At 40.0% G+C, this 72,089-nt stretch overlaps 2 protein-coding genes across 3 annotated transcripts in view; both read right to left on the reverse strand.

The window, feature by feature from the left end:
- Positions 1 to 11,208: 11,208 nt before the first annotated feature.
- gucy1a2 (guanylate cyclase 1, soluble, alpha 2) lies at positions 11,209 to 48,288 on the reverse strand. Its single transcript, XM_061046396.1, has 9 exons — positions 47,653 to 48,288; positions 40,946 to 41,007; positions 39,796 to 39,920; positions 36,759 to 37,669; positions 24,631 to 24,843; positions 23,802 to 24,074; positions 21,801 to 21,944; positions 15,304 to 15,458; positions 11,209 to 15,050 (listed from the first exon to the last, which is right to left on the reverse strand). Exons 1-9 carry the CDS (start codon positions 47,962 to 47,964, stop codon positions 14,831 to 14,833), a joined length of 2,415 nt encoding a protein of 804 aa, XP_060902379.1. The 5' UTR covers positions 47,965 to 48,288; the 3' UTR covers positions 11,209 to 14,830.
- A 6,732-nt stretch (positions 48,289 to 55,020) lies between these two features.
- The window catches only part of cwf19l2 (CWF19 like cell cycle control factor 2), a 19,619-nt gene continuing 2,550 nt past the window's right edge, over positions 55,021 to 72,089 (reverse strand). For both annotated transcript variants that reach the window (XM_061046397.1, XM_061046398.1), the window contains exons 4-19: positions 71,955 to 72,074; positions 71,619 to 71,738; positions 71,012 to 71,105; positions 69,416 to 69,531; positions 67,922 to 68,579; positions 67,421 to 67,673; positions 65,937 to 66,045; positions 64,531 to 64,632; positions 61,605 to 61,733; positions 61,066 to 61,203; positions 56,878 to 57,090; positions 56,320 to 56,436; positions 56,039 to 56,194; positions 55,822 to 55,902; positions 55,501 to 55,602; positions 55,021 to 55,368 (exon numbers count right to left, since the gene is read on the reverse strand). In XM_061046397.1, the coding sequence (XP_060902380.1) occupies positions 55,228 to 55,368; positions 55,501 to 55,602; positions 55,822 to 55,902; positions 56,039 to 56,194; positions 56,320 to 56,436; positions 56,878 to 57,090; positions 61,066 to 61,203; positions 61,605 to 61,733; positions 64,531 to 64,632; positions 65,937 to 66,045; positions 67,421 to 67,673; positions 67,922 to 68,579; positions 69,416 to 69,531; positions 71,012 to 71,105; positions 71,619 to 71,738; positions 71,955 to 72,074 (2,649 nt within the window). In that variant the 3' untranslated portion in view covers positions 55,021 to 55,227. The remainder of the gene's footprint in view (positions 55,369 to 55,500; positions 55,603 to 55,821; positions 55,903 to 56,038; positions 56,195 to 56,319; positions 56,437 to 56,877; positions 57,091 to 61,065; positions 61,204 to 61,604; positions 61,734 to 64,530; positions 64,633 to 65,936; positions 66,046 to 67,420; positions 67,674 to 67,921; positions 68,580 to 69,415; positions 69,532 to 71,011; positions 71,106 to 71,618; positions 71,739 to 71,954; positions 72,075 to 72,089) is intronic.

Raw genomic sequence — 72,089 nt, forward strand, 5'->3', positions numbered from 1 at the left:
CACAGTCAACAGCCTTAATAACATCAACCACATTATGTCGTGGCTTTTATAAGCTTATTATATACACACACACACACACACACACACACACACACACACACACACACACAGAACATAAACAAATCTTTCTCTCCTTGTTCTGAACACAAAATGGTAATTCCAATAAAATTCCAATCCGATTCTCTTTGTGGATAAATGCACGTACAAACCCTATGGTACAAACACGCTGTACACATTCTTTCTCAGACATAAACAGACAGAAAAAACACACACACACACACACACACACACACACACACACACACACACACACACACACACACACACACACAGTGAGGGTTGTTTTTGCAGCTGAGGGAGACAGTACTAATTGAAGATGAGTTCTTCAAGGTCACAGGTCAAAGAGGCTGGGGATATGTTTAAACTCTGTATGTGCACAAGCATGAATCTCTGTTAGCGTTTCATTACATATTAAACACAGTATGTATTTATTGATGTGTTTATAGATGCTTTTGTTAGAAAATAGACAGAGGGGGAGGAAGGGGTGATTGAGGAAATACAGCAGAGAAGGAACATTCCAATCCACAGTTTTTAATTAAATCTTCTCATGATTTATGAACCTTGTGTTATTTTTCTGATGTTTAAATTTAGAATGCCATCAAACAATTCATGAAAGAGAAAATGAAAAGCCAGGACTATCTGGTAATACAGTGCTGTCTGAGAAATAAATTATATCAGGCTTGTTGGCAGAGGGTTTGAATTCTAACTGGATGTGTCATTTTGGCTCTTTGCTTTTGCTTCTTCTTTTTTTTCCACTGCACACGGCTACCATAGCTTGGTTAAACTTCTCACTTTGATAACGTCCATGGACAAAGTATTTTCAGAGCAGTGGTAGAAAAAGAATTATTTGGGGGCGCAGAAAAGTTGCGCCCCATGTACCGACGCAAAAGGTCTCCAAGCGGGCGGCACGGGTTTAAGAAGTCCTACCTGTGGCTCCTTTCACCGCATGTCGTTCCCTGACCTTTCAAATAAAGTGAACAGGATTATTTGTGCCTCTAGCTGAATTTACAAATTAATTTGATGAAGTAATATTTTCCTGAAGTGGACAGATCAGGTTTATATGAGCAAAAGTATCAGAATCAAAATGATTGTTTTCTTGTGCAGTGCATGGGCTTTAATAGATACACTTTTTTTATTGCTATTAATTCCCCCTCCATCTTTTTAATGAATGTTAAAACAAATGTATGCAATTTGAATATTTATTTCCCACCCTTATCCTCATAAACTTAGAAGTTCTGGGATTTGTTAATGGGATCAGTCAGTTTTTATTTCATTCAAACTGTTTGTTTCTAAGTTAACAACCCAGGCAAATAAAGTGGTGTATTAGGAATTTGATTCGACAAGTGCATCAGATTTGTGTTGGTTTTTCTTGTTCCTTTATTTAACTCTGCCACTCTTTATCCCTACCTGTGTTATTTGACACAATCTTGGCTTTCCTCCTCCTTTTGTCTAGTCCCACTTATCCCACTTATCCTCTACTTCTCTCGCATAGGAGGTTAGAAGTTCCTGTCGGCTGTAAAAGAAAAAGAAGCCATAAGTATCAATCGAAAAACCTAAACCCTCTTCCACCTAAGACAAACATGGACGGGAGTGTTTGTGTTCTCCCAGGAGTGAGAACACAAACACTGACTTTCTGAGTCACAGTGATTAATGCCAAGTTAAAGCAACTCCCTGCTCACTACAAAAACCCTGACTGCAGTGTGCGGAGATACGACTGGGTCAAGATGACCGTCAGTCTGTAACTCTCACTTTACAGAGCTGGACATTTACGAGGATGTAAAACAGGCCACGTGTCCATATGGTCACATGTACTCTCGATGACATCAGTAAAGTTTACTTTCATAACTTCTTTTTCCCTTCATTATAACTTCAACCAGTTTAACGAGGAGGTGAGGGGTCATCCATGTCGTGTAAATAACCAACGAAGCACAATAAAGAGAAGCAGCAAGTGCTGCATCCTTTTTCTAATTGGCTGGATATTTGCAGTAATTATAGATTTCTCTCATTATTTATATGGCATGATTAAATTACAGAGCAATCACATTGGTCCAAATGAGTCTGTAATGAGAGCATGGTAATGAAGTTACGTGATTTTCCAGGAAGTAGGAGGATCTTGAGAGCGTAGCCTTAAATCACACCAATAACAACATATACACACACACACACACACACACACACACACACACACACACACAACAGAATACAAACCCAGAGACACATACAGCTTGTTTCATCAGCTGTGTGTCTGCATCCTGTGAGTTATTTTGAACATCCATGGATGGACTTCAAAGGACATTATGTAACATCTTCTGTCTCTGCTGTATTTACAAAAAAAAAACAACATCAGACGTGTCTGTTTTAAATTTGTTCATGAAATATTATTTTAACATTTTTAAAAACACTGTTACTTATTTACTTGAGAAAATTGCAGACTCATATTTTTTTTATGCCAGTTTGCTTTACATGAAGACTGGAGACAGGATGAAAAAGCTTTGATTCGTCCAAAGTTTCAGAAAATGCTCTTTAAAATATTTTACTCTCGCTCTCTCTTTGTTGTTTGTCTGCTATTCAATAGTGGCTAACAGTTGTTATAACTTTACTTTAATCATTTACTTTATTCTCAAAGAGGAATACATGTCCGTCTGATGTTTTCATTATTTTGAAAAGAATCAAAGCAAAATGATAATTTTTGCAAATGGGAGCTTTGCAGGCCAGTGGACAAAATGTTTGCTGCATAATTCATGCGAATTGTGTTTTTTTTCGAAATAATCCTGTAGGTGATACACTCTGATTTTTTAGACTAACCAGGATTTTACATATGGCTGACCACAGGGTCTTCAAGGAAAATGTCCATTTATGTCATAGCTGCTGCATCATATTTATTTAAGCAATGAGGATTAAAGAAGTAAAATTGTCTTCAAATGCATACAGCATAGTAAAAAGATACTTTTGCAGGGAGATGTAAATGATGGGGGGGGGGGGGGGGGGTAGTGGTGGTTAGGAGCTCACTCACACTTGTACACTCTGCACACACACAAACACATGCAGATTCACGCAAAGAGCATCCTACTCACACGGCCTTGTGAGGTTGCCTCCGTGATCTTTTAATTTGCATGGATCAACACTAATCCTCCAATCCTGCTCATCTCTTTCCACTCTGGTGACCCTGGTGGAAAATATCAGAGCGAGGCAGGAAACGTGGATTATTGCTTGTTTTGGCTGAAGTCGTGTGAGGTTTCAAGTTGTCTCCCATATTTTTCACTTGTTTCTTTTTCCCTGTTTGGAACAGCTATCGATGATGTTTTATATATTGTCATATTTATAAATTTTGCATCAGCATGCTCTTACTTGCCATAAAAGTGTTTACATCCATAAATATTTAAACCCAATACTTAGTTATGAGTTAAGACTGCATCATTCCAGAAACGAATCATCTAAATGTCTCATGCATCATTTCAGACATTAATTCCCCAAGTTCAGTTGGACGTTTGGTATGCTTTCTAACTTTCTGATTGCCACAAGTATTAGACTAATGTAAATAATTTGACCAGGCCTCCAGAAAAATTGGAGTCACTAATGTATAATTAATCGTGATAAAATATGTTTTGCAGAGCAGCAGTGCTGAAACAGGAGTTTTGAAAGGGATGTGTGGTGCAGAAAATGAGCCGCTGTCTGAATAAAGATGATTTAAATGTAAGAAAAGACGACAGAGATTTATGTGCACGCTGATTAGAGAGGGTGAAAGAGAGAAATGAAATAAGTGTTGACAGCAAGGAGGGATGGGAAATAATAAAAAAAGGGAAAACAAGTCATTGTCTATAAGGCTAACACCCTCCACTAAGCTATAGACATACACACAGATAGAAGAAACACTCACAATCACACACATGTGGAGGTCTGCAGGGCAGTGCAGTGGGCGTAAGTTGACACGCCCCATTAGCCCAAGTGTGACAGTTTATTACCTTACATGGAAAACAAGGAAGACGAAGGTCACTCCTTCCTTCATATATCTTCATCTACATGTTTACAGCCCACAGATATAAATAAATCTGATCATGGTTTATGAAGACAGAGTTGTATATCTTCTATCCTACAATTATTTTTCCTTTTAAGTTTTTTACTGTTTGTGTTTTCAATTTTTATGATGAATGATTTTGATGTAATTTAGCTTAATGTGGAAAGAGGAAAGGACATTCAGTGTTCAGTGGGCACCAAGGTCATTTGGTCTGGTCCTCTGTCTTATTTCTGTGAATCTGTGGAGATATAACTACGATAACAAACAGGGGCTTATCGTTTTGATAATTACGGAGATCTCGAGAGCAGACACACTGCAATTAAAGGAGCACATATAAATAGACAAAATGTACACAAAATAAGAAAAAGACATGCTACATTTAGAAATGTTTAATTAAAGAGAATATTATCTAACAGAAAGCCCAGCAAATTACAGACAACACAATATAAAAATGACGCTAATAATTAGACAATACAGCCATATAACAAAACCATATACAGACAACATAAAGAAATTGAAATATCATGACCAAACATGAAATGAAACTCCTCACATAAGAACATAAAACACAACCAAACAACCAAACAACGAGTCAAAATACAGAAAACAAGACCAGAGAAAGACAAAAGGTAACACAACCAACGACCCGCGAATAGACAACACAACCTCATACATACTCAACCAAATATGGAGAGTACAGATATCTCAACCAGATCCAGACAAGTTATTCAAATACAGACAACTCAACCAAAGAGCAGCAACACAATCAAATACAGACAACTCAACCAAAGAGCAGCAACACAATCAAATACAGACAACTCAACCAAAGAGCAGCAACACAATCAAATACAGACTGCTCAAACATATACAGACAACTCAACCAACAAGATCATTCAAACAACTTCAGACACCACAAACAAACTTCAGAAAGGAAACAGGAACATAAGAAATGCTAACAAACCATATTCTACAGCTTTCTGATGAACTGCAATCCTCGGAGAAACCGAAAGTTTATTTTTCTATTATTTTGGTTCTGTTGGACCAGGATGCTGCCTTTGATACGGTGGATTACACGATCCTACTTTCACACCTAGGAAAGTCTGCATAGGAATCAAAGGTATTGCCTCCTAATAGTTTGAAACCTACCTCACTGATAGAAGTTTCTCTGTCAATAGCTTCTATGGCTTTAGTCCCTCTTATTTGCGGGGTCCCGCAAGTCTCCATTTTGGGCCCTATCCTCTTTCTATTGTTTTTGTTGCCATGTCTTTGCTAATCACACGTAATGTGGTGATTAATATAGTATTTCTGATCTGATCTATCTGCCTTTAACAGCAAAATCTAAATGCTGCCATTGCTGAACTGCCTAGAGTTGCTTAAACGTAGATGTATTTGGTCAACTGGACCTTCTGGATGACTATGCTGCTGCTCATGGCCCTCTAGCCTCTCATAAATGTCAATCTGTCAAACATTTTGTCTTGTGTCTAACAACTGAAAGGTAAAAAAAAAATGCACTTAACAGAAAACAAAAGGAGCCTCGAGGAAAATCAATAAAACAAGGAGAGGTCTTGAGGAACAGGACTAATTAGCAAGTGGAATGAGTGATAGAACAAATCCAGATGACATATGGGGCCTTACCTCAGGGTAAAACAATATATTTGAAAATGCATTAGCAAGTGGTAGTGCTTATTCTAGCATTCAATCCTTTCTTTGTTAACTTTATAATTACTAAATCCCTGGCCAGCATTATTATATGACAGAGTTACACCAGAACTAACGATTTGTAAACAAGGTCACATAATTAGATTACCCTTTGTGATTGAGCATGTCATTGTAATAAACTATTGGTTCTGTGTTAACAAAAATATAGGCAAGACTTGGATTTCTGGAAGGATACTTTTGGATACATCCACTAAGGTACTTAATGATATCCCTTTAAAAACAACAAATTGTGGCTGGTTTTTACTTTATCAGTTATTTCAAATTAAATTAATCCACGTTATCTGATTTGTGTTAAGCGTGATTTAAATTAATACTTAACCAGATGAAGCAGGAATTCACTTAAGAATGTTACAAGAAAGGACAACTGATGAAATAGTGGATATTTTACAAAAACAAGTCTGACTATTTTGATCAGTGTTGATAATATTGAGCTTGGATGAAATCTACTCAATGCCCTATGGCGACCTGCAGGGCTTTGTTTAAGTGCCACCTGTTATTTAATGTTTCTTGTGCATCTCTTTGAAGAAATCCAAACAGAAGCCAGAACTAACCAACAATTTCAGTAATGTTGTGCATTTACATCTGATTTATTGTCTCTCCTGTAATTCCTGTAACCCTCTAGTCCTCCATCCATCCTTCCCTCTTTTATCTTTCCCCCCTTACACCCTCTGTATATGCAAATAAGTCCCCATTACACTAATTGGCATTGAGAGACCTGAATATTTCACGTGGACTATCATCGCTTCACAGGCGGGTGAGTGTTGGCTGTGGCATAACATCGCACAAGCTAACATACTAATGGAAATCTCACACACACATGAAAACACACAAACACGCACACACACACACACACACACACACACACACACACACAAGAACACACACAAGAACACACTGATGGCATGAATGAGTGAATAGAGGTCATGCAATTTATACTGTGTGTCTGTCATATTGGCCAAATGAAGCAGTGGTGAGTTATTGTGAGGTGTGTGTGTGTGTGTGTGTGTGTGTGTGTGTGTGTGTGTGTGTGTGTGTGTGTGTGTGTGTGTGTGTGTGTGTGTGTGTGTGTGTGTGTGTGTGTCAGTCAGTGTGTGTCAGACCACTCGGCATCAGATTGAATTATGCAGTCATTATTTATGGAGACATCTGTAGAGGAGATGCTCTCTGATCTCTTTGTGTGTAGTCTTTATTGAAGAACATGGGGGTGGTTTGGTATGTTTTTCTTTCAGCTTGACCTCTTCGGAGAATTGGATGTAAATGTCACACCCAATGTGTACACCTTTCTGTACCTGTGTAAAATGTCTGACCTCTATACACAGGATTACTGTATCCTTGCATACAGTAATTAACACCAGTGTCTCCTGCAAACACATCTGTTAGGATCTTTGCAACCTGCAGCATGTCAGTGTTTGCTTTGTCCACATTTGGTTGTGTTTTCTGAATTTGGTTGAGCTGGCATGTTACTTGTATTTTGTTGAGTGGTTGTATTTTTAAGTCCCCTTGAAAGTGTCAAGAAACTGAGCAGTTCTTATGTGGACAGGTAAACTGTTCCATAACTTAGGAGCAGCCGCTGCAGCTGCTCAATCCCCTCTATTTTGAGTCTCGATCTCAGGACTTCTAAGAGGAAGTGGTTGGTTGCCCTGCTAAGTGCCGGTTAGCTGCAGCATTTTGTACATGCTGGAGAGCCCCCAAAGACGACTAATGCAACCTATATGAATTAAATTACAATTATCAATCCGGGATGTGATAAAGGCATGGACAGGAAGTAAATTAGCCATGTAACATAGGGGACAAGAACTACAAAATAAAACAGAACACACTAAATACCGACAGAGAACTCAGGAATATAACAGTATCAATACACACAGGGAGTGAGAAACACGAGAAAGGAAATTGACTGTTGTGTGAATTGCTAGCTGCCAGCACTAAAACATGATTGATCCCAGTTTCTTGATGCAACAGGGTTTTTATGCTCTGAATCTAAAGCCTGTTGCACCAGCTGTGTTCAAATTCAAACCTATAGTCTTGTTTTTTGTCAAGTTAAGTTACAACAAAACTCAAAACCATAATAGTCATTCCTATAAAGTCAAACCTGACCCTTGGAAGTTTAAGGCCCAGTACTGCTACATGTTTTTATAATTAACCAGATCAATTTGACCTCTATTTAGGTGCACGTTGTCAACAGGTGCAGCTGGGTGAGCAAGACACAGAAGATGCCAATCAAACAGAGTCTGTACACGCCCACACGTTCCTGAGAAGACCTCTCATCAGGCAACAAGTGAAAACACCTGTGTGGGTGGAATCTTTGTGGAGTAGAGATCATTTTTTTCATAGATTGAAACAGTCCGTTGTAAGGTAACAATTTAATCAAGTCAAAGCAAAATAAAGATTTGTATAATTAATTGGAAAAATAAATTTGATTTGATTGAACTGGATACTTATTTACTAACAGCATATCCAGTTACATGATGTGAGCAGAGTAACAAAACCTACAGATAATTATCACCTTGATATGTTTGAGTTTTAACTTAGTGTTTACCTGTCTGAAGTCCATGTCTTTATAGTTTTGCTTACCCATATCACTCTTAAAGCATGTTTTTTTACAGTACAAAATGTGCATCTGCACACTACCTGCTGAGCAGCATACAACCAAAAACAAACCCTGCAGTTGGAGGTGAACACAGAGTAGGTGGAGACCAAACACTGAGCTTGCATACACAACTCCAAATGTAAGATAATGCTGCTCCATTACTGCTGAATGTGTAAACTAGCAACTGTTTGTTAACAGGTTTTTCAAAAACTAATTAATGATGATAAAAAAAATCAGTTTTTGTTTTCTGAATGCAAAAGATCTCAACCTTTACGCCAGGGTTTAGTAAACCCATGGCATACTATCCTGGTGGTTTATGCAGAAACATGGAAAACAACTGATGAGGAATTGTACCTCAACGTTTTAACTGAAAAGTGCTGCCTTTTCTGTGTGTGCTGCATATGTGTATAAAAAACATCAGATGAATTAATTTCAGGATCTATATTATATTTTTGACTGTCACACACTAAAATCCATACACACAGACTCAAACACTCATGTCAGTGATATACAGATGTGTAAATACATGTTCACACAGTAACAGCCACACACTTGTTTCCTTATTAAATATACTTGGTGTTTTTTATTTACATAATATAAGACAGAAGATGTGCCCTTAATGTCAGTCAGAAACCAACAGCTGTCATCATCCTCTTCTACATACACGTATCCAAACACAGGCTCTTAACAGGTACATGTCCAGGGTCGGCTCTGTATCTTTATTACATGGCATCAAAATACAAAAACGCTGACCAGATATCTGACATGGAACAGTGCCTCCAAAAGAGAATTGCCAGTGAAATGGTAAGTTGTAGGATTTTACAAACATTAGTATCAAATATCAGTTAAAGTCATTGAAGCTACTATTCTCCTGTGAACTATTATAGAATAGGAACTGTGGATTAATGCACATCCATTAGGAGGACCTGTCTAAGTATGACAAGCATTGACCAGTTTTATTTCTGCTGTTAGAACCAGGTTCATGTTAAACGAATAGGGACCAGTTTCCCATCAACTTAGACCTTCTTAACTGTAACTCAGGATTGGGGGGGGGGGGGGGCTGTAGTTGATCTCGGCAACAAGACGGTTTATCAGTTTCTAGCAAGTCCAACTAATAACACAGGTTTAATAACATCATGTTTCCATTAGAATGACATGTTGGAGAAAATGTTTTATAAAGCCATGACTTAGAGAAAATCATTCAAACAAAATGAATGTGTAAAACGTTACATTAGTTCTTAATTCTCAAAAGAAATAAACAAAAAGAACATTACTTTAAGGTCACTATATTAGGTATTAGTATTATTTTCAACCTTACACAAGTCTCAGAGGCCCTCACAACATGTATGTGAAGTTTCCTGCCAAAGATCTACTCTGATCCTGTATTTTAGCACACCGATAAACACCTCAATTTCAGCCCTGCTCAGAACAGGCTGTTCCTGGGTCTGTACCTTTAAATGCAGGTAATTTGTATCTGACAACGCCCCTCTAGAAGGGGATGTTGCTTGGGCTTTCTTGCTCAATTGTTTACGCAGACTCTGAGGAAACAACAAACACCTAGCTGTGGCAATGTCACCCACCTGGGGGAGGGGATACTGCCCTTTGTGATGTCAGAAAGGGAAAATCTGTTTAATTACACATTTTCTGAAAAAGTGGAGCAGGCAAAAGATGGAGAGGGTGGAATTTGCTCATAACTGGGGATATGTAGACAGACTAGGGGAAACATTAGTGTTCGAAAAACATGGTAAAGTGTATTTTGCATAATATGTGACCTTGAAAGGTGGGCAGGATTTGTTTGACACTGGCAAGTAGACAAGATCTAGCCTGGCTTTTGACACATACAGTCAAGTGAAGTAAGTGGCTGGAATAGAAACCAAAGGCAATAGAAAATCATTTTGTGAATTACAAGAAAAAAGTGTTTAAAATGTATTTTTATCTTTTTGAATATATTGAATAGACCTAAACATTGACTGGTTTGCTAAAGGTGCCATAGGTCTTTATTGGTAAATTATTATGCTTGTATATTGGCAGTTCAATAAGTTCTCTTATTGGACCCTCCCACACTAACCTCAGGCTCATGTGTTCACATCCATTATTTGACACAGCTCATACAGTACAGCTCAGTTGTATTACCATTGTGGTTATGATTTAGGCCTGTGAGACCAACAAATTGAACTGCAGTGTGTTGGTCCATGACTGACAACACTGTAGAGAACCAGCACCTGCAACACTCCCGCACTGTATCAGCAAGACATGTAATATGGGAACAAACGTCTAATATAATGCCAAGAATTGACTGTCTTGGAGATGTGAGCAGTGCACACAAGTTGTGTGGGTGTAACGCTGATGTAATGTCCTTTATTTAGCCTAGATGCAGAATTCAGGTAGTGCTGCAGTTGAATGTAAATGACACCTGTATTACATTTAAGATCCAATAGATTTAGTTGGGGTACTGTACACAATAATGTATGTATGTATGTATGTATGTATGTATGTATGTATGGTAGAAATAACAGCAGGGTCAGGGAACTCTTCTGTGTCAATATGTGTGAAAGGCTGCCTCAGGAAAACGTTAACCTGAGCTCAATAACATAACCGTCAAATACACTTAAGATCAGTTAACATACCGACACTGAGTAAAATCAGTCCCTCATGGCAGATTCAAAAGTGTTTATAATGGCTTCTTTTTTGAACCAACAGTCACGCATACTTTTGGGTCTGTGGCAACTCAAAACCACCCTTTTAAAATGTTAAAAACCTCTAAAAACAAGCAGACACACAATGTAGAAAAGGTTTACGAAGGCAGTTCATCAGCTAAGCTGTTCTTCAAATATTATCTCATCTTGTCTACATGTTACAATGCAGCTGTGTTGCTATCGTCTTCAAATAGTTACACGTCATTGTTACTAATTGAGTGATTTATGTTAAACCCTCTGTAGTAAACTAATGCTCGAGGGACCGCCAAGGGGTCAATTTGTTCATGTGGGATTTTTGATCACACTAAAATAGACCTGCAAGACTTTAGGAACCTCTCTGAAAAAATGTTGTTTTCTATATAGCCTAATGGTCCGTGTGGTCCCTAAACAGATGTGAAGTTATACTCAAATTTGTTTTAAGGGCAAATTAAGGCTAACTGTTATCCACTTTCCCAGGCCTTATAGACATGGGAAACATCCTCTAAGTTCTGGGAAAACTTGAACCGCTCTCTAGTGTGTTTGACCATTTATACTGAATCAGAATTGACTGATCCGTGGCCAGCTTGTCAATCTAACTATAAAGAGAAATGTCAAAGTGCCTTTCTTCTGAATCACTTGTGTGAACATAAACTTTATGACTTACAGATGTCCCAGGTGGATGTTGATAGTTCTGATTTTGTATACTATCACAAAAAAACATCACGATTATAGATCTTTTTTGTCTCGTGAAACATTTGGGCTTTGCTACAACAGAGCTATTAACTGTTAACATCTCACTGCTATCCAACAGGTGTAGCGAGCTCCAAAATGAAATTAAGCTACTTATTAAGATTTTGAATTTCAATGTGTCTTAATTCAATTTATATAAATATGTTTTATAGTCCTAACACTTCATTGCATCTAGTTATTGGTTAAAATACATGTTTCTGTTATGCTATAATACCTGATATTCAGGATAAAATTATCCATGTGTGTGCTACATGGTTGGATTTATCTGTTGTTGTTATTTTTCCAAGTCCATGTTGTCTCTATGGACTACAAATTGTATGGAAAACTATTTTCAAAAGTGTCTACTCTAAGTGACAAAAAGTATGAAGACCTGAATGAGTGCAAGGGCTTCAAAACTTGTGATGGTAACGCTAACAGAGAATCTGATGAGAGAATTTGATTATTTTATCGCATGATGACCTTTGACTGAATTTTTTTGGCACTTGTAGAAAATGTCTGGCTCAAACAGTCAGAAGGTCAAACAGATACCTTTTGGACTTCACTGCTTCTCATCTTACCATCCTTGCTTGAACACACTGATGTATTATGCTGGTGTTTATCTCAGTTAGAGGGCACATTGTCTCTTAGATGGTGAAACTGAGCCAGATGGTCCTTAGTCTTTGTGTCAGAGGTAAATTATCCTTCTGATGTTTTCCCTTCCAGCTGTGTTTAACATAGCATAGCCAGTTCATGTTCCTGATGAATCCGCTGTCAATGCCACATAGCTGAAAAAGTGTTAAAATGTGTTGGTCCTTCAAGTACACAACAGACAGCAGGTAGCACACATTTACTTTAGCAGCAACATTACCCTGTGCTGGTGGTGTCTCAGAAATCAATTGGCACATTTTCGTTGAATCATTTAAGAGGTTCAGCAACCAGTTGGTCATTTGGCAAATGTAGTGACATACTGTGGCAGCTTACACATTCGTGGGCAGTTTTGTCAATTAAAGTTCATTTAAACCAGTTCCACAGTTTCCTATAGTCACTAATATGTATTACAATTTTCAAGAGAAGCTATTATTATTTGAGTGATCATGTTATTCGTCAGTTAAACCATATTGTGTATGCTGTAGCATTTTCCCCAAGGAGGTAATCGTTATATCGTTACACGTTATACCATTTGTCTAAATTTAAACTAACTAAATTGTTAGAGAATTTTATCCAAGCTCATCAATAATACGCTGAAACTAGAATGTGATTTTGATTCATCTTTGCATACACATTAGATAAAAAACATTTCTGTTGACATTTCATGGAGCCTAATGCTTAATTAATGCTTATGAACATGTACGGTAATTAGAGTCACATCCATGTATGTCAACGAGGGAAATGGCAGCCATGTTTGTGTGTTGTGTAAATCATCCAAATGTGCCCAGTCTCTGAAATACTGTAAGTCCTTTTTTCATGATCCCTTCACTTTTGAAATGTATGTTGACTATTCTCTGAGACAAAAACTTCTGACAGATTTTCTGGGTTATTGAGCGATGTGGATGTATCTGGAAGGCATGAGGTTCCTCCTAAGTGAATTTCCTTGCAGGGGGGCGAGTGAAAGCTTTTATATCCACATGGCTGAGAACAATGGGGGAAAAAAATGGGAACCATGTTGAGCATGCTTCCTGTGACTATGCATATGTTAGTTAAGTATTACAGTATTAGTAATATTTCTGGGCATTATTGGTATTGGTTGGTCTGGAAAACAAAACAGAATTTCTAATATCTGAACTATTTAAGGAGAGCTGATTACATCTTTCTAAAAGTAAGACACAAATAGTGTCCTGGTAGCTTGATGGGATGGGACAAGGCGCCTACCATAAGTTGACGTCACAGGTTCAAATTTGTGACTCATAACCTTTGGCACATATCATAACGTCATCAAAGAGGCTCACTCTCTGTTGTAGCTGAACAGAAATTTAAAAAATATTCAACAAATTAAAAGATGATAAATGAAGCTCTCCCTGTGTTTTATTCGGTTCAAATATTACAAATGTATTCATCTTCTACTTGTCCTGACTTAAGCGGTAAAAAAGGCACAGAGCTGGGTTTAATTTTCAGTCCTAACATATTACTTGCGATGAATTGGCTGGACTGTTGTCGGCTATAGTTTGCAATAGGTTAGAAGCAGAAAAGGCTCTAAGATTAGCTTAGTCCTAGCCATTTTGGCATTTCTTGTCTTGACTCCTATTAAAACATATCTACTTGAATGTGCCTCTCAGTGTGTCCCCCTGACCCCACAACCTGGTCCTGCTGTGGGTTGATGTAAGGAGCAGCAGATGTTAGATTTGAGTTTGGTAGAGCATGACAGGATTTAGTAACAGTTAGAGGGGGATGAGGGGGAGTTATATTGTTCTTTATCAGTTGACTTCCCTGTATAAGAGGCCATGATGCACAGCAAACATTTGTGGGATGTTGCCATCTTTTCAAAGTTCATACGTCGTCACTGGTCATCATCCACTTTTGAATTGAAAGCAGATTTGTTCTTTTTCCGCAATTCTGTTGATCTCTAACCAGTGCAACACCAGTCTGTGTCCAGGTTTTCTCCAAGCCTTGTTGAGAGCCACCTGGGAGAAAGGGCCAATGGAGAAAGCTAGATACCAGGTATGAAGCTCATGAAACCAGCAAGATCATCACGTTTTATATTTAGGTTTCTCTGCTAATTGACCAAGTCAGTCCTTGTTTTAGGGTCTACGTGAAACGAGCATAGCTGCTGTTCCTTGAGTCGTTTGAAGCATATCCCCCTCTCCAGAGGAGGATGAGGGCCTTTTGTTCCTTTTTTTTCCGCCAATGATGAGAGAATCTTTTAAAGTTTCATTCGTAGTCATTTTCAAAGTTTCAAAGTCATCGCCCAGGTCTGAATCCAAGTTTACATCCATTGCATTTGCATATCCATAGATCTGTGAAATTAATTTCCTGCACATTTAAACAGGTTCAAAACTCGCCCCCTCACATGATGAGTGTCACTTAATACAAGTCTGTGCTCCGACCCTACAAACTTGTTTCTCTTAGAAACATGGTCCCGATGCTGTAGGAGACTTTCCTCATAGAGGCTGGGGGAGCCGAGCGAGAGCTGGTCAGCGAGGCATGGCTGTGAGAAGTCCCTGCCTCCAGAAAGTAACATGTCCCTGGGATCTCTTTGGGAAAGTTCTCTGGGAGCTCCAGCCGTGATCGAGGGACGAATGAAAAAGAACGGTCATCCTTCAGCAACCTGTTGACAATAGGAGAGAAGACATTTCTTCAAACATGAAGGTAAAAAAAGCAACTTATTATAGTTGACTGATATTTCAATTCATGTACACATACTCACATATATACAGTATATAGGAATGAAAAGATAAGCCACATTGCATTCTAAGGCATTTATAAGCATTTGTAGTTATAGCAACAGAGTTAAAAATTAGACCATATATGTTTTCTGTCCATGCATCTTTTGTCATTGTACGATGAGTGCTGTAACTTACTGGTAAGTTGTGGGGCTAACATTGATACACCTTGGCTGGCTCCCTGATTCAAACTTGCTGGCCAGTGTCACATTGTTCCCAAACAGGCAATACCGAGGCATTTTAACCCCGACCACGCCGGCAAGCACCGAGCCTGTGTGGATACCTATCCTTAGCTGAGAGAATGAGAGGGAGGAGGGGGAAGAACAAAGAGAAGATTGTAAATAGAAAATTAACAAAAACCACCAGTAATATGTTTAATTTGCAAATAGTTTAATAAGTCCTCTCTAAAGATGTCATTCTCTTAACCATGTTTAATAGCCTATATAATCCATCTATTCTTTATTTGCATTGTTCAGACAGATTTATAGACCAGCCTGCTCATAGTCGGGCAAAACTCATATGGGGCAGATTGAATACGATGACTGATTAAAAAGAGCCACGCAGCTACATCACAGGTTGTGTTGCCCTAAATGGTTGAAGGTCTTTTCAAATGAGTACAGACATTTTGTTCCAAGGACGCTGATGAATTCCCCTTTAAATCAAAAATGGAACTGAGAAATTCCTGTTTCACTTTCATGTGCAAACGGTCATAGCGATGTAAGAGGTCACATGGCCGGGCTTCAAAACCTTGCCTTGCTTTGAACCACAGGTCTGCTGTGTGCACATCAATCCACTGAATAGAGATGAGCAATGGAAATCATAAATCTGTACTAGTGTAGCTGTTATCTAATCTGATTTCAAGTACATGTTTGAAGTGATGAAATCTTAAAATAGAAAGATTCGCCGAGGGAAATAAATCAGATATATAATTGCTTCTTTCTCTCCTTGGTAACAGTTATTGTGCAGCATAATAATCTGGCTGAGATATGAATTTTTAAATGGCTGATGGCAGAGTGGGAGCTATGTGGCCATTTTCCCAATTTGACCTTACCACTTCATGGCCACTCAACAAACTATTGATTTCCTCCACTTGGGATCAAGTCACCATACATACAGCATACACACACGCAACACACGTACACAATAGTCAGTGGAATCCAGTAGAATTGTAATGATCTATTTGAGCATCTCATCACCTAGGTATCCAACGCCACTGTGTGCATGCCAGCATACTGCAAGGTAGTCATGGCAACAACAGGCAATGGGGGTAGTGAGGTAGAAAGAGCACGGACGGACAGAAAGACAGACAAAGGAGAAAGAGAGAGAGAGGAAAATAAGAGAGAGAGCGAGACAAACTGCAACTATATTTAGAAGGCGAAACCTTGACAGTACAGGAGGAGAGAGAAAGAAAACGAGAGAGACAGCGAGCGAGAGAGGAAATCTGGTAGGTGCACTTGTGTGACCTATTTTTCAGCTAAACTGCTTACAGATGGCCATGCACTCCTCTGTCTGTCTCTCCGACAGACAACCGCTCTACACACAAACAAATCTGCATCCAGCGCCCACTATCCTCTTTATTTCTTAGTCTCAAAACACAGACACAGTAACGTTCATGCTCCTCTCTACTCCTTTATTTTGCTGTGAGTCAGCATTCACAGCACATGGCCCTCAGTGAGCCAATGAGCGAATGGCGCAGCAGCACGGACAACCAATCATATTGTAGCCTCTGGCCAAGCTGACAGAAGGACGCAGAGATGGAGAGAGACTGAGAAAGAAGCTGAGAGAGGATGGAGATTTCATGGAGTCAGTGTTGTTTAATTTACATTCAGTTTCTAGTTTAGAAGCCCTTCCCTCCAACTAATGCAGTGATGTCAAGCGTTTGAAGTTATTACAGAAGAGTTAGACTGGGGTGTTGTTCAACTGTGTTGGGTTATACAGAGAGTTGATATTGTTGTTCAATCTACCCTAGCTGATAACAATAGCATAATATTATACAATTCAAAATGTAACCAAACATTTGCCTTCAAATTGATCACACAGATGACTCCACACATCTCTAGTATAGAATAGAATAGAATAGAATAGAATTACTTTATTGATCCCAAACTGGGAAATTGTGGCGTTGGAGCAGCAGGTTGTCCAAACACACAATATGAGTAAAAAACACAATGTTAGCAAATCTAAACATAATATCATATTAAATACAAAGTAAATAAGTACTAAAAATATCAAAACTAAGAATGTGAATATATACAACCAGGATTTAACTAAGCATTACTAGTCTTAAATAAGAAGATTAAATATGGAAGATTAAATGTAAATGTGCAAAAACAGAGTCATAAATGAACAGTATTGACATAAGTTAAAGTGCATGAGTGTAGAAAACCTATAACCTTGATGAATATAGTAGAACTTTTGTAATACACTGCAGTAGCTTACGTGACACAAACCAATTATACTGGAAACTCAGTTATCAGTTATACCTATTAGTCACACCAACTCACGTACTCAAACACCAGCACACATGCACAAAGATCGTGCTACAGGCCTGCAATCGAATGGAAACATATATGTTGTTGTCTCTCGCACCTCTGTCTATTTCTCTCCGTGTCCCCGGATCACTCTATTGCTCTCGCTGAACGTTTACTCTCAGTTCTCTCACAGCTCTCATGTTAGTTTGCATAACAGTGCAACATTGGCTGGAGTGGAGTGCACTCAGTGAACAGCATTTATCACGTTGAAGTGTTGAGCACCTCTATAACTCTCCTCTATATGAACATGAAGTGAGGAGGAATAAGGAAGAGGAGAGCATAACAGAGGGAAAAAAATATATATATATAAAAAAAAGAAGAGTACAAGAAAAAAAAAACTGAGAGGATGAGCAAGCAAGAAGAGGAAAATAATGGGAGTGAGTTCAAGAGAGGCTGCAGAGGGGAGAGTTACGAAAGGAGAAGAGGGGGAGGGAGACATGAAGAGGGGAAGTGGGATGAGAGAGAGAGAGAGAGAAAGTGGAAGAACCAGAGAACAGGCCAAAAATGCCTGGCAAGGCCTTTCTATTCTCAGACAAATGGACATCAGTGTCCTGTCTGTTAATAAGCAGCTATCTCTCTCACAAACACATTTTACTCCTGGGTTTATATGTATATTTTTCAAACAAGTCAAAATCAACAGCACCTAATGCTGAAAAATGAAGGATTCTTTACAGGTGCCGTCCTGTCATGAAACAAAAAAGCATGTTTGTACTTATTAGAAGTTTTATTTTATGCAAGCCCGACTCTGGAGGAGGCCTTGTCCCGATAGTAGATGGAGCTCCCCCGACCTACAGCGAGATTAGTGGGCACTGATACCACCCAACCTGCCTGACGCCCAGCCTCCACCGTCAGACTGTGTCGCCATCAAAAACCACTGCCGTCCTCATCATGCAAGGCCTGGTCAGCGGCAAGGAAGTGTGGACAACAGGAACGCGAAGAATACAAAGGAGAAATCCTTCCTGCATCTCATCCCATCTTCCCCTAGCTCAATTTACTTTTGTAGCATAACAGGGAGTAAGGTCTTCTATCTGCTCTTTGTAAAACGTGATAACAAGATAACATTTGTTATAAAGATTGATTGATTGATTGATAATATCGCTGAAAACAGTGAAAGAAGAAAAACAGAAATTCAACATTGACATTGGTGAAAATGTTTTTGTGATCAAGACATTTGTTTTAAATATGACCTGTGCCAAAGCAGACGTAATATCCAACTACATCAGGTAATACCTTTGTATGAAAACGACCTGTCTCATAATGCTACCAAGGCAACCAAACAGTGATGGACGACCTTGACGGAGACTGGACTGATGGTCTATATACATAAATTATATCCTGAGTTAACTTTGCATTCTGCTGAATTCATGAGGGTTTGAAACTTATCTAATCAGTCATCGGCTTTTTTCCTTCACTTCTTTATAAGTATATTCATTTACTTTTCATGCAACTGAATAATATGTATGCTGTTGCACACAGACAGGATTTTTCTCATGACGATAAATATGAACATCACCTTCATTTATTTATCCTTAAAGGCTTTAAATGCCATTTTTCACACTTAAATATAATATAAATCAAGTATATCCTCTGAAAATAACTCTGTGAGTAATGACTGTCTACAATGGGTGTAACACCCGAGTCCCACTGTCTGTGATGCTTTCCGAGCTTTCCGTGTCCTATCTTCAGTTTGTTTACATCGCCAGGACGGCCGGCTGACTCCTCCCCTCGAGTATAAAAGTTGTTTAATTGAGGGACTAGAGAAAAGAAGAATAACATACTGTACTCACTGCTTAACTGTGTTTCTAGATCACGCTCATTTCAGGTAAATTTACATGCAGTGTGAAGATACGAGCATAATAAAGATCGCTAGCATTAGCATGCTAACACAACAATGCAGCGCGAGTTGTTTTGGTTTCATGCTGGTGCTCAAGGGCGACATCTGCTGGATCAAAAAATCCCATAGTAAGCCTTTAAAGTGAACAGATTATCAACATTTCTGTAATCGCACAAGTGTTAGCTTGCTGGCAAATTTTCCCTGCATCCTTCTGCAAGACGTTTTGAAATCAATGAGGTGATGGACACCTTTTAGGTCAAATCAAGAAGTCATAAAGACAGCAACAGCTAGAAAACGAACAGACAGCAGGCAATCCGTTTAGGGGGAATGGCAAAGCAATTTAACAATGATAAAGAAACAATATCGTATCCAGCTCTATCTTTAAATCTTTTTTTAAAAGCCAGTGTTTGCCATTTTACATCAGTTTATATATCTGATGGATTTCTACAAGAATTATTATTGTAAAACTGCTAACAGGAAAAAATAAACTATGATGGTGAAACTTGATTTTATCACTGACTTGGTTAACTTAATGAGCAGAGATTAACCAGCATATGATTCATAAAGAAACTGAAAGTAAAGCAGGTCTAATTAGAGAGAAGTGAATGACTGAGGTATGGAGAGGAAAAGATAGAAGACTATCAGCACTTAGACAGTTAAAAAACAAACTCACATACCACAGTTAGAAGCATTGTGGTACAAAACGTCACGTTGATATTGGTGTCTTATTATGGGTTTTATATTCTGTTTTAGGCAGTTGGGCACATTGTAAACACACACATTAGCAAATAGATTGCAAGGTTGGCGTTATTCTGAGTCTGCAGAGTTGAATTTAAACAGGGATACAAGTGGAATCCACATTTCTTTATTAACCATCTGCACAACAGAAACGTGCAATTGATCAGAACTGAATTTCCCTTCAGAATCAAAATTGTCACAACTCTCATAAGCTGTGAGGAAAACTCTCAGGGAGCAGCATCTCCTCTTCAGTCAGTGCTATGATTAGCACATGCCTAATAGACAAAGGTATGGTACACACACTCAGCAGGGTGTGCAGCTTTATTGTTAATTCTTGGTGTTGTGACATGGGTAGCTGGCTTAAGGGCCAGTCATAAACAGACCGTATATAAATGTCCATCACTTCTCTTGTTTAATTTATTGTAAACACATGGAACGGACATCCAAAGTTAAACAAAGTAAATCCTTACTTTTTTTTTTTTACCTTAAAACTAGGCATCATTAAGTTGGTGTTGCTCTTTATTAAATTAAAAATAGATTCAGTGAATCCAGTCTTTAAATAACCTTCTGTACATATCTTACTTCAGATTTCCTCATCTATCTTCCCCCTTTTTACATGCGATCCACTTAAACAACAAAATATGTCATTATGCTGTCACCATGGAAACTGCATAGGTTGCACCCTGTATTACCATAGCAACTGCACATAGTGTCTCCAGTGCTGTAACCTTGGCTTTTGGTATGCCTTCTGAAATAAAATGATGTGCAAATACTGACACAAACATATTCAAAACAAAGATCCATTCAGGCAAAACAGACCCACTGTCAAAGCATTGTAATCATATGATCACACTACTGAGGAGCCTTCTGAAAAAAATGTGTTTCATGGTGCTTAAAGCTTGTATTACGCAACGTATCTCAATGCTGATTGACAAATGTAATGTCCATCAGAGAGGCACAAAGTATTTCTCAAAAGATTGCTATTGCTACTGCTTAGTAACATGCTTAAATTCAGCGGGTTGTCTCGTCTGATCTGAGGTCAAAGTTGAAGCACACCCCTCTCCCCACACACGTAAAAAAAATCATTACAAGCCAAGAATAACATCTTGGGGACACAACAATGTTGAGACTTAAGTAATCAGTATGTGTTTTTACACTCATAAAGGAACTTTAGTCACAAGGATTCTTTTATATTTATAATCAGTCAGTGGAAAGTTAGCCTCTTCTTTCAGAGGCAATTATGAACTTTACTTGGATTTGTATCAAGTCAAAAAGCAGGAAAAAAGATTATTTATATATAATAAACTACACTAAGACAAAAGGATAAGACTAAATATACAAGGACATTGAGATACAGTCATTGGTTTGGCAAAAAGGCATGTATAATCAACCTGTTAAGAATTGAAAATGCCACAAAATGAGATTCAGCTTGGAAAAGAAGGGGGGACAAAACAAATCAAGGAGGCAACACATAAAAAAGAGATTCAAACATTTGACCAAGAATGTTTGAAGGAGTGACTAAAAACGCTCACCTTAATAGGTCTCCCATCAGGTGTCAACACTTCTTCAGAAAGTTCCATCATCTTCAGAGCCATGTGTGCGATTGGCTTTGCATGACTATCAACCTTCTTGTGGAGTCCGCCTGCCACACAGTAGGCATCACCTATTGTCTCGATCTGTTTGAGAAATGGAGGAGGAGGTGCAGAAACACTCAAATGAATACGTGTGAGTTTTTTCAGTTGTATATGAAATAACTCATACCCGCTTCACTAAGTAGTAGAACGGAAAAACTCTTCTTTCATTCCTCTTGTTATATAAGAACTACAGAATCTCTTTGTCTCAGTCTCTTGGCCTACATCCTTTACAACAACAGTTGGTGAACAGTTGAAGGGATCTGGATAAACCTGCTTATGGCGGCTTGCTCTGCCTCTGACCCAGTCTGACAAGCCAAAAAACCAAGCTTGAAAAATACAAACATTTGCAGATGAAGAAAATCCCTTACTATGCTTATTCCTTTGAATCTTCCAGTTACTGTTTCTTCAGAGTCAGATATACTTATATAGAATATTTCAGCTATGGTATGGCAAGTAGGTGGATGTTGATTTGTCAGGAAACAAGAACAAAATTGAACAAAAATCCTTTTCATGTTGTTTATGACCTATACCCGTTTGTACATTAGAGACAAAACTCATGCACGTCTCTTGATATAGATAACACATCCCACCAGGGAAGAATTTTAAAAACAGGGCTTAAGCCTTTGATAAACCACGGATCAGCTTCAGTCAGGTGTAATCTTATACAGCTAAATTCATGCAAATTATCAGTGGATTTGTATATAGACAATAAGAAACCATGTCTCTTGATGCTTTTAGCAAATGTGCACTGTTTCCCACGTGCTGCTTTTTTTCCCTTTTTAAATAACTTGCATAACGATGACAGGTCCAAACATTGAATTGTGCGTTGCTGTGGAAGTTGCTTCTTCTTTTTCCATTTAACAACACATTTTGTGTTTGGCATACCCTTATTTAGCTCATCACAAAACTGAGATACTGCAAACTGAGCCCATTTGAACAAAGCAAACAAGCAGTGCCATTGTCAAGGTGTGATGCTATCTTTATAAGTACAAAAAGAAAAGAAAAAAAGAAACGGTCCTTGTGAAGAAAAAAAAAAGTGCAAATGAAGAAGAAAAGGAAAAACTAGGAGACAAACTGGCCTCATTTAGGCCTGCCATGGGCTAAATGATTTCCACAGTAACCATGACAATGGAAACATATGGGTGCCTCAATCTCTTCACCATGTCCCTCCTGTTCCTGTTTTCTCTTCCACGCACACACTCACTCATTGACGACTTCACACATAAACCCTCTTTTATACTCTCTCAATCCCTTTATCTTTGACTATGTACCACTCCTTCTTTTTCAACAGACGTGTAAAGCGTGACATATCTGATAACACAGAGGAATGGCATGTTTTTAACGCAATGTGGCAGGTATACCTCGTTATCACAGAGACTGCGGTAATTAGATTAGAGATGAATTGGTGGTAAGAGCGAGGATGAAGGGAAACAAAGATTGAAAGAGCGAAAAAGAAGAGAATAACTGTTCTGGTGATAGAGAGTAAGAATGAGGAAAATGCTGTGGACGACAGTGAAGTGAGTAACTAGGCCCACAGCCGCACAGTCACATGGACAATATTGACACATCTCTGTTAAGCTCCCACATTGATCAGTGACTTTTTCCACAGCACGAGAACAGCCACAAATGACAGCGCAGAAAAAACCCTAAAGATTTAACTGATCTCACACAACAGTTAACACTTGAAGACCCCATGAGAGCGGGTCTGTATCTTCCTGGAAATCAATTTAACTTTAATGATGACCTCATTTATTACACAAACCAATGAAACTGTAACATTTTATAATCCTAACACATTAAACCCCCACCCAGTGATTTATGCGTTTTCAAAACATCTTGTCTCAACAGGTATTCACCAACAACACACAAAGAAGATGTGAGCACCTCGCATCTACTGACCTTATAAACATCCAGAATGCCACATTGGTAGTCAAAGCGTGTGTAAAGCTCGTTCAGCATGGAGATGACCTGCATGGGTGTGCACTGGGCACACACTGCAGTGAAGCCCACAATGTCTGAGAACAACATTGTGACATCATCGAATTTGCGAGCCGGTACTGGCTGACCCTGCCACAGTTTCTGTGCCACATCACCAGGAAATATGGAATAAAGGAGGTCCACGGTTCTCCTCTTTTCCTCCTCCAGGGCCTGATGAGTCCGCTCTAAAGTGGCCTAGGGGGAGAGAGAGGAGAAGAAGATTAACAGTGTTCTCTTCAGCGTGCTTTCCTCTGATGAATGCACTGATGACAATGAAGCAGGGATGTGGGAGTACTGCGCCAAATTAAAACTGCTGGTGCATGTAAATGTATTCACGTATTAATTTGATTTATTTTGGGGCGTGTTTATCTGCATATGCTTAACTGTGTCTGTGGGTGAGTTTCTTAATAACATCAAGTATGTCTGATGCAATACTTTAACATTCTCAAGACAGGCAAGTCACGATGATATACGTCTGTCTTTCTTTTGGATATGTTAATGTCTTCATTTTGCCTGATGTCATATCTCTTTTGATGCTTGTCATGACAACTCTGTAAACCCCTTTGAATTGCTCAATGTATGAATGGTGCTCTATTAATACCTATTACTGAGATACAGATGCATTGGCTTGGGTCAAGATTCAATAACTTGCAAAAAGGATCTTTGAAAAAGTGAATTTTAAAAGTATGTCCCAGGAGCAACATTCCTGTGTAAATATGAATAAACGCACAATAACTGACAACCGATGTACCTTAAGTTTGTCCATTCTCTTCTTCAGGCCGTCCTGGGCCTTGGCCTGCTCCCCCACCAGGATAACGTCTCGTGTGGCATCATGGATGGGGATGTCTGACAAGTGGAGGCCCCTGCCCATCAGCTCCTCCAGCTTATCAACACGTGGGGAGCCCAGAAACATCAGGGAGCACGACTCGGGCACATGGATCATCTGACCCTTTAACTCCATGACCTGGCAAAGAGAGCATTCAAATGATGTTAGATAAAAAGTCAGGCTATTTGCCTTGTCTAGTTTTTTTTTATTCTAGGTCTACATACAGTTCTGTGTGATACATGTGCAAACATACAGACACTCCTAATTATATAGAGAAATACTGAGACAGGTTGTTCCAGGTAGATATGGTACATTAAGATTTAGATGGGGTGCCACTTGTTATTATGGACATTAGGGCTGTGCTCAAAATATCGATGTGGCAATATATCGTCATGTGCTCCTTGCAAATACATGTATCGATGCAGATTAACAGAATCGATACGGCTGCAATTCACAACAACACCATAGCCATAGCTCTGGGATTAAAATATTTGAATGTATTTCTAGGATCCCTGAAGACCTTAATTGAAGTGTTTTAAGTTGTAGGATCCTTAAAATGCCTCTGCTGTTATTCTCACCAATAAAGAACAGCTGTTGTAGTGAATTCTGTGTAGGACATGGGCGTTATCCAAAATCCATGTATATCAGGATGCGTATCATATCGTGGCCTCTGTATCGTGATACGTATTGTATCGTGGGGTTGTGGGAAATACCCAGCCCTAATGGATATCATGTCCACTTGATATTTGGATTTCTCTAAATAATGTGATCCAATACATCAGTCACTGTTTATGTAGTATTTGTACCACACCATTGCTCACGTCGACCATTAAATCTCTCTACATCACACACAGTCATTGCCTTTTGTCCTATAGAGCTCAAGCACTGGTGTGTAGCTTTTTCCTTTAAAATGTATTCTAAAAGGGGGAAATAAATATTGTAATGCATCATTATTTAGTAAAAGACAATTTATAAAGTGATCAATACCTTTGTATTTCAAGGGTAAACAAAAAGTCTTCGGGATGTAAATTAGGTCAAAGTTCATAACTTGATGTCTACTGTCAAAACTTGTATTCTACAAGATATGCAGACATCAGCTTTATGTGTTTACACCTACTACAAATGCATTCACATAACACATGTATACATGCACACATTATAGTGGAACCCTGATTATTATTAAAACAACACTGATTGATATGATTTTTTAGACACTTCTAACCTCATGTAACAACATCTGATAATAACGCATTACCTGTACAAAGAACTGGGTAAATCAGTGACCTAATTATGAAATACACAATCCTGTCATCATCCAAATGTCACTGGTTTGAGTCATACAGTCAGTTCAAATGTCCTCAAGCGACATATCATGAGCTATGATCATATGTAAAGGTCATATCATTGAAGTATGACTTTAGTATTTGAGTGGTTACAACACAAATAAAGAAGTGAACAACAGCACAAATCAAGACGAAAAAAAGAGGTTTCATAGTACTTTTCAATAACATTATAGTACGATTACTGCAAATGCAGAATATAAGCCAGCAGTAACTTCAGAGTATGATAAAGAATTGGTTTCACTCGTTTCTTAACATTTTGCACCTGCTGATTTTCTTTCAGTCAGGTGTGAATAATGCAAACAAAAGATACTTCCTCTTGCAGTTGAAGGGAGACTGAAATAGGGATGTATTGCTGATTACCCCAGGAGATTCTGAGGAGAGGCATTACTGTCCTTTTGAATATGAATCTTAGCTGTTTCACAGGGGTAACTACCTCTGCTTGAGGCCCTGTGGATAAGCCACTCTTTTTCTTCTTCTTCCTCTACATGATTTCACCCTTTCCTATTCAGCCCTTGCTCCCATCCCTTCATTTCTTTAGCTTCTTTTTAGGGTCTCTCTCTCTCTCTCTCTCTCTCTCTCTCTCTCTCTCACTCTCTCTCTCTCTCTCTCTCTCTCTCTCTTCCTTCATCTTCATCTGTCTTTCATTCATGCCTTTCTCTCTTTCTCTCTCTATGCTCTTTACTCTGTCTCTTACATTATGTCTCCCTCTCTTTCTTTCTCCATAGTGTCAGATAGATTATTCCGCCAGTTCGCACACTGCAGCCCTGTTTTATTTATAGCACAAGGCTCTCCTAGGTCTGCATAATACATATAGTCTACACACACACACACACACACACACACACACACACACACACACACACACACACACACACACACACACACACACAAAGAGAGACACACATTCTGCCTCTGACTGTCTGTTTCTCAGGAACACTGACATACATACACATAAACACACATATGCATACATGTGGACATATGCAGTCTACAACCCACAGGGTATAAGTTCAAGACACAGTATTTCACTGAAACACACAACTAAGTGTGATGCAGAACACACATTCTTTTTCATCTTCACAGTTCCTTACTGTATACTCAACATCTACACGCGCTGAGAAACACAGCAGTAGTCCTGGTGTCACATGAGAGTTGAGAGCAGCCATGTGAGTGCAACCACTAAAACATGCACATGCTCATTTAATGTTCAGTAGCACATGCTAAAAAAGAAAGCTAGCTCTAAAAATGCTGCCTTAAGCTCCTTAGCGTGCATTTTGGAGACACAAAAGTTGCGCAATATGTATCTATGTGTAACCGCTTTACCTGTCAAAACAGCTGTGGTGCACAATGAAGCGAAACTATTAAAAGGCTTTTCGTGATAAGCATCGCTGAATGTGTTCTTAGCTGAAAACTAAGAAGACTGCTATTGTGGGTTACAGTGTACTTATTCACATTTGTTTTATCATTTCCAGATATTTCCAGCACTACGTTATTTGGCTATTGGCATGTAATGTTATTTGTAGTAAAAACAATAAGATCCAGGAGTCCAAAAATAGGATTGAAGTTGCCATTAAGTTTAGATTTAAAGTTACCCACCAAATATTATTACGACTATAACAATAAAAACAAGTTCAATACTTTGGGACAACTGACATGTGGCTTGTACAAGACTAGTGGCAAGTCAGTATCAAGGGGATGTCGCTGGTATTTTGAACATTCAGGGATGGAGAAAACAATGTGAGATTTTGTAGAAATGAGGCTTCTACAGATTTTGTGCTTCAAAGTCTGTTTCCTAGAAGCACCTACAGCAGCCATGCACATTTTGGAGGTAAGCTCTTCACAAGCACCAGCTGAATTAGTTGAATAGTCAGTTGAAACCTGAGCATCCACAAAGTTCAGAGTAACGTCTCCCGACTTTTAGGGCCTCAAATAATGGTAGCCCTGCATTACAGCATCATTCAGACATCCTGACAATTTCTGTTCATCGTCGTTTTAGTTTCATTGTTTTGGTATTTTATTTTTTCGTATCTGTAACCACTGTTTGAAAACCTCACCTAATCAAATGTCCAACAAGCAGCTGTTTTATTCATCAACCTGAAGGCAGAGTTATAGTTTCACACCACCTTTGAGTCGGTCTTTGTTTCTCAGTCACGCTCATTTACTGTCCTACTCTGTCACAGGCACACATAAACATACTGATGCACACATACATCAACATTGATACACACACACAAACACAGATACACTCACACACACACACACACACACACACACACACACCCTGGAGGCAGTTGTGTTGTCCTACTTGTGTGTCTCTGTTTAACTCAGCACTCTCCTCTCTCGCTGCCTGCATCTCTGTCATCCCGGCACAGAGGAGAGGCAGAGGAGGTAAGTGAAGGAGGAAGGGAAGGGCGAAAGTAGAACACTGAGGTGGTTGGGAGAGAAAGCAACAGAAACAGGGGGGTTGGGCAGAGAAAGTGTGTTGGTAAGGCCAAATAAAAAAAAAGAGAAAATAATAGAGGGGACTCATCAAATGTCAAAACTAGCAACCTTTTAGAAAGAGCTGTATGGATAGAGGGGGTGAAACAAGTAATGAAAGCATGATTAGGTGTAATGAAAATAGTGAGAAAGAAGCAACAGGACAATAATGATTGAACTTGAGGGAGGCCAAAAGTAAGAAATGTGGGTTTTTTTTACAAAAGCTGATAAAAATACACTCGATGTGAGAGGAGGCTGGTGTGTAGTAGTGATTCTTCTTTATACCAAGTTGATACATTTACACTTAGCACTTGTTCAAGGCCACCACAAGAAAGTAACATTTTTCATCAAGGCAGTTCTGCACTTGTAACACATACAATGTTGATGCCTAGTAAAAAAAAACATATTTTCTACATTTTTTATATCCTACTTCATTTTACAAAGTACATAACATAAAAAAACAAAAGTAAAACAAATGTGGATTAAGATGTTTACTTGAGAACAAAATGTTTTCTCACAATTCATGCTTGAAAAATATATCCAATTAAAATGGTTTAAGTAAGTAATCTAATTTGATATCTCTTTTGTGACTTGGCAGAGAGGACTGTATATCTCCCATCCGACTCCTAGTAGTCAATCTGTGCGCAATTGTCTTTTTTAGTACGCATGATTGAGGTTTGAATTGTACACAACAACTCCATGTTAATGTTACGCCTTATAATAGCAAGCCATGAGCAATGCACACTACAGTGTTCACGTTTGACTTTGAGTGTACAAAATCATGTACAGCTTCAGCATGCCATCGCCATAGGCAACAGTGAGCTGAAGAAAAAAAACAGCAGTTAGGGCCACAGGTGGAAATTAAGGCAGGAAATGAATGGGAGGAGTAAGTAGAATGGGGGCTGAGATTGTTGGACATGAAAAATGGTAACAAGGTATGAGAGGGAGAGAGATGAGAGAAGGATGGTGAGAGGTGGACAGCAAATGGATTGTCTTTTGTAAGCAGACTCTGGGATGTCAACAGACGCTCATTTATATGAACAAGCACTGAGCTGCAAAGAGTCAATGAGTCAGCCTCTCTTGTCCTTCTCTCTCTCACAGACACACAAACACACACTTACGCAGTGTTGCCGTGTTCTTATCGTGTTAGACCATTGCGATATTCTTCAGTACTCTTACATCCCATGTAGACCACTCCTGACACACACACTCTCTTACACAGAGTCTTAGCGATTGATAAACACTTCAGCGCTACCTCGTACCTTTATGTTTCATAAAAGAATCAGCAATGAAACGTGTGGGATCCATTTCACTGTGCTTGAATCAGATATTTACATCAATCTTTTTTTCAAACGAGTGAATGCCATACTACACGATACGAACGAGAAATAGAAATAAATGTCTACAGGCTATCAGTCGATAAGAAGTTGATGATAATGAATAAAGGACCTTTAGTAGCCAGAGTAAAGGAACACACACTTGAAACAATGTTCACAAATAGGCATACTCAAATGCCATCCGTTTCTCTCTGACAGTTTCAGGTCAAACCAGCGTGTGTAATCTGGCTTTTCATTTCACCCTCCATTGATTAGCAACTGAAAAGACAATGGATTAGTTGTTGTAAAAACACAAAAACAAACAGCTACGATACAGCTTACGAACCAGTTCCAAGCAGAAATGATTGTTAGCTATACTCATTATTTGCTGTAAGTAAGCTTTGAATTTACACCTTTACTATTGTAACATGTAACACTGTCCAATGGAGATATGAGCAAAATAAGGTTGTCTGTTGTTTAAAATTAGCATATGAGCTAACAAAGTCTAATGTGGATTTGCTGAAAAATGTTGCCCCTTTTCTGTTGTATTAGTTAATTACGGTAATTAGGTCTGGCTTTGCTCATGCTTTACTAAGCAGAGTTACTGTTAGTGTCTTTTTCCTCCTCCCTTGTATTTTCATTCACTATGTTTTGTAAATTGACCAACACCACACAGACACAGAGAGGGAAGTGATTTTCTAAGCCTTCTCTCCTAAACAAACAAACAAACCATCAAAGCAGTGATTTATCTACAGCTGGATCAAAGGTGGTGCTAATGTCAAGATTCCCTTTGTACTCGGACATGCAGGTGCACATATGCGCACACAAACAACCCCAATTCAGCAGCCCCTGCAAATATAATACAGAAGTTGTCACCAAGTAAAACATTGTTAAATTCAACATCCGGGTTCCTCATTCCAGAAGTAATTTCTTCAATATTCTGCATCTGTGTAAACCTATCACATGGGGTAAAAATGTCATTTAAAGGATCAGGATTTCTATCTGAATACTAGCATATGTCATTTTGACAACAACTGTTGGTGCAGGCTACAATTCAAACATATACACTGATCACTTAGACCTAACTGACAATAATAAAAAAAAAAGCACTGACTAATCCCAACCAACATTTGGATTCCATGACCCAAGAGTTTGGCAACTTTTAGATGTTTACAACCCTGGCATCACAACAGGAGAGGTAGGTGTTGTGATTCATAGATCCTCTGTTTTATGTCTCATTGAGCTATTTTGAAAAGAAAGAAAAGATGAGCATCCAATTCAACACAGCTCAAAAAGTGAGGGTGTAACTTTGCGTGTTTATGTCTGGCAACCGAGTAAAAAAAACACAAAAAGCCGAGTGTCTGCTGATTTCAGAACTCAGGTCAGCTCTGCTCGCAGCTTCCGTAAAGAACTGCCAACAAACCTGACCTGCAAATAAGCAACCTCCGCCGGATCAGAAGAGCTGAAGAGGTTAAATCAGTGAGTGTGGGATTGTAGAAAACAACAAATAACACGATGGAACAGCCTTTACTTGTATTTACTGTATTTCCCATCATTTGTGAAACCTCAAATTGATTTAATACTGTTGTATGAGGGAAAAGTAATGAACACGACTAGGTGCTGGTAAGAGAAGAGCTGTGACAGTGTGTACTCTCCCCTGTGTGCTGACCACAGTGCTCACACAGAAAAAGGCGCACAGAGATGCAATTTGACCTTTTCAGTAGGTCTTTGACTGTCCCTTGCACAGCCACAGTCTCTGGGCAAAGAAAGGGAAGAAGTCAAACTGCAAATCCACCACAGGCCACTCAAATACACACACACACACACACACACACACACACACACACACACACACACACACACACACACACACACACACTTTGCAGCACAGGGGGGGAGCTCTTTTGTGGCCTCTTTGCCTTGGCCTGTCGCCTTCTTTTCCTGCCCTTTCTAGTGAAAATGTCAGTGTATCCTTCTCTTTCCCTCTCTCTCCTTTTGTTCTGTGCCTCTGACCAGGTGACACAAGATTCATATGGAAAAGATAAGGGGATACAAAACACATTCTGGAACACAAATCTGTCAAGTATCTGGTTGATTGTCTGATCATTGGGAGTAGCATATGGTGCGCTGACTCGGTGACACCAGCTTTGATGTGCAGACGTTACATATGAAAGAGATGATAACAGGGTCACTGCACATAATCTAAACACCAACCTTCCTGTCAGGTTCTCTGTTACCTTATCAAACCACACTCTTCTGGAATTTGAAAAGGCTTCAACTCAATTCAAAATGCTTCATTTTGATCTGCTAGTTAAAGTCAATGACATACGACAAAGTGATCAGCACAATGGAAACATCAAAAAGCAATGAAAATAGTGATCACAAATCAAGCATTCCTCAAATCAAATGGCGGCTGTGGCTGAGGTGGTAGAGTCATCGCCTCTTGACTGAAAGGTTTAGGGTTCAATCCCCAGCTGAGCAACATGTCCGATGTGTCCTTGGGCAAGACACTTAACCCTGCATTGTTCACGCTGCTACTGTGGCGGTGTATGAATGGATTAGTGTTGTACCTACTCTATGATGTACGTCGCTTTGGATAACAAGTGAATTGTAACTAAAATCAAGCATTCTATTTATAACAATAAGAAGCGTGGGCAATGTTATTTCTAATGATGTCATTTAAAGGCACAGTATGTAGATTCCGCCGCCAGGAGGCTCTAAATCAAGACAATGGCCCTTTCCGAATAGCCACAGTTCAGTATGCAGTACGTACTATTCAGTAGGGAGTTTAAGTATACTGAATTTTCATGGTCATTCAGTATGCATATTTTGGGTCCACCTCACTATACTGAACATTTCAGTATGGATACTAACTTCCGGGTTTCATGCAGTATGGATCGGATGCGTGCTTTCAGGAAATGAATTGTATTTTACCACCCAAAATGCTGTGCGAAATTAAACGTAAATCGTCACGTCACGTCCGCTTCCAAATCAAAACAAACCAGCGTGGATTAATTGAATAAATTTTTAATCTAGAGTTAAAGTCCCGACTGAAATCACTACTTTAAATTAACAACAGAAAATATAACAAATGTCTGCATTATTATAAAACCGTTCTCCCTCTATTTAAATAATGATTTCACTATTTAAAAGCGTCTTTATTGGTTTATTTTACTTTATATTCTGTATATTACTGTCTTTCATTTGTACTTTTCTTTATGAAGGCTACTGTATGTTATTTAGTTATTTAATCTGCCTTTTACTTGATTTACATTGTGATATTGTTTTTTGTTTACCTGACTGTATATGCGCATTACTCTTCTTGAATAAAGCTAAAAAAATACGGGTGAATGCGGCCGGTTCTGGGAAACGTAAATGACGTCACTTTCATACTGAATGAATCAGACGAAGTAGAAACAAATATCTGCCTACTGTGTGTGCCTACTGAATAGTAGGTACTAACAGTATGCAGCACGGATAGTAGGTACTGACTACTGCCTACTGAAAGATTGAGTACGTACTTGGCAATTCGGATACGGCCACCAACTTTCTGCCCCCCCCCCCCCCCCCCCCCCCCCTCCAATAATAATAGTAATTACTAGTTTTACTATAGTATTAATTCAGTGCAGTAGTCACACACAGCCTATACATAATATTTTGAAATACATAATCTCTAATTATACAGAAGATCTATAAATGTTTTTTTACTTTAAACATTCTCTGCTGCATTGAAGGGACCTGAATTAAAACAAAGGAGAACATCCCACTTATCCTGCAGAAAAAACAATTACTTGACATAATAGTAACTAACTTGTTGGAGCGCAATGCAAGTCTGCTAACTGTCTGTGGATTGTTTTTATGTGCCAGGACAAAGACCAGTGCTCACAGCGTTATGACAAAGAGGGGGAAACATGACATGAAAGACCAGCCATCTGTCTTTGGCTGCAGATCTGTAATGCTGTTCATTCAAGTCTTTACAGACAGAATGATACAAACAAGTTTATCATATTCCTATTTGGGGAAGCTTTATTTCTGCCGTTTTGTCATGCACTTCTGTAACTTGGCACAGCTGTTTAAGACGTAATAACAGAGCAAAGATAAGACAATGATTTGCTTCCATAACAAACCATCCATTCACATAAGTATTGCTTAAAGTGATTCTTTGATCAGAGAGGGCAACTCTCAGAATTAGCCTAAAGCGGGACACAGAATCGCCTAGAGGTTGAGTCGCGCGCCTTGAGTCGAGGCTTTTAGTCCTCATTGCAGTGGCTGTGGGTTCAAATCCGACCTCGGCCCTTAGCTGCATTCTATCCCCAACTCTCTCCTCCCAACATTTTCTGTCTTTAGGGATGTGTAATCTATTTTTCCCAAATTGCATTTTTTTCCATTTAAATTTGTCTGAATTGTGTTGTAAGATGTTTTCCACTGGATCAGATCACATGTTTATGTCACAGATCATATGAATGAGGAAATGATAAAAAAATATATATTCTTGCTTTTGTTAGAAGGTAGTAATGCCCAGACAACCACTGCTCTCCTATGAAACCATCCCTTCCTTACATAACATTACAAACTCAAAACAAAAATCCATCTGTGAATAACAATAAGTTCACAGACTAGAGCAGGCTGCGGCATAACATCACTATCGTTAAGTCACTGACTGTTGATAAATGGAGACACAGTGACTGTTTGACCAGATCACGTGCATTCCCAACCATAATACTGACATATTTATGTCAAAAATGACGTAAATATTTTGGGAAGTGCCATTTAAGACATGCCCCTCTCACATCTACCCCACAACTATATATACATCCACACACTGATCACTCTGATCAATCGTCTCTCTGTCAGTTCTGTTTAGCATCAGGGTATTTGGTACTGACACTGAGAGCCTGCGGAGACCATCTGATCAATAAAGAACTGGATATAGACAGATACAACTCAGACTGTCTGATTGTTTCAGGGAAATTGGAACTAATTCAAACCTCAAACAAGGCCTGCATGATGATGGCCAAAATGACGATTATGATTGTTTTGATAAATTTTTAGATCACGATTATTTATTAATTATAGGGACATTATTTTATTGCTTATTGTTCATTGTGTATGACATGTACAGTGTATATATGATGTATATATGTATATATATATATATATATATATATATGTATGCTTCTCATTTGTTGCCAGGGCTGGATTGGGAACGGACCCTATTAGTTGGCCAAATGCTACATTATTAACAGCATGCCTCGTCAAAACACGGATCACAATGTTTGTTGTAATAGAATCACAAGTGAAACCTTTAAAGTTTGAGTTGTATTAACCTATTTGGATAACTTTATAAAAAAAACTGAACTACTGATGAATTTTGTAAACATGCAGTGTACTGACAAATAGAGCAGGAAGGGGGGAAGAGAAAAGTAGAGAAGGCTGAGTGTGTGTGTGTGTGTGTGTGTGTGTGTGTGTGTGTGTGTGTGTGTGTGTGTGTGTGTGTGTGTGTGTGTGTGTGTGTGTAGAAAAGAGAACTGAAGGGAAACAAGTTGAGCAGATCAAAGACGTTTGTTAACAAACATTAACATGGTACACCAAGACCCTGCAGGGGTTGTGTGGCACGTTCTGCCTCATGGTTTTGCTCTGTCCAAACAGCCCACAGCCCCACTGTAACCTTTTCTGAAGCACAGTGCAGTGCAGCCAAGAGTAGCTAGATTCCCCAATTCACAAGATCACAGGAGAACTACAAGATCACACAGGAACAGAGAACAACATAGAAACAACCGTTTAACTTTCCTTTCAAAGGTTGATTTGTTCTTCACTTAGTCCCAATTAAGAATAATGTTGATAAAGTGATGGGATAACGATCAGGCGTCTGTAAATTGTATTTTAGTTTGAAACTGAACGGATGCTCTCTGTGCTCTCTGCTCGGTTCAATCTGCTCGGCTCAAGTCGACGTATGCTGGAAGTGCCTCCATTGGAAATAGACTGGGCGCATATTTCAAGAGAAACCGAGTGGTGGCCCGTGCAGTGGAAACACAAGCATTGACTAGAGAGGCTTTGATCGGTACTGGCGCGCATGGTGCAGATAGAACATGGGGCAAACAGATGCTGTTGGGTTTAGGGGTTAGAGGATATACATAGAGAACATAATTACTTCCTAACAGAATTGAAATAGGGTAATATACTTGTTTAAACATTTGCAATGAACCACCACATAGAGGTTTCTACGGGCAGATGATGCATTTTGAACGTCTAAAGGTGTCGTTCTTCATGTTTCTTTAACCGTGTGAAGGTCAAAATCTTGATCAAGATTAAAACTCAATTCATTTTGCAGCCCTACTTCACATCGACCAGGCAACATATCACAGACTTAGGATTGTGTTGCAACATATTTTTAAAAGTCACCTAGTATTGATGTAGACAAAATTGGCATCTGATTTCTGTTAACTTTAATAGGCGGCAAAAAAACGGTTAACCAGAGAAGACTACTTAGAACTTCAGAAATGTCATTCAAATTCAATTCATTAACCTCTACTTTCATGAAGAACTTAAATCAACATGGCTATTTTCTCTAAGTTCACAGTGCTTCAATTGAAAAAAAAAAAAAAACAGTGGAAACTTGTTTCTGGCTGTAAACATTGATTTTTACACAACAACTCTATTTTTGTTCAAAAAACACACACACACACACACACACACACACACACACACACACACACACACACACACACACACACACTATCCAGGGGTCAAAATTGATATTGTTGGAGATTAACTCTTTGATGCAGATGTCTCAGGGAAGTTGTTGATTATAAATAATTATTATCAACAATCTCATTTAAATTTCAATAAACCAAGCTGTTACTCTTACAGCAATCTTTTCCTCTATAATGAGAATATGTTATGTAGGTTGCCTTACCTTCTCCTTGGTGCCTGTCTGTGTGGTATCAGGCCTTGTACGGATTGTAAATGGGGATGCAAGCCTAAGAAGAATGCCCCGGAACGACGGCTCCATCTTGGGTGAGACAATCTCGAAACAGTCCCTGAATGAGAGGTTTCGATGAGGCTCAATGCGAGCCTGTCTCCTCAACCCTTCTCCAAGCTGAAGTAGCTCCATGTGAGGGCCAAGGACCAGGTGAAATGGAAAGGCACGGCAAAACGTAGCCAGGCCAATGCGCAGATCGCTGGGGTTGGTGGAGAGTGAGAGCGGGGGCCGTTTAGCGCTCACGGGGGCAGCATTTGGGAAGGAGGAGAGGGTAGGTGGGCAAGTCTCTGTGATTTGGAAGGACAAGCAAACTGTGGGGACCGACGTATGGAAAGGAGAGGGTGGGGACGGGGATGAGGAGGGTGAGGCAGTGGGTGATGCAGTTGGGGTGGGGGTTGCTGAGTCACCGTCTGCGTGTTCTGTATCTTCATTAGGTAATAAGGGAGTAAGAGGTGGCACTTCTTCCACCTCAACTTCTGAATGAAAGATCCGCCTCGCAACAGCTCTAATTAGCCCAGGCATGACCAATCCAACAACAGGGGCCGGGTTGAAACAATGAAGAAGCAACAACTTCCCTCTAACCTCTCCTTCTCCTCGCTCTCCAACATTGTCCAATTTTCTTCTCCCTGTCTCCTCCTCTTGGGGATCCTTACACTGGAAGGAGGGGCTCTCAGATGAGGCACGGCGCCCTGTAGAGGTGCGAATGTGTTCCAAAATGGCGTCAAAGCCATTAAAGAAGTCCTGGAGGTTGCCACCGACAGCCCGAAGCACTCGTTCGTTTTCTTCAAAGCAAAGGCTGAAGAACTCTTCTCCAAAGTGCTCTCGCAGCTCACAGAATGGTACTCCTGGGAGAGGGGGGAACAAAACACCAGTGTAAGGGACGCAAAATTACATTTTTTGTAAACTTAGTTACAGTTATATACAACAATACACCTAACCAGCCCGAACGTAACTGTTTAATGTCTTTGACTATATTTTAATGTAGAAATGTGAATTCCATTTATAACAGCAACAGCATGAATCCTGAACCTACCTCTGAGCTCAGCTTTGACTAGGACTAACAGAAAACAGCAAATTGTCTTTAAAGTCATTTTAAATCAAAACTTAAACCAAGCTTTTTAAGCCTTAGCAGAAAGTGAACTACAAACAACTCATTTAATATGTTTGTATTTCTTTTTTTTTTTCAAACATTCTCATATTTAATCATATCTGTGTATGTTTAATTTAATATCTTAATCTATATAGTTTGGTTAGGTGATGAAATTTGCTATTTTAATGCTTCTTTTTCCCTTTGACTTAATGCTTTCGATAACATGTGTGAAGCACTTTGAATTGGCCTTGTTGCTGAAATGTGCTATATAAATAAACTTGACTTCAAAAGTTAGGTCAAACTTCTAAAATGTAAAAAAAAAAAACACATGTTAAACAACATTTAGATCGTTTATTTTGATTGAAACAGAAGGTAGGTGCTGTATATAGTGGCTCGGGGTGCACTGCAGGTGTTGAGGCACCGTGACTGCACTGACTTAGAGCTTAAAAGCTCGATATCGGCTCCGAGACACATGATGTGCAATGCGCCTGTAGAAAACTGAACTCATAAACTCAGTCAACCATGACGCACAGCACTTAGAGCAAGATACACACCGGTGAGAGAGGCCATGTGAAAGATAGATATTGACAGCAAGATTGGTTTGGCGTCATCAGTGACGTCTGCAATATACCTACCGGGGTGAAGAGGGTGCAATTCCTTTAGCTAAAGCTTTCAAATGATCAGTTGATTCATGTTTGAATGTTCGTTACTTAATATACTTAAAAATACTTAAATAATGAGCTTTGGTTGATGACTGGTAGAATACAAATGCACAAGTGGCCAAAAGTTGTTTACTTTTGCCAAATGAGCATAAAGGAGGAGCTCTGTGTCCTACTGTTGCTCTAACTGAAAAGAGACAGTTTAGGTGGTTTGGGCACAGATGCCTTCATTGGCAGTGAGGCCTCCTGGAATCCTCCCTGTGGATGTATTTCAGGAACATCCAACAGGGAAGACATCCCTGGACAGATCCAGAACATGCTGGAGAATTACATGTCCCATCTGGCCAGGGAACACCACGGGATCCCCTAACAAGGACTTGAAAACAAGGATTGAGAGAAGGACGTATGTGCGACTTGTTTAGCCTGCTGCCATTACGACTTTGTCATACTATTATTTATTAACATAGATGACAGAGGTAGAGTGAAATGGAGAGATAGGCAAATACAGTATACACATACAGCTGAGACGTAAAGCAAAAGACATTTTGAGGAGAAGCACAAATAAGAAGATGAGTAAAAGGACAGAGAAGGTAACAAAAAGTAGTAGTGAACAGTTACTGGTGGAAGCTTTGCACAGAAACGGACTAGGAGGAGGTAAGTAGATGGAGGCAGGAAAAGATCTTAGATAGAACAGAGGGAGGACAAAGCTGTACTGCGTGACTCACCGGGACAGCGTGTCTGTGTTTTTTTCATGATGGGCCGTAGAGACTTTGTAAGCCTCAAGAGTGAGTCATACAGTGTTTGTGTGTGTTTAAGCATTTGTAAATAGCTGTATATTTGTGTCTGAGTTTATGCAAACCACCTAGGCCGTGATACTGTATTTCCCTTTTTTATTAAAAGTGTCTACAATTTGTTTAAGAGGTCCAGGCCCTGGAGGATGACTTGTGCAATTCTGCAAGTGTTCATACACATACACGCACACACACACACACACACACACACACACAAGCAGACTAAAACAAACAACACTGATCACTATGGACAGGCATGGGGAGCAAATGAGAGAAGCTGTGTGTGTCTTGTCATAAAAATAACATGGTACTGTAAAATCGATCCAAAGCAACAGGAATAGAAGGCCAGGTGAAAACTGTCCAATAAATACATCCCTTTCTCACCAAACACACAAAAATGCACACATTCTAGTGTTATTTCATAAACTTACCCAGAATGGTGGCCATGTATTGCAGGATTTGGAGAACATCTTCCTCTGAGCCAGAATTTTCGAGGAATGGGCACTTATCTTCTCTTTTCTCTCTTCTTCTCTCCTCACTAGCAACGTCCTGACACCTGTCAAGAGACAAACAATAATTCACTGAAAGTTGGGCTGCCACCAATCATTTTTAAGGCATCCTCTTAAAAGAAGGTACGCACATTTAGTGCTGAAGGTTATTCTCAATGACAACGACTTTGTGTCCGGGAAAGAAATACTGCTGCTGAGATTTTAAAAAGCCATTTTTAAGTGCAGCGTACTCTATTTGTATGGATAGACACAAAGTTAGGCTATGGTGTTGGTAGTTTTGTGGATGATTTGGGTGGCCTGTCAGTTTAGTTATCCTTTGTGGGTTCATACTTGTTGTACACTGAGCAGATTCCCTGGAGCAGCTGGACAGAAAGACAGGGCTCAAGGTCACACCAGCAATGGTTATAAAGGCGGACCAAGGGAGGTTCTTTCTTGCTTTCCCACACACACTCATATGGTCAATCAGAGTACAAATCCTCTGGTCACAGGCTTCACTGAACTGTTACACTAAAAGAATATCATTTTCCCAAAGCTTGATTTGTTTTTATTGGATTAAAGATTATTGAGATACTGTGTAACACAATATAATTTGCAAAGACAATCACATAAGTTGCAGATGCCTACACACACATACCAATGTCCTCCTTCTGATAACACATATTAATTTAGTCCAAAGTCACTCAATCACATCCCCATAGAGACACATAGACCCCATTTATAGGCCACAAAAGAGACAAATGTGTGTCAGGTACTATTGCTGAATGTACAACATGTGGCGGTTCATCATACATAGATCAAGTACACAATGTCTGATGGAGAAAAAGAGTAATCCAAAGAAGTCCAAATCCAGAAACTACATTTGAGAACTGTGTATGCTTTATGGACAGTATTAGTACATGTTGTGCCTTGCTGAATCATTTCTGTGTGTGTGTGTGTGTGTGTGTGTGTGTGTGTGTGTGTGTGTGTGTGTGTGTGTGTGTGTGTGTGTGTGTGTGTGTGTGTGTGACTTTGGAGACCGATAAAAGAGAAGCAGTCAGGAAGAGAACCAAAAACTTAAAAAAGGTTGTTATACCTGATCTCTTGCTGTCTGTAGTATTGGAGAGTTCGTTGTAGAGCCTCTTGAACAGTCTGTGTCTGCAAGAAGAAAAAGGGAAAATATTAAACAAGAATAAATGCATCTGTATGTGTGATCTTTTATTTATTAGAGCACCAATGTGTGATTGCATTTATTGCGCCTTATGCGTCTATCTCAGCATACAAAAAGCCTTGCTGAAGTATCAACTGAGTATATACTGCAGCCAAGACACACAGTTATGTCACAGGCGTTTTCACAGGAAATATCCCTGATATTTGCCCCCATCGAAGACGGTTTGTCATTTGTTTTAAATATCCCCTTCCATTGAGGTCTGAAAAGTTGTCAGAAAATGTCAAGATAACCACAATACACTTGTGAATTGTCTGTCTGTCTGCCAAGATGGCATATTTTGTGTTTCTGACAGCCTAAGCTTTAGAGGGCGGACCCGAGGTGATTATCTGTGATGCAGCTTGAATGCGATGCTGTAGTGACAATGCTAGAACACAGAGTGCCAGCTGGAGAGGTCAATCTGAGGCCGCCGCCCACTCCGGACAGATACAGGAATGATTTTGTGCGGTTGCGTGTGTTGGTGTGTGTGTGTGTGTATTTGTGCAAAGACAGGGAGGGAAGAGAGAGATATAAACTATTGAGCTGTGGAGTTGTAGAGCTGAAAGAGAGAGAGGGCGTGTGTGCTTTTAAAGAACAAATCTGAATGTGCCAGCCGACGTTTGTAATAAGTGAATATAGTTCTTTCACTGTGAAGTCAAAGAAGGGTTGTATTGTATTTTTTTCTTCATGCAAAATTCATGTACATATCATCAAAAATTCAGAGAATATTAGCACTCGGAGCAAGTTGAAACAATGCTTGCTTATACGTTATTATTTTCACCTAAAGCCACAGCAAGCCTGATCGAACACAAAAGCAAGGACACTTTGTACAAGTTGTGTAAAAGTCTGTTTCTGAGGTGGAAAAGATTACGTCAATGTGTCTACATTATGCCCGTATGTGTGTTTATGTCAAGAAAAAATAAATTCTCATGACAATAACTCACTTCGTGCTTGTTTCAGCTACTCATTTACAACAGAAGAACATGCACATTACAGTATGTGTGTATACATCATGACCAAACACGTACTGTTATCAGCCACACACAAGTGCAAACATACTGTACACATACATCATCATCATCAGTCTGCATTGTTGCAATCGCTTGCATGTTTACTGTACACACAAGTCAATAGCGGTCACAAATTAATCTCCTCGACAGAGTGAGAGAGAGCGAAACACACACACACACACACACACACACACACACACACAAACGTGTTTAGGCGCTAGTTACAGTTTTCAACAAATAGAGCTTGCCTGTTTTCACATGGTGGATTTTAAATCTCAGAACAACATCTACTCTGGGAGGAGTAATTACATTAGCATGTAAAGGAAGATTAATAAAACTTGATCCAACAAAATGTCACTTTCATCTCCCCTTTTCGCCCCTTTCCCTCGCTGTTTTACTGTCGTCTCTATTTAAACCGGCTGCTATGTCTCTCTTATTTGCTCAGTTTCTTTATCTTGGGAGGGGAGCAGAATCTCACCAATACTCACTTCATTCCTCTTGCTCTGTTGCCCTGCATTGATTTATTTCCCTGTGAAGTTCAGTCACACTTCTACCTGCTTTGGGTGAACCTGCCTTTTCTGTGTGTCTCAGGACTGAATCCCTGCAACACAACAACAACAACAACAACAACAGCGCATACCAGCTCCTTTTTGTCATCTTTAAATGCACCTTTCTGACAAATTAACATCCACATGAACTGGTTACTTGCATGGTCACAAAGCAGTGGGTACTAGTGCTTCAGCACTGTTGGAAAGCTGCCACCACTATTTAAGAAAATAGAAACCCGTACACCAGATGAGACCTGGCAGATAATCCCAGCATGAGACTCATCAGGCCTCACTGTCAGGGGGAGGCAGCATAAAGCAGGTACAAAGAAAACAATTCTGTTGCAATCTGCTTGTGCAGGAGCACTACGGCGTTAACAGTACTGAAGCGTTGGGGACACATATCTTCTTCACACATACACATTTCAGTGTACAAAATGCTGCTTATGAACTTGAATTAAGCCTCAGATAGGAGTTTCACATTGCATTGTCTTTCCTATATTCCAACTGTGTAACAATGGTTGCTTTTATAAGATTTCATATTAATATCTTCAAATCATGACATAGCACTGTGGCAGCAATGTTTGTCCACATTTGTCTCGCTCTTCTTTTCTTCTTCAGCCAATCTAAGAGTTATCCTTGCTGTTGACACCAAATTGACACCAATTCATTTTAGGGTAGCTGACGGGTAGCTTGGGCTTAATCTGATTAGCTAAATAAAAATATAAGCCTATGTATCCAGCTTCCTCTGTCAGGTCAAATGTTGGCATGCTGAGTGAGAGTGAAGGCATGTATCGTGTACATAAAATAGTCTTTGTTATAATTATATCTCAGGCAGTCTAATGCGATGCATTTGTTAAGCTTAGTCATATCACAACAACGGTGATAATATGAGTCACTGTGCATCCCTAATGTCATACCCATCTGTACTCCCCCTGCTGTTTGTTTAAATGTCACTTTCAGGAGTCTTACAAAGGTGAAAATGATTAAAAGCGGTCTTAAAAGCACAACAGTATCAGTACATTGCATGCATTTCTTGGGAACACAAAATGGCCAACGGAGTTATGAATCAATATCAGCCTCAACCTCAACAAGCTATCACTACAAAGCAGTTTGAATCAAAGTCCGTGAAAACCGGACAAGCTAAAGTTGAAGTCGGTGTTTTCCCATAATAACAGTAGACAAGTTGCGACCACAGATTTAAGATGTGTGTGAGTACTCACATTAGCACACTCACACACTTGTCTCACACTTTTCATATTTGTGGCCAACACTCAGGGCCTTTTGATCAACGTCATGGGTCACTACGCTAATGGCCACCTTCCATGTGATTACACGAAAGTGGGAAAGGGAGACAGAAAATGACTGTTTGCACAAATGTAAATGTGAGTGAGTGAGTGAGTGAGTGAGTGAGTGAGTGTGTGTGTGTGTGTGTGTGTGTGTGTGTGTGTGTGTGTGTGTGTGTGTGTGTGTGTGCGTGTGTGTGTGTGTGTGTTGTAGCTTCTGGGTCAGTGTGGTCAGGGTGAAGACAACCACAGAGAGCATGCTCTGTTCTCTCCGTCACGGTCCATTGCAGTCAACAACAGGCATTGCCACTGCACGCAGCCACTCTGTTTGAGTTGTGTTTGTGTGTGTGTGTGTGTGTGTGTGTGTGTGTGTGTGTGTGTGTGTGTGTGTGTGTGTGTGGTTGAGAGAGACACAAAGAAAAATAATGAACAAAAAAGATAATAAAATGTTTGTTGTGAGGGAAATGAATAACTGCCTAATGTGTAATATACATGTGTGTTCCTGCCTACAGCAGCAAATAAGTTTGAACTTAGCAGCATAAACAACTATGTAGTTGGAAAACATGAAGCATGCTTTATGTTTGAACAAAAAAAGACAATGGATACCGATCCTTTACCAGCACCTGTAACTAAAGCACACGGTACCATAATAACCCTTACATACTTTTAAAAAGGCTCAGCTGATAATGAACTGATGCCTGTAATTGCACTAAAAGGAAAAGCACACTTACTTGCAAACACACAATCAATCCAAAACACCTAGTAGTCCTGAACCATGTAAATTCTATTCTATTCTCATCCCTGTTATACAAACCAATTTTTAAGTGTTCACTCTGCTCAACGTTTTTCACAGATCTGTTAAAAATCAGCAGCAGTAAGAGCTGAAGCTCAGAGCTGAAGTTGGCTCTCAGTGGTCCCCTCCAATATACACCAACTTCACATTTTAGCTGTGCTTTTGAATTTCATTATTCTGCAAGGTTGTGCCTTTGCAGCCAAAAAATGCTTTACAATCTTTGCTGTCTTACTGTAGATTTCTTCGTGTCATCTATTTCTCCCAGGAAATGGACCACAGGGTCTTAGAATTCGCAATTTAGAGAAGCATATTCCCACGACCTGCTGTAGTCTGATGAAAACACAGCAGTGCCTATGTGGGGATTCTGGGGAACAAACAGAAATAGAGCTAGAAGAACCCACATGACTTCAGGACTCCTAGATATGAAGCAAGAGCGGAGTAAAAAAACGGATGAGCTAGCTAGCCATCTACTAGCAGATCATTAACCCATACATGATACAATGTGTGCTATACAGACTCAAACAAGGTGGAGCAGATGGAGCAATGTGCATGACCATGAATCACTTTAGTTTTATAGGTTTGTTTTTAATTTAATCTAATGGCTGTAGAAAAGTATAATCTGGAAACAATACTTTCGATAAACAATAGTGAATTAGGCAATATGTGACACCAATCATAAAACAATATTGTTCATTGATTGATTGTTTTTATCTAAAGTGTTAACCATAAAAGGTTCAAAAGGAAAACGTTCAGAACAGACAGGCCACAGTAGTTGGAGTAAGTGTCGTTACAGGGTGGTCCAGCGTGCACTATTTGGGCATCACTCCTAAAATATTTCATTTCTATTTAGTATTAGGACACACGTTCATCAAAATATGTCATTTGCATATGCATTTTAAAGTGTACTGAATTTCCAATAATCATAAAAGCAGAAGTCATGCAAGAGAGCGAATCCATAGCTCGATAACATCAACTAGAAAAGATCAAAAGGCAATAAAAGCTTCATTTCAGCTTCACCAAAGTGTGTAAATGCTAAAATCTATTATATCCAAGGTGTCACCAAACATCCATCTTATTTGGATGTTTGGCTGACAGCTAGAGAAAGGACTGATTCAATCTAATATCAGTATTAGATCAGTATTAAGACATTCAGACTGAACGGTAAGTGCCCACAAACTGTCTACATCAAGACGTTCAGACGAGATGGAACAGCTCCTTCTATGTGATACAAAGTACAATTATTGCACCTTGGATCCTTTAGTCAGTTGACTAATGTATCTTAACTTATAAGAACAGTCGATACATAACCGTCAAATGAGAGACCACTGAACTGTCATGTGTGTTCGGGTTCAGCACTACATGTAAATGGTAAACGGACTTGAGCTTGTATAGCGCTTTTCTAGTCTTCTGACTACTCAAAGCTCTTTTACACCGCAGGTCACACCTACCCATCCAAACCCATTCACACACTGATGGCGGAGGTTGCTATGTGACCATCAGAAGTAACTAATCCCGTTCATACACACGCATGTGCCGCCGACGAAGCAGCGGGAGCAATTCGGGGTTAAGTGTCTTGCCCAAGGTCACATCGGACATGTTGCTGCGGGAGCTGGATCGAACCCCAAAGCTTCCGGTTGAGAGACGACCAACTCTACAAACTGAGCCACAGCCGCCCCTAAGTAAGAAAAGTTACCAATGACACACATGATGGCACAAAAAGGTTGAGCCTCATGGAAGTGTAGATCAATTCTTAAAAAAAATACCTGGTTGCAGTTTTAACTGTTTGGACCACACCATATCCACAATGTAGAAAAAAATAAAACAATACTTGTGTTTGTGGCTTTAAATACAGCCATCTCCTGTAATACAATACCTACCTTTGTGGTATCTTTGCTTTCCAGTTGGTAGTGAAGGATGTAAATAATGTCTTAATTGGATAATATACTGTAGGTCTGCTTTGTCGGTCAATGACGACATCTCCTTTATACTGGATGGTACCGAAGTGCAACATTTTCTAGGGCTTCAAGGGTTTCAATTGAGATTTTTAATTTGAGGACAAGCTTTTTGATGCAATTGCTACATTCAAAAAAATGTACAGTTTTACACTATCTCCATTCAATTTTAGATTAACTACAACTGTGACATCTGTGTTTAGGATGTTTATTATTGTTGACTTACTACATAACGCTGCCAAAATTACAGGAGACTTAATTAAATTCTAAACTGGTGTACCATAAAAGAATGCAATAACAAATACCCTAATAATACCCCATCTATCACAGCTGTGCTCGGTTCTAATAACTGCTTTATTGCATTAGAGTCTGTAATACAACTGGGACACAGCCACAAAAACAGGCTCATCCGTCACACTCCTCACATCATTACATATACACAGACAGGGCATGAATATATCTCTCTCTCTCCCTCTCAGAACTAAATATTTATTATATAATATGCCAGATCATTGGGCTATCAGATGGGAAGGATGAAATAGGCTTTTTTTAAGAGACAGCACAGCACATGTTATATTATGATGTGGAAACATACAATGTCTGGGATATGGGGCACTGGTACTTCTAGTGGAGTTGTGTCATGTAATGCAACTTACAGGCTTTGTTTCTCTCTAACTTTATAGACAGCTGTGGGAGAAATGCCCCTGGCTATCATCAAATTGACAATGCCAGAAAAGAAATCCTTATTCGGCTGTTCCATGATCCATAATGCCCAGCTTATTATAAGCATGAAAAAACATGTTTTTAAAAAATGAATGATAAAACCACCAATTTAGCAATGCTTTTTAACAGTGCTCATTATAAATGGAACTGGTCCCTATCTGGCCAAGATCCTATTGAACATTTGTGCAGTTTGAAAGGAGATGATGACTACAGGGGATATAGTGTAGCAACTTTTACATGACTATTCAATGTTATTTTTAGCCCTTCTGACCGAGCTGGAGGCCTACCATGGGTGATGTAAGTCGTCTCAGGCTCTCCCCCAACGAGTCCAGGTTCACCCGTCTCCTCCTGGTGACCCTCTTGTGGGGTACTTGCTGCTCCTCGCCCGCCGGGCACGCAGACCTGTCGGCGGGGCTGCGGCCGTTCCAGAGCACCGCTCTGTGGGAGGAGGGGAACGAGGAGAAGGGGCAGCCTCTGCTCTCCTCCGCCGTCTCCAGACCGCCGTCCCCCCCATCTCCCCCGGGGCTCTCAAGCCCGCAGTCCGAGCCCACCGAGCTGCTGAAAGACTCGGAGGAGATCTTGCGCGACGACGAGGACATGGTGGTGGTGAGGAAGAGGGGGAGGATGGTGGTGATGACCGTGGTAGTGTTGAAGATGGGGATGATGGTGGTGGTGGTGATGATGATGATGCTACAGTCGGTTTCGTACCACGTCCAACTCCTCGTCGGGGAGTCATCAGATAGTGGGGGGTGAGAGGGTTGGTGGAGGATGAGGGTGGCAAGGTCTGTCTGTATAATTACGTATGCATATGAGATGTGTGTGTGAGTGTGAGTGTGTGCGCGAGAGTGTCCAGGCCAGCGCGTGTCTATGTGTGCGTTTGAGATGCGTCTGTCTGCGTGTGAGACTCAGCGGACCTATTCAGAGGGATAGAGGGGGGGGTGGGGGGTCGACCGAGAACGAGAGCACTAACGGCACGCAAACATTTATGTAAGGGGAGGAGATGGGGGTATCGCCCTCTTAAAAACCCCCGTCTTTCTTTACCCCCCCAAAACAATTCCACGCAGAAAGGCCAAAAACTCTCAAACGATGCCTAAAAAAAGCAAAATACAAAAAAAAAAAAAAAAAAAAAAAAAAACCTAGCGACTGTTAACAAATAGCCAGAAAGCCGTTTCTAGTCGCTGGCTTACATACGGAGGAATGTTGTGACGCGCCACGACAGGACGCTGAAATTGCAGTATAGATAACTGAGGAAAGGTTTCAAAAAATCGACATAATGGTCCATCACGATTATTCCGTCACATAAACTCGTCCTTACACAGACAGAGAATTTCGGCATCCAAAAAGAATGGGCTTGACGACTCCCCTATCCTCGCCACTTTGACAGAGAGAATTCCCCAAAGTCACGGCAGATGTGGCTGCTTCCCTCTCTCCTCCGTCCTCCTCCCGCTGCTGCTGCTGCTGCTGCTGCTGCCTGCTGCGTCTCCTCTGCGACAGCGGCTCTCCAGTCTGTCGGGGGGCCGACTGACCCTCCTCTCATCATAAGTCCATCGTTCTTATATATTCCTTCGTCGTTGCTCCTGTGCCTTTTGTGTATTGCTTTCGTCTCCTGTGGTTAAGGAGCAAAGTAGGAGTCGAGGCGGTGAAGTGGAGGTGTGCGAGATGTGGAGCAGGGAGAGAGAGAGAGTGAGTGAGTGAGCGAGACAACCATCAGCAGCACGCACCTGTGAAGTGATGCGCGTTCTGCCGACCTCGTGCAGTGAAGTAAGCAGCAACTCGCTGTTCTGCGTTTTAGTTGGTCAATAAACCTCAACCAATCTGATGATAGAGAGATAGATAGATAGATAGATAGATAGATAGAGATACTGTAGCATATTCATTTATTTTACATGTGAGCAAATCTATACCACCATGTACGAAATGTATAGCTCCAACAGCTGATGAAGACAGTGTGATGTGGTTGATAACTAAAGGGATGGTTTTGACTATAAATGACTTCAGCATCGTCTCTGTCGTCTCCTATCTCAACTTAGACTGTAGGTGCCAATGCCATTTCTAATGATAAGTTACCATTAGAAATTGTAGGTGGTAAGGGTTAGGACCATCAACAGGGACCAAAAAAAATCAGAATTGGGTTTACTGCCAAGTATGTCTATACATGCAAGGAATGTGACTTGGTGTTTTGGAGCAAAACAAATGAACATATTAAAAAGCAAAAGGCTAGCCTATATATAAAAAAAAACATTACTCCTACTGCCATCATAACACACGCATACAATTCATATAGCAATCATTTTTCCATGTATAATCCAACATGTTAAACTGGATGCAATTTAGAAGGAAAGGGACTTAAGTATATTTAAATATAATGACCAGGACTTGCTGATAGGAAAAGTTAAAGGTGGATCTATTGGACAAGTTGAATAAATAACCAGACATTTCCATTGTAATATGTTGTTTCATAATTTTGTGTTAAATACCATTCTGTAATTTTTATAAACATGAAAGTCCAAAAACAGGCAATTAAATCAGGAACAAATACAAGAAGTGTTGAGCTTGCTAAAAGCAAAATTTTGGATACATGTTCATCTCCACTTGGAGTTAAAAACAGATTTAAAAACATGCGACATCTTTACAGGCAACAAACTGATGATTGGTCCAATATTAACTAAATGGAAATCCCAATCAAGAAAAATCTCATTGCAATCAAACAACAGCCATGGTCAATAAGCCAACTTCATGGCAATGTGCCAAATGTGTTCAACAGTATATGCAAGGACAAACATGGCTCCACGGATTGATAATGGAGCTGGCAGCGGCAATGGTACGCGCTTGTTGCCTCCCGTCAGAAAACAGAATGAAGCTCATGTCTGGCACTAATCACAGCAATGACCTTGACCTCAATTGGCAGAGCATGTCTGTTCATTTAGAGCCCCAAAGGGACAAGCAGAGAGAAACTGAAACAAGCATGATGCATCATGAAGCATGTGCACACACACACACACACACACAACACAACACAGTGTAATTTCCTGGAGGTGCCTACTAATTCATTTGACTTTCTGGAGCAGCATGACCCCAATACATTGCACAGAATGTAGCTTCTTCTTTTTCCTTTATAATACACACCCACACTGACCACTCCTGCCCTAACACACTACACACAGTTTCTCTTTCCTTATCTGTTTGTTCACTTTTAGCAATCAGTCTGCCATCAGTCAGTTATAATGCGGGCATTTAATAAAGCCAGCAGTACAATAGGATGAATAATGTTCCAGAGAAGATAAGCTAGACAGCCATTTGTAGCAGAGTGCAGACATGGCAATGGTTCAGTGACTGGGCTATCATTGGGAAGGGGCACCTTGTGGTAACCTTATTCAATAGGCACAGCTGGAATGGATGACTTTACATTTGAATAGCATCAGCAAAGAAAAACAGATACCCAGCAAGTCTCAAGAGTTATACTGCACTTTACAACAAAACTGATGGAACTAATGGGTTGGTAATGGTAACCGTCATCAACACATCAATACAATATATTTATTTTATAATTGATACAACAATGAACATATCCTAATGTTGAAAGGCAGTAACCTGTAAAACATACAGTTTAAAATAAATAATTGCTGGAGTAGCATACCATTTGTGAACATAACAAACCTTTATTTTTATGTGGTTGCCACTATGTGACTTCACTCAAGTTATAAAAGACTGAGACATCAATTTAAATTCAAGTCAGCCATGTTTAGGATGTATGAGTTGTTACATAAAGATAATGTCGACATAAGCCAGACTCATGTAAACTTGACATTAATTACTTCAAGTAGTAAATTACAGTTTTGAAACAGAAAGGCACAAAGAGATGCCTGGAGTTTATGTAAAGAGGAGGAAATGGCTCGCGTGTTCCTCAGACAGATTAACTCATCTTAGGTTCAAGCCTGCATATATACACACACAACATGCACTCACACGCGCAGATATATCAAATAATTGTGCACAAAAGGAGAAAAAACTAAAATATACTGGCAAAACCATCCAGGAGTAGACACACACTTTGAGCAGTGTCTGAAATTTGAGATGTTGAGGAATGCAGAGAGATAAAAAAGAGTTCAGCCTCATGACACACACCAGTGACTCAAAACCAGGAGCCTTTCCCTAGAGATAAGCAGACAAACTGCAACATGAAACACAATGGTGCTTTCATACACTGCCTGCCACATCACATACACAGACACACAACATGAGAATGTTAATGCTGTGTACTTCTCACTGGAGCTTTTAGAAATGTTAGGTTCTCATAAGTGTGTATTTATATGTAGTGGAAAGTACTTGCGTGCAGGCACAACTTTGTGGGTGGGCCTTAAGGGCCTGCCCCCACCGCACCCCCCACTTGTGCAGTTGGCCCACCCTAATCACTGGGAGAAAATAGACTTTCCTAACTTGTGCTTTTATTGATTCATATTTGATATATGAATGCAATTTAACAACTTAAATACAGTTTCCCCTTTAAATAATGTAAAGACATTTTAATGACGCTGCGTTCATATGTGAAGACTTGACCAATCAAATCAGGCCGTTTTAAGCTACCCATGTCTGTAAAACGAGCAGGGGCACGCTCTCACGCACGCCATGTTTCTTTGTTGAGCAACATGACTCCTTGTGTCAACAGAGGGTTCTATCAGTGGAGCACAGAGAGGGCTACATGTGGAGGACAGGGACTCAGCTTTCACCTGCAGGTAAAAGTCAGTAAATTCCTCAAAGATGTAATACCATCTTCCACGCATCCATCTCATCCACAGTGACTGGCACTTTCATAGCCCAGCTGTAAATTCATTTCCTAAAGAAACAGACAAATCCTAGAAACCACCAAGGAAAGGCATGAGGAGAGGATGAATGTCCCTGCCTGGTCTGATTGTCTCTATTTTGTCTTAAAAGTACGAATAGACTTTTTCTGTTGACATAAGCTCATAACAAAGGTGGACAAAAGGCTGTCTCTAGATCCTTAATTTGTCAGAGGAACATCATAAGCAAGGTCTTTAAAAGTTTAGAATATAGCATGAGAAGGGGAAACAGTAACTTCTGGTATTAAAAAGCCCAGCCAAAGTTACGCGGGCCAATCCAAAATCCCTGGCGCTGTGTTAGCAGCGTGTCAGTGTCAGTTTTGGATTTCCTGACAAAAAGACGTTGTTTTATGGCTTTTTCAGTCCAATAAATGTATGTCTTCTGCCTGTTAATGTTGCACAATGACTGTGTAAATTCTAAACTAGAACGTGAAAGACTTACAAACATTAGAAATTAGAAAGCTAGCAAAGGGTGAATGAAACAGAATGGTAGTCTGAGGGGATGCAAAATAGCTCTAGAGAGAACATGTGTGTGTGTGTGTGTGTGTGTGTGTGAGTGGCAGATAGAGGAAGAGAGATAGAGAGAGAGAGAGAGAGAGAGAGAGATGGTCGTCTCAGTCATAAATCTGCCGCTGAACAATCTAATTGGCCATAACCATACATCACTCCACGCCACTCTGCTGCTATTAACCATGAACCTGCGCCTCTCTGTCACTTGCGCAATATAAATAACCTGCTATACTGTCCCAAGGGATCATTTCAGAAGGAACAAATAAGGTTAAAGAGCAGCAAATTGCATGTTGTTAAAAACAACATTACAGATCCAGCTGAATTTCCTGAAACATTATGCTCTGACCTTTGAAAACACACTTTGAATGTTTTTGTTTGTGGTCGTGTCAGTGGTTACATCATATTCACGTAGTAAGTAACAGAGGGGGCTGACAAATGTAATTATTGTTTTTATATATGTCCCTCCTATGTGCACAGAAAATATAAATATTCCACAACCCATTGACTGCTAGCTGCAGAGACACTGCTGTCACCATGGCTTGCTGATCTTTACAATGAAAAGAGTCCTACCAAGGTCAAGCTGTATTAATGGTCAGTAACGACAAAACGCAACGCTTTTCTTCCTGAGGGGAATACTTTCATTGTCTCCTCAGCAGTGTGGCATTGCTGACAGTGGCTGAGGTGTTGATTCTGCAAGTATCAGGCAATCTCCCTGCTCTCAGGATATTAATGATTACACTATGAATGACCCCCTCTCTCTCCAATAGGAAATTATATGAATTGTTTTCTCCATGTACCAATTTTTATTTTCTTCTTTACTTTCTTTGTTCCTGATCCTGAAACATTGCACTATTTTTTGATGTACTCGTAGTTACACTCATAGTTGTCTGTGTAGGTTCTCAGTCATCCATGATCATGGTTCATTCAAAGCTTGATCCAAAGGCAACTGGACTGGTTCAAGATCTTGAAGATCAAGTACAATCATCGTTATAATTCCTAGGATGATTACAGAAATCTTTTTTTTTTGTTTAAAGATATTTTTCTTTGCCTTTATGAGATAGGACAGCTGGAGAGAGACAGGAGATGTTGGGAGTAGAGAGCAGGGGATGACATGCAGCAAAGGGCCCAGGCTGGATTCAAACCCACGGCCGCTGCGCTAAAGACTATAGCCTCTGTATATGCTGCACGCGTCATAACTGCTAGGCTATTACGACCCCCTGATTACAGAAATCTTTGAAATCAAAATTATTATTATGATAATTACTTTCTCCGACCATTCTTTTTATGTTGCAATCCCATTTATGCATGATGGCTTTAATTAAAAATGTAAGTGTCAAGCCACTATACGGGCCAACATTTCACATCTGTGGATTGAGAAATAGTCCAGGGTTTTGAACTTTACAGCTTAAATATTATCCGTTCAACATATTGTATATGTTGCTAAAGGTTTTATTTTTGGGGCTTTTTATGCCTTTATTTTGAGATAGGACAGTTGACAGATTCAGAGATTGGAGAGCGAGAGAGAGAGAGAGAGAGAGAGAGAGGGAGTGGGGAATAACATGCAGGAAAGGAGCCACAAGTTGGACTCCAACCTAGGCTGCCCACTTTGACAACTACAGTCTCTGTACATGGGGCGTCCACACTAACCACCAGGCTACCGCACTCCCTGTCAACATATATGTAATGGCTACATTATCTACATGTGGGATTTTATTATTCCTAATAACGGTGCTTTCTAATAGCAAGAAAAAACATTTTTATTTGGAAGATTGCTCCTGTTACAACATAAGCTTAACAGTAAATCCAAATTTCCATCCCTTGAGATTCAAACAAACTCTGCACTATAATCTGTATCACAGGGTGTCTGAAATGACACCTGGAAGATTATCACACAGCCAATAGCAAAGCTGAAAGATAAAAAAAAGGTCGGGGTAAATGTGGGGGCAAGGGGGCTTCATTGCTCATGTACGCTCAAGTTTTGGCCAGCACATGTGGCTGTGATGACACTGAAACCTTTTAGAATGAAGTGACAGCTGCAAAAGGATTAAGAGGCCACAAAGTAAGATATTAAATCCTGGGGGCTGCAGCACAGGGGAGGGCAGTATGGATAAGAGACACTTAAAAAAAAAAAACAGGGGGTAGGACAGATGCAGCTTCAAAGGGGATTTGATGTATTTGATGTTGAAAATGCCTTTATACTTATTCTACTGTTCACCAACCTATTGTAAATATGTAGTTTTGATGAGTAAAGAAAATGAAATATGAAACATTTTCTTGCATGCAACATAAAAAACACATAAATCAAAGTTAATCATTTACTTTTTATTTAAGTAATACAAGTTCTCATGTTATAACTTCTAAAAAAGAGATTTTGTGTCCAATTATCATGAAGGCATCTGCTCCATTATCTCCATATGTGACTTCAACTCTGGGAACAACAGTGTATTTTATTCATGTCTGTGTAGTCTCTGTTTCTGAGCAGAGTGTTGTACACCTCTCTGTGAGTTAGTCTTGTTAACCCTCCGTCTTGGTGCAGTCATAGGGTTTCCACCACTGTGCAAACTGCAGGACTTTTTTCCTCTGATCGTCAAAGTTCTCCCGGATTAATTTTCTCCACCGTCGCGGCTCCAAGTCCATCATGCCTCCAACCACTTCCTGTAAGAGAAAGAGGGATTGATCATGTTGAAATATTTCGCAAAATTGGATTGGGTTATTGTTTTTACGCTGCACATGCACGTTACAGTTTAAAAAGGAGGGAAGGCATAGAGATGTACTGTCAACACTGACCTTGCCGAAGTAATGGGGGAATTTCTGCTCGTTTTCAATGACATGAGCAAACCCTCCCTGGAGTCCAAAGTCTACTGCAAAGTAAGGCAGACCTCGAGGAACCTGAAAGGTATTCAACAAACAATAAACAACAATTTCCACGGATGGTGAGGTGAGAACAACAGAAAGGAGTAAAGGGAAAGATACAAAGTTAAGACAGTCAAGGAAAGTAAATCAGGGGAGAGGAAAGGATAGAAAAAGAAAAGAAAACTGCAAACTTACAGAGAAAGGTTTGGAGGAGTAAAAGAAAGAGAAATGGAAAAAATGACAAGGGGGGCTTACAGCTTGGCGGATGTCTTTCGAAGAGAGGTCGACGACCTTTTTGTTCATGGCCCATTCCTCGTCACACTCCATGATAGCTTTCTGAAAGCATAACAAAACAACCTTTTCAAGAACATGTGCACTATTTTGATGTTATAACTTTAACAGATCCCTAGCAACTTTTTTGTTTGTCAAACCAAAATGAAGTTGATTAGAAAAGGAGAGTCCACACACACACCTTAAAGTATATGGGTGCCATATCGCCCAGTTCTCGTGGTAGTGGGATACACTCTAGGACCATGTGTTGCCTCCTGCGTGGGTTCATGTGTGTTTCCATGAACACACAGTCGAGCTCCTGGGACTCAAACATACGCACCAAAGTACGCCGGAACAGCTGAGGACAAAAAAAGCAGCATAGAGGTTATCATGAGTGTTTGAAATAAACAGATCAGATTCTATCTACCTCTCCTGTGAAACATCAGATATGTTGACAGGATTAACAAGTCTTGATTGGCTAACCTGCATTTCTGACCAGACATCCTCGTCCAATAAGGTGGCAGAGCAGTGATGATAAAGAGGACAGATGAGACAGTGGCCCTCTGTCATGGACACTCCTGCTGGCAGGCTCAGGTACACCTGGTCACAATGCAAACATACTGTAGATATGCATCCAATAGATCTGAAGATTTTGTTTTTTTATAATCAATAAGACAAAGCCTATTAAATAATAAGAGTTGCAATGAAAGGACAACTGATCCATTAGTCTAAGACAGTCCGGACAAAAGTCTTATAATTTAATAACAGTTTTTATCATGTTTTAAGAAGAAAGAAAAATGAAAACACTGTATTTACAGATGGAAAAACTCAAACATTTTCTGGTTTTGGACAGTTAATGACACAACTTAGTAAACATTTATTTTCAAGGATTTATAGAGAAATCAAGGTTCAGGCTCTGTTTGTGGAGAAACTGTGCAAACCATCACATTTGTGAGGAATGCACCAGTGAATGCAATTAGATGAATGACACAGAGAACAGATTCCATCGTTCTTCAAACATCCCAACCTGTGATCATTTACCTTGCTCCCTATTGCCACTATGAGGTGCTTCGGGAGCTCTTGATTGCTGAAGCAGTAGTGGCATTTCTCCATGGAGGCAGCCAGCCTCCTACTCTCCCCAATGGCTTTGTTCCTCATCCTCTCCTCCTCCCTCCCCTCGCCCTCCCGCTGTGCTGCACTCGACACAAACATGTCATCCAGCGTGTAGTTGTCGCCGTCTGTCTTTCCCATCATCTGGAGAGTGGAGTGGAAGTGGCGGCGATGGAGACAACAGAGGAGACAGAGAGAAGATGTATGGAGGAAGAGGGAAGAAAGAAGGAATGGTGAGCAGGCCAAATCTGGGAACATATTTAGGCATCAGTAATAACACAGTGTGCTTCAGTGAATTATTTATCTTTATCACTATCTTTAAAGATGGTCATCCTTCAACACCTGCTGCAAAGATATTGACTGGAATCTTCAGTAATAGGTGAATGCAGGTGCTGATGCAATATTACCTTCTGTGCTGTTTCTAGGCCAAATTCTGTGTGTGTGTGTGTGTGTGTGTGTGTGTGTGTGTGTGTGTGTGTGTGTGTGTTGTGCCTGGACTGCCCTGCATGTAAGTTTGTCATGTGTGTTAACCGTGTGAGGCAGGACGCTGAGTATCGACACTGGTCCTTCTACGTCTGAGTCCTGTCGCCATGGCGACCAGGCAACAGGTTGGTATCAGTGTGCATGTGAGAGCGCGAGAGGCGAGCATGGCTTAAGTGTGTGTGCATGACTACTTGTGTAGGAGTGAGTGTGAGTGAGAGAGAGTGAAAATTGGATTAGTTTAGTGACAGCGTGGGAGGGAATGTACATGTGTGTGTGTGCGTGTATATGCATGTGTGTATGTGTGTGTGTGTGTGTGTGTGTGTGTGTGTGTGTGTGTGTGTAAATGAGTGCACTAAGTGTGCAGCAGCTCGTGCTGCATTTGTCCAAAAGAAGACAGTTTTATTTTCTGACATACATCCCCATCACACCATGATTTACACACATGTCTCTTGGTAAATGGGACACATTCTTGATGCCCTTTAAATTATAGATTGTGAATTCAGCATGTAGCAGCAGAGCAGAAGAGATAACATATGTCTGGCACACTACTCATGTACTATTAAAAAATAAACTACATTCAATCTCCAGACAATGCTAGTCTGCTGACTTAATGCACTATGTCTCTGACCAATGGATTAAACTGGTATTTATAGAATCCCTGCCATGGTAACTGTAGATGTATTTTTAGTGTCACTCTTTGTAGGTGCACAGCATTCGTGTATGGGTGTGTATTCTTGTACAAATGCACGTGGAATAACTGTACAAGGGTTGGCAATTGTGTGTTTGAGAGTGTGCCTGTATAAGTGAATGAGTGAGAGTGAGCGAGTGAAGACAGATAAACTCAGGGAAAGGGGGAAAAAAAATATGGATAGAGCCAAAGCATTCATCTTATTTTCCTTTTTTTTCTATTGCCATGGCAACTTCTCTAATCCCTTTGTTTATAAATGCTTCCTTTAAAAAAAACATACACACAACCTGTCAGTAGGATATCATACTACGTTGTTGTCATATTCCTACCCAGAGAGAGAGAGAGAGAGCGAGAGAGAGAGAGCGCGAGCGAGCGAGCGAGAGAGGGAAAAGTGCAGTATGTGAATCTGCAGATGGACATATCAATCTGAGATAAACATTTTGACATAAAACACCTGAGCACAGCTGTACCTTAAACTAACTTGGTTTGTATTGCTGCAGCGGAGATGGAGGATCAATTTTGACAATTTTTGATCAATTCAACAAAGCAGCACTCAGTGTGCATCAGTGGAACAACATTATCTGTGTCCTCTGCCGTGCCTTGGTGGTACCCCACGTTGTTTTTAATCAAGTTTTCAGCTGCGGCTGATCTAATCTGACGCTGCTGTTGTTGTCAGACAGAAATGAGACGCCTGCTAGCTATTTGTTTTCTGTTGCTCTGTGTTAATGAAACAGGAGTGAGGGGAGATAAAAGGTATGGGGGAGAGTCATTATCACAAGTGCCTAATGAATCAGGGTTCTCTACAGACCTGGGAAACAGGACACAAAATTTGACCATCCTCTCCGAAGTTTAGGGAGTAAAAGGTAGGTTTGTGAATGGATGTAATAAAATATGAACCCACCTGAGTATTACAAAGTTTTAATTCTCAATTATGATTATCAGCAAAGATGTAATTTTATACTCTTTTAAGCAGAGGTTGACTTGTCAGACTGAACAAAAAGTCGTCATTATGTTTGATGATAGACGAGAGGAACTGTAAGGAATACAAATCAGAAGGCATTTTTCATGATTGCAAAAAAATATATGTCATTTGCTCTACCTCTGGTTTTAAACCAATGAGGATGTGATCATGATACTACGAAAGCAAAATTGTGTTTAATTATTTCAATATATTATTTGGTAACAGCATCACAATATATTTAGTCATATAACATGTATCACACTTAACATATCTGATCGTTTTGGCGTATTCTCTTTTATAATGATCTTGTGTTTGACTTGGCTCCTTTGTGATACTTTTAACTTTGATATTCGATTGTTAATCTTCCTAATTTTGATAATTAGACTTTTTATTTAACATTTCACTTGATGTTTTTTGTAGAGCCCGACTGATTATTCACATGGCCGATAATATCAACTGATATTAGCATTACGCGATATTGGTATCAGCCAATTTTATGTCTGATATGTGCCGATACAACTAGGTTTATTCTATTCAAGCTTATTATATATTTCTATATGCTTTTCATTCATTACTATAGATTTTGTATTTATTATTTTTAATTTCTAAGTAAAGACTTGTGTTTCAGTGCACTGTTGTTATTCTGGTCAATAAAGATATTTGTTCAAATGTATAAGAAATCTTGTCTCAATTATTAATCTCTGATAACTGGGTTTGACTGATCAACGCAAGTATTGTGTTTGTTTATTTATATCAATTGATCTCTAAAGATTGTAGCTAGATCGAAGAAAGATATCGGCCCATATGTCGATATCGGAATTTTTCTCTCTACCTAATATTGGTATCGATATCGGCCCCAAAAATTACACTGGAATGGTAGCAATATATATATGAAGTGCTACAGTGCTGCTTGTAAGTGCAGTCATGGTTTAAAGAAGATTAAGTGCATTAACTGCACTAAATGTGTATCTGTTGCTCTCCGATCAGAGGGGGAGAAGAACAAATTCCTCCAAGAGAGGACGATCAGAGCTGGCCCAGACTGATCTTGCTTTCCTCAGAATTTGTCTATTCCAGATATTTGACAAAACATACATCATGTTGCAATCACTTGACAGATTATTGTAAATAAATGGAAACCAACCTGCAGCTGATAAAATGTTCTTAAAATGATTAATTATGTATCGTAATGTTTTTTATCTAATTACACCAGAAAGTCCAACATGAACAACATCCACACACCGGACTGGACTGGTTTTGAAGTTTGTTTTATATGAGAGATTGAATAATGACTGCAGAATCACGAGATGTAAGAAATATTTGTTGAGTTATCTTATCTTCGACACATCGTCATCTGGATACACTTATCAAATGTAGTACCAGTATCAAATTAAGAGGTTGATGCACTTACAACAACTGACAAGAAGGCACTTGCTCTGCCTGGTACAAAAGTTTAGGAAAAACAGTTTCATGCAGGGTTACTGTTCAATTATTGTGTCATAGAGACTCTACTCTTCAACTTGAACTGCTCTTGCTTCATCATCTCTTTCAGAAGACAGTGGACAGCAGCAGCTTTGGTTCTATGAAAACAATAAAAACCAACCAAGGCCTGAGCAGCAGTGCTCCAGAGACAACCTGAGGTGTGCTTTGAGGCTCAAATGAGGAAAAGATGAAACAGAATAAAAACACCTAAAATGATCAAACAACTTCCCCTTTGCTAATAAATGCAAATCTAGTTGGTTTAGTTGTATTACATTAAAGTTATCTTTAATGTACAAAGTCTTTGACTCCAGAATTGTATTTTCTAAATTGAGATTTTGTGATAAAAACCAACAGTGAGGCTGCAAGATTGTGAAACACCTTGCACTTGTGTTGGTAAGAGAATTACTGATCTAAGCCCTAAGACACCAGGCGTTTATTTATTTAGTATTTACACACGTCTTAGTCACCAGGGCCCAGGAGTTGCAAGGTTTTGCAAAAGTTTTCTTACCTTTGAAGCCATGCGAGAGTAGAGGGCATTCTGATCCTGTGCAGTGCTCATCTTCTCCCTCCTCACCATCTCCTTCAGACCCACATTATCATCATCCTGGAAGTAGCGCACACGCTCCCCGTCAACGTGAGTCTCAATCTGAAGAAGAGAGAGGAAAAGAGAGGATGTGTGGGGATGCAGGATGGAGGACAGGACAATTAACTGCTAATGAAATTGGATGCTGAATAAAAAAATCTAGAAAATCTGACATATCTAAAGCTCAACCAAAATGTTGAAGGTATTAGCGGTGAACATGGACAGGCCTCATGTTCAGAGATTTTCCAAGAGGGAAAGATGTAAAGCAGACAGATAGTATATTAAACTAAGCCACTAACTCTACATGTTAACGGTGCACAAGATTTATTGGCTTCTCACTCAGTTCAAGATTTATGTTAACCATGTGTGCAGCGGCCATTTTCATGTTGTAAAAAATGTCCCTCCCTGCTGTCCTGGCATTTGTTTTTCTTCTTCCCTACCACCCGTCATCCCTCCCTCTTTACCGCTTTCTTCTTCCGTCGTCCTCCGTGGGGCTCCAGGGATCCAGACGGGGCATTGACTGGCCAGGCCCGACCTGATTGGTCTGTTCTGAACAGCAGGACTTCCTGGTCTTCACTGGAGCGACCTGTGACCTAGAAGAAGAAAAAAAAACACATCCAAAAACATTATTTTCACTTTTGTATAGCCTGCACAGGACTTTACAGTATTTGTGTTTCTAAGAGGATGCAACACCTATGCGTCAGGCAAATGCGTCACTAATCGATGAAGGGAAGGAGGGTGAAATTAACAGTAAGCATTTGCAAATGTTTTGGATTCAGAGCAGCAGACGTGTGTGACGGAGCAGGAGCAGAAGAGGACAGATTCTGACTTTTATTCTTCTAACAAATGGAGCTTCTGACATCATGAAAATACTGCAAGAAGCTTTTCTCATGCCAATAAATATCTTCAGTTCTGAAAGGGCTGGGTTAAAAAGTGCCACCACTACTACATACAGTGAGTAACTTGTTAACATTATTTTATGATGAATCATCTTTTCTCTGTGTGATCCATCAGTAAGACGCTCTTGGACGACAACTGTGTTAAAAGAAATCTGAGGAGGGCACTCTGGAGATAACATTTGTCTATTCAGATAAAGGTTGATTGTCTTGTTAATAAAAGGGAGGTGTGTTTTTACAGAGAAATGGAGGACCTGACTTTCTTTACAAACTTTTTCAGGGTCAATTTAGTTGTCAACACAGGCATGTGTTTTACAAAATCAAAAAGTTTGAAGAAGTTACTTGCAGGTTGGAGCAATCCATTTTTGCGCAAAATTTAAACAAGGTACTTTATCTCCTTGTTATCACCTCACATTTTATGAGACTCTCTGTGAAAAACTTGCAGTTTTCAATCAGATTCATTGCATTTTTAAGGAAAAAGGTATCTTTACGTAACAGCATCCAGGGCCTGACTTGACAGCCTAGAAGAGGCCGACGTTCGACCTGACAAGTAGAGAGAGGCGGCAAAGAAACGCGAACAAGGAGGGAGAAGCAGCGAGGATGTGAGGCAGTCACAAGAGACTCAAACTGGACTGTCAGAAAGAGAATGATGGAAGAGAATATTTTCTCTGCTTCAGTCGAGAAAGTGGAGCCTTCTGAGGCACTGAGCGCATTGGAAATATGAAATATGAAGCAGACAGCAAGCGTCAGAAACACTGACTGGTGAAGACAAGCCAAAAGTCCTCGATAACAAGACAGACTGGAGGGATCTCGAATGAGTGCAAATCAACAGCACTCCAGAATCTGAGAAGGCTGAAGTACCTCTCAGCTGATGAGTGCACCAAAACGCAAGAATTATGACATTTTTCTCAGGATGCGTGGTGACCGCCTTATTTGGGATGAATCTGGCTTTACTGTTCACTGCAAATAAAGTTATTTAATAAATCATGACCTGCTCTACATGAGTTTATAAAGCTGTCTTGAGTTTCCTCCTGTCCCAAATATGCTCTGTTAGTGTGTTTGAAGACAAGAGAGGGGAGATAAAGCAGTGCTGAAGAGTCTGCTCCCTACCATTGCCTTCTATTAATCACATGTACAACAGATGCAGACGTGGTGTTAGATATGTTCTGTGTCTTCCTGTCATATTTTTTTTATTCTCTTGCACAGATAAACACGGGGGGGGGGGGGGGGGGGGGGGGGATGGTGCACTCTGAATGACCTCTGGTAGGGGCAGCATTTGTTTCTCATTAGGGGTCGGCTAAAATGTCAAACAGGAGCTGTGTCCAGCAAGACGTCAAAACTGAGCTGCAAAAAGACAAATTCCTTTTTAAAAGCGGTCATATGTAACTGCAGAGGATTTAGTTTCAGCTGAAGACGGGTGCATGTTTGTCTTGTCTGAAATGTTAAAGGAGTCTGATGCTGCTGAAACCAACTGCCCTAAGTGTCTGTGTAAGAAGTTAAGAGAAAATATGGCCTTCGGTGTTTGGATTAGCATTTAGACCATTGGAGAGGGGAAAAGGGGGCAGCTAGCAGATAAATCTGACTTGGAAAGATTCAGTATCTGTGTGTTTGTGTCGGGTTAGAGGCCGTGTGCAAGTCTCTGTGTTTATCTATTCCTGAGTTAGTATGACTTGAGAGTAAGTGTAAGTATCCAATTTAGGTTGCTGTGTCTCTACCTGGATTTATACAGCTAAACATGTGTCAATCTGCTCTGGGTTTTTAGTGTTATGTGGACATGCGTGCGTGTGTGTGTGTGTGTGTGTGTGTGTGTGTGTGTGTGTGTGTGTGTGTGTGTGTGTGTGTGTGTGTGTGTGTGTGTGTGTGTGTGTGTGTTGGATCGATTGTAAATCTTGGGGAAATAAATCTGTGCTGATATCAGCTCAGAGGAATAAGTGCTCTGTGAAAGTAAAATGGAAAATATTAAGATTGATCAAAGGAATCGAGAAGGAATGATAAATAAATGGAGTATTCGTGAACACCTCTTATTTGACAGACATTCAATTGGCTTAAGATTATGCAAAATGTATGCAGTCTGATATACTGCAAAAGTTTCCATCAGTATGATGAAGGTCATAACATCCATTCCTGTTGGAACCATTTTGGAGAGATTCTGAACTTAACTTTTGGGTGGTTTTTCTTTTTGCATTCCATTCTGTCGGGGCGCACACTCACACCAGGCAAAGTTGCTCCGTACCGTTCTGAAGCACGATTGACCCCTCCCCCCGCTGGCCTGCACTCACACTGCTCCAGGACTTACCTGGGCACTCACACTAGTCAAACGAACTGGACTCTGAATGTGAAACGATCTTGGGTGCGGTACGGATTGCCTAGTGTGAGTGCGCCTTTAGACTGAGCGCTGTTTCTGCTAATTGATCGACCTGTGCAAACACTTTGCTACTTACACAATACCTGTCAGAATGAAAGCGAGAGACTTACAGATAATATATTTACACACCTGTTTTGATCTTGCTGTTTCTTGTTGCTTCTGTTGGTTGGCGTGGATCTCTTTGGCTTTGTGTGCTGCATCGAGCTGGGATTTTAGCTTCTCCACCATAGCCTGAAACAAACACACGCATATATTTATAACACAAAAATGCCTTTCAAAAAGCAAGAAAATGTAAAGACTGGTCACCCATTCATTGTTAACCACTTAATATCAATGTAAGACTTTAAAAAGACGATGAACTGTTCTTGGCAGATTTGATTTCTTGTGATGTAAAAATGATCATTCAGCCTCTAAAAATACAGCCTATTAGATAACTCAGAAAGGCTTAGATGATGCCAGATACAGAAAGAGAAACTGTGGTATGCTAATGTTTTATAGGCAGCATGTATTTCTATAACATTTTCTCTGAGGTAGTGCAGACTGAACACACACACACACACACACACACACACACACACACACACACACACACACACACACACACACACACACACACACACACACACACACACACACACACACACACACACACACACACACACACACACACACACACACACACACACACACACACACACACACACACACTAATAGGAGTGAATAGAAGTGAATGACTGTTACAGGCACTTAACCCTCACACACACACATACACACACACAAAGTGGTTTGGATATATCTGTTTGATAGTTTCGTCTTGTGGGGAGATGATGGAGACCCGCCTGATAGCTATACCACTTGACATTGTAAGTGTGAGCATGTGCGTCCATGCAGTGTGTGTGTGTGTGTGTGTGTGTGTTTAACAGGCAGTTCTTACTCTATATATTACTCTATTTTAGAATTGACACACAGAGGGAGTTAAGTGCACAGATCAATAGTTACAAATTCATGGATCCCCTCATGTCCTATTAAAGCTACACATTGAAAATAAATCTCTGTTTATGTGTTGATACGTTTTGCATTATGGCGTGTAGCAGTATTAAGGCTAGAGAGAGATTAAGGCTAGTATGTCTTTTAGAGTCCAAATTTTTAAGCTACAAACGTTCAAACCAAAAAGTAAAACAACCAGTAAAAAAAAAAAAAGAATCAGACACTGTGCAGGATCCTTGCAGGAGAGAACACATGATTTATTGATCTGATCCACAGTGTTGAATTTATGTTTTGGCAAGTCAATCCAATTTATCTTTTAGGAGTCAAAGTTCCTCAGAAATAAGAGCTTTCTAATCCTTGGATTAACGGCATCTCCGGGAAACTTTTCCGAACAGGATAAGGCTAATAAATTGTTTCTCAACTTAAAATAATTCCTTTCCTAAAACAGTAGATGCTGAAGGCCTGGTTGTTGTTGTTCTGTGTTTCCAGGCCAATAAGTTTTCTAAAGTCACAGTGACTCTTACAGTATGTGAAACAATGACACTCACCGTGTTTCCCATGATCTCTGCCTTCACCAGTTTGGCACCAAGTTTGTTCATCTCCTCCTCTGACAGCAGCGGAACCTGCTCCTCCTCTTCCTCACTCTCACTCTCACTCCTAAGAAAAATACAGAGGAATAAAAAATCCCTGCCACAATATGTTTATGCACCACATTTAGAGCAGCCTTTCTTCAGCACTTAACTTCTGTTTTTTAATGTAGACTTTCTTTTTGGTTCCCTCCTGAACTCCGACATTCTTACTCCCCCCTAATAATAACCCTTATAACAGGAAACTTATCTGTGATGTTCTTGATTTAACCATTTAGTTGTAATCTTATGTGCCCTCACACTGTTTATCTGTCATGATTCATTTGAGCCTTTCTGCACCCCCACCCCCCCATCCCTTAGAGATCATTACAGCCTTGCTGTGAGGGATCTCAACTGCAGCCTGGGAAGCATCGTTCTACACTATTACTCTCCTCATAGTCTCATTTCATTCTGCTGCCACTCGGCAGGCTCATTTCATGCTGCGGGGGTTACGGGTGCTGGTTTAACCCAAACAACTTAGCCTAATGAGGCAAACCCAGAGCGACTGAGAAAGCTTCTCAAAGAAGTGATGCTGACATCTGGCCGACGACGGCGATATAGGTTGGACTGTCGTGAAAGCAGGAAATTATATAAGCCCATGATGCAATGGTTATTATTTCAAGTACGTTTCACATTTCGGGTTTTTGCAGATTGCTGTCTTTTTAAAGGGACAGAATACTCATATATATATTATCTACTAGACAGAGTCCTTTGAACTGAAAGATAGCCATTACGATTACAACAGATAACATGTGGCAAGTTCAGAGACATGGGGAGTAACATATGACAAGTTCAGAGACATGGGGAGTTTTTTCTTGGAATATTAAGATTAAAGTGCAGAAGAAGATAAGGACTAATAGAGCACACATGTGAAGGCACAGCCATGTTTTATGGATGGGATTACTTACTCATAGAATGGTTTGTATGTGTCAACATAAATATGACCCAATGCAGATTGATCCTTTTAAGTATTTTGTCTTGAAGTTCTTTTTGCACATAGGTAATTAGGTAGTTGTGTGTGTGGCCCTTTAAAGATTCTAACATCAGCACAGGCTGCAGAAAGCACAGCATGTGTGATTTTTTACTTTTCTTAATCATGAAATGAGAAATTTCCTATCAGCCAAAGATGAAAAACTGTTACAGTGTTGCTGAAATTAAAAAATGAGCAGCAAAATACTGTTTAAAGTGGCTGCAGTGAAGTTTGTGAGCAGTATATGTCTGTGTGTATAGCGGTTGACAACACTATTACTGATGTGCTTCATGTGAAATGACAATAATGGGATCAATGCATTCCTTATGCCCACTGAAACACAGGTCATACAAACTGGAGAATTCAATCAGTGCAAAAATGATTGAAATCATTAAAGAAACATGTGAATGAGCCAAAAAGATCAAAAGGGTATAACCTTGATGTTGTTGTAGCAGCAGCTTTATCAACGTGCATGCCGGAGTCTTGAGGAGCTTTTGCAGCCTTCCCAGGATCCCTCTCTTTCTCCTGGTGTTGTTGTTTCTCTGCGCTATCAGATTCCCGGGAAGAACTGCTGCTCTTCTTCCAGGTTGGAACGCTTGTATTACGTGGATCAGAGTCTTCATCGTCAGAGTTTGGTTTTAGGAACCCTTTGGGTCGACCTGCAGGAGGAGGGCGGCGACGCTCTAAAACTACAACATAAAGAAAGTGTTAAAGCATGTTAGGACCTCTGAGACTCCCTACGTGTTTGAATATGTATACAATTTATACAAACAAATTTCCCCTTGCGGGATCAATAAAGTATAAATTATTATTATTATTATTATTATTATTCATTTGATTAAAGAAAAGTTGTGTTTCCTGAGTTTGGATAGAAATGGACAAAATGTTTTTGCATGTGCTCTGACAACTGCGAGAAAAGGCCTTAATATGAACCCACCTTCACCGCTATCGTCATCTTCAGAGGGTTTGAGGAAGCGGCTTTTTAGTGACCCAAGAGAGGAAGAACCTTGACTCCAACTTTCCCCTGATGATAATGATGTAACAGGTCTCTCTCTTTCACTATCTCTATCCGTGTCTCTGTATCTTACGCTATCTCTATCCCTCTCTCGGTTTCTTTCACCATCTCTATCCACCTCTCTGTCTCTGTCCCTCGCTCTGTTTCTTTCACCATCCCTATCCGTCTCTCTGTCCCTCTCTCTGTTTCTTTCAGTATCTCTATCCGTCTCTCTGTCTCTCTCTCGGTTTCTTTCACCATCTCTGTCTCTCCTTTTGTCTCTATCGCTCTCTCTAAACCTGTCACCATCTCCACCTCTCTCCTCCGCTCTCCCTCGATACCCTCCCCGCTCTCTCTCCCTGCCCTCTCCTCTCCCGGCTCGGTTTCTCTGTCTGTCTGTTGGTGACGGATCTCTTTCCCATTCACTTCTTCTCCACTGATCTCTGTCTGCTCCTTCTCCCTCTTTTCTCCACATCCTCCCTCTGTCCACATTGTCTCCTTTCCTCCATCCGCCTCTTGCTGTCCTCTCTCCCCCTCCTCTCTTCTCTCCGTAAACGGCTTTTTCAGCATCATCAAGTCTCTGCTGAAATTCTTCCATTGACTAAAAAAGGAGAAGTAAAAGAAATATTAAATTACTTGAAGGCTTTCCCAGGTTTTGCAGATAACACCAGCTGTGTTTTACTCAAATCTGCCCAAGTGGGAGTTCTTATATATAAGACATTATACTGACATCTCGTACTCTATCACAACTGATAAATACAAAAAGCTCTGAGACCAAAAATAAGCAAACACACACACATGTTTAAGATAAAGTGGGCTTAATGGATACCAAAAACATAATGTATTCATACAAACATTACACCACCATGTTAGAAGACGTCTTTGCTGTAATAGATTTAATATAACGGTGCACTGCTGAGAAATGCTGTGTGCGCACACACACACACACACACACACACACACACACACACACACACACACACACACACACACACACACACACACACACACACACACACACACACACACACACACACACACACACACACACACACACACACACACACACACACACACACACACACACACACACACACACACACACACACACACACACACACACACACACACACACAGTTCTGACTGTCGCAGTTTCTATGCTGTCAACTAGGAACACAAATGCTGACACTGCTGAAAGGAACTGTGTGTGTGTGTGTGTGTGTGTGTGTGTGTGTAAAACCCGAAATGTGGAGAGCATTTAGAGACATATCATTTAAAGTAACAAGGAATCAAATGTATACTCTAATCTCATTTTCATTTAATTTGAATATTGTGTCACTTCCTCATCGTGCGGTGACTTTTTGGCTTAACTGTAGGTGACTGCTTCATTGTGCAGTCGTGACAGTGTAAGCGCGGCCAGTGTGACCATCCTCTCACCCCGTATCTCTCAGACACCACATCCTTCAGGCTGCGCTGCTCCCTCTCAGCCTGCTCCTTCATCCTCTGGAAGCTCTTCCTCAGCCAGCTCAGACCTGCGTCGTTCACTACGGAGACTGCAGACAGACAGTAAAAAAAAATTAGTATGACTCTTACCGTACAAATGAAAGTAATGTTGATTAAATGCGGGAAGTGGATTAAAGCCAAAATGAAGGAGGACTAGTCCATTAGTTATTTTGGCCTGTCATGAGAAGCTGAAACATACAAAAACAGTTCAATCCAACTGAGGGAAAAACAAGAGATGAGTAAGAGAGGGGGAATAAAGGTGAAGATAAAGAAGCAGGGGGGGGGGGTACAGATTCAAGGGAAAATCCGTCTTCAAATCCATGGAACATAAAAGTTATTTCAAAAACAACACTTCACACAATTTCCTGGCGAGATAAAACATTAAAGATGTAACAGCCAAAAGCTGGGATCAAAGTCAACATCAAGTATCTGAGCCAGAGTGTTTGAGAACTGCTTAAAGGTTGGACGTACAAAGAATGTTAGGCTGGCAAACACACAAATATTACATTTTACACCTGCAACTGAAAAGAGACGGCGATCCTTAAAGTGACGGCTGGCTCCTCTAAGACTTTTTTTTATCCACTGTATAAAAGAACGACAACAATCTATTCTACTTTTAATCAACACAGCTAATTCATATGTCTTTGCTTCCGTTTTCCTTTTTAAGACCTTTTTACAAAAACAACCACGTGGCACACCACAAGTTGTCTCATCATTTAAAGTAACGACCATACAAATGTATATACAGACCTCATACATATGAAGGGCAAAGCAGGTGAGCGTGTGTTTGGTGTTTGTATCAGCTTCATTTGCCTTTCTGGTAAAATAAGGCTTAGAGCAGAGAGGCCATGTCTGCTCCAGAGGAAACTGTACTCACTGTGGAGAGATAAGAGACAGGTGTACGTATGCCTGCGTTTGCTTGTCAGCTTAACACAGCTTACACTCTGTCTCTCTCTCTCTCTGTCTGTCTCTCTCTCTCTCTGGATTCCTAAATTGTTCTGTCTTATTCTTCACTCTTTGGTAAAAACCTCTATGTTAACCGTTATGACCACATTACTGGGTGTTTTTAAATTCTACCATTTTATCACACTCTTTAACTCTGAATCAGGCAGGTAATGGTGTGCCGTCATCCTTGACATATTCACACAAGTCCTTTCCAAGCTGATAATTCGGGGTTGATACATGAATGAAGGGCTGGAGGGTTACTAGAGCTTGCCTTGAGATGAATTATGATGTTGTTATGAAAAGAAGGCTGATGCAGAAGAGTGTAAAGTGCTGCAAGTAAACATAAGAGTGTGATAAGAATGTGATTGTGCAGAGCAGATTGATGAAAAGAGGGTTGCACACTTGGTGGTTATCTGATGTTTACCTTTGCAAGAAAGGAACAGAGTACTGGCTGTGCCTCATTGTGAAAAATAACAAAAACACAGGATTTCAACTATTCTGAGGTTTGGAGACCGACATATTTTTACATTTAAGAATCTAACTTGTGCATCTGTCTGAATACAGCCCACTGATCTTTGGTGCTACCTTTTGTTGTTGCAGCTCCAGCCTTCTCCTCTGGGGGCAGACCAGATCCTCCATCTTTCCAGTACGGGTTAAGTTCCAATTTATGCCAACCAGCCTGGGGGAAATACAAATATACACACAGGAATCATTTCTGTAAACAACACAACAGAGGCCAACAGAGGCCAACAGACCCTAACCCTGCCGACCGCATTAGGTACACACACACACATCAGTATATCGCTTTCCAAGAAGGAGCGACCTCTTCAATTCACTGAAACTTTATTAGTCCCAGGGGGGCAGTTCAAAGTCACATGGATCAGTAGCATGAAAAACAGGGCTGTATGAAAGATAACTAATTGAATTCTGAGTGAGTGAAGTGACAATAGTGCAATGAAGGACAAAGATACAAACAGGAAATAAATATGTAAACACAGCGGTTACCCTGGTAACCACACAGCTGGTGAATTAGGATAAGGATGCAACCGTGTTTTCAAATAGTGTGCAATCCATGTAAGAACAAACATGATCACTCTTTCTCCCCTATGTGTCTCTTCTCATATTGCATCATGTGTCTATTAACACAGATGTGATTCTGCCATGTCTGCATACATCATACACAAACACTCACCTGTTCAATGGCCTGTGCTTTTGCTTTCTCCTCGTCTTTCAGCCGTTCTTTCTCAGCTCTCCTCTCTGTTGTAGAGGTAGTTTTCATTGCCAGGAAGTCAAAGGTCATCCATTCGTCTCTCTACAGGATAAAGAGAAAATAACATGAATGAGTCAGTTTAACACTAAAACAGAAAAGGTAAACACTGTGTTTGCATGTTAAATATGTAATAATAATCTTGATACAGTACTAAATGTAGTCATGTACGCTCTATTAAGATTAAGTATTAAGTATTCATCTCAACAGTAGAAGCGTGGAGCTTTCAAGTATATGCATTGCAGGGGTTTAGGAGGTCACCTGTTGGACATTCTGGTCTGGGCTTTGGTTGCTCTCTGAAGGTTTAGAGTCATCAGGGAGCTTCCAGGCTTTAGCAGTTTGGGCCTGTGGTTTGGCCTCAACCCACTCATCCCCCGAGTCCTGATAGACAGAAAA

This window comes from Labrus mixtus, chromosome 9, assembly GCF_963584025.1.
Source record: "Labrus mixtus chromosome 9, fLabMix1.1, whole genome shotgun sequence".
In the NCBI taxonomy this organism is placed as follows: Eukaryota; Metazoa; Chordata; class Actinopteri; order Labriformes; family Labridae; genus Labrus; species Labrus mixtus.

Bases quoted from the DNA above. Each gene is read 5' to 3' on its own strand.
- gucy1a2 (XM_061046396.1), bottom strand. From the start codon at position 47,964: ATGTCCTCGTCGTCGCGCAAGATCTCCTCCGAGTCTTTCAGCAGCTCG. The intron at 37,670-39,795 runs GTAAGTTTATGA...CCCCTCTCCCAG, and splicing joins ATACATGGCCACCATTCTGG to GAGTACCATTCTGTGAGCTG. The intron at 24,075-24,630 runs GTACATCGGTTG...CTCTCCCCCTAG, and splicing joins AGAGAATGGACAAACTTAAG to GCCACTTTAGAGCGGACTCA.